Below are 72089 nucleotides of genomic sequence, written 5' to 3' on the forward strand. Positions count from 1 at the left end.
GACTGTTTGAGACATTACTCCCATGGAGGAAAGTGCGCATGGTGACTGTTGTATTCAATCCCGATGCACTCTCTGTGTGTCATCAACACTCTGGTAGTCCTTAGACTACAGAATGCCTCCAGATGTGCAACGGAAACTACTACTGGTCTTGCAGGGAGCGATCATAGCGTAGACTGTTTGAGACATTACTCCCATGGGGGAAAGTGCGCATGGTGACTGTTGTACTCAATCCCGATGCAATTTCTGTGGTTCAACAACACTCTGATAGTCCGCAGATTACAGAATGCCTCCAGATGTGCATCGGAATCTACTACTGATCTTCCATGGAACGATCAAAGCGTAGACTGTTTGAGACATTACTAACATTTAGGAAATTTGCGCATGGTGACTGTTGTATTCAATCCCGATGCAATTTCTGTGTTTCATCAACACTCTGATAGTTCACAGAATACAGAATGCCTCCAGATGTCATCGGAAACTACTACTGTTCTTCCAGAGATCGATCAAAGCGTAGACTGTTTGACACATTACTCCCATGGAGGAAAGTGTGCATGGTGACTGTTGTATTCAATACCGATGCACTTTCTGTGTTTCATCAACACTCTGGTAGTCCTTAGACTACAGAATGCCTCCAGATGTGCAACGGAAACTACTACTGGTCTTGCAGGGAGCGATCATAGCGTAGACTGTTTGAGACATTACTCCCATGGGGGAAAGTGCGCATGGTGACTGTTGTACTCAATCCCGATGCAATTTCTGTGGTTCAACAACACTCTGATAGTCCACAGATTACAGAATGCCTCCAGATGTGCATCGGAAACTACTACTGGTCTTCCAGGGAACGATCAAAGCGTAGACTGTTTAAGACATTAGTTTCATGGAGGAAAGAGCGCATGGTGACTGTTGTATTCAATCCCGATGCAATTTCTGTGTTTCAACAACACTCTGATAGTTCACAGAATACAGAATGCCTCCAGATGTGCATCGGAAACTACTACTGGTCTTCTATCGAACGATCAAAGCGTAGACTGTTTGAGACATTACTCCCATGGAGGAAAGTGCGCATGGTGACTGTTGTATTCAGTGTCGATGCAATTTCTGTGTTTCATCAACACTCTGATAGTCCACAGATTACAGAATGCCTCCAGATGTGCATCGGAAACTACTACTGTACTTCGAGAGAACGATCAAAGCGTAGACTCTTTGGGACATTACTCCCTTGGAGGAAAGTTCGCATGGTGACTGTTGCAATCTATTTCGATGCAATTTCTGTGTTTCAACAACACTCTGATAGTCCTCAGATTACAAAATGCCTCCAGATGTGCATCGGGAACTGCTACTGGCCTTCCAGGGAACGATCAAAGCGTAGACTGTTTGAGACATTACTCCCATTTAGGAAAATTGCGCATGGTGACTGTTGTATTCAATCCTGATGCAATTTCTGTGTTTCTTCAACACTCTAACAGTCCACACATTACAGAATGCCTCCAGATGTGCATCGGAAATTACTACTGGTCTTCTATCGAACGATCAAAGCGTAGACTGTTTGAGACATTACTCCCATGGAGGAAAGTGCGCATGGTTACTGTTGTATTCGATCCCGATGTAATTTCTGTGTTTCATCAACACTCTGATAGTCCACAGATTACAGAATGCCTCCAGATTTGCATCGGAAACTACTACTGGTCTTCCGGGAACGATCAAAGCGTAGACCGATTGAGACATTACTCCCATGGAGGAAAGTGCGCATGGTTACTGTTGTATACACTCCCGATGCAATTTCCGTCTTTCATAAACACTTTGAAAGTCCACAGGTTACCGAAAGCCTCAAGATGTGAATCGGAAACTACTACTGGTCTTCCAGGAAACGATCAAAACGTAGACTGTTTGAGACACTACTCCCATGGAGGAAAGTGCGCATGGAGACTGTTGTATTCAATCCCGATGCAATTCCTGTGTTTCATCAACACTTTGAAGGTCCACAGATTACAGAATGCCTCCAGATGTGTATCGGAAACTACTACTGGTCTTCCAGGGAACGATCAAAGCGTAGACCGTTTGAGACATTAGTCCCATGGAGGAAAGTGCGCATGGTGACTGTTGTATTCAATCCCCATGCAATTTCTGTGTTTCAACAACACACTGATACCACACATTACAGAATGAACCCAGATGTGCATCGGAAACTACTACTGGTCTTCCAGGGAACGATCAAAGCGTAAACTGTTTGAGACATTACTCCCTTGGAGGAAAGTGCTCATGGTGGGTGTCCTATTCAATCCCGATGCACTTTCTGTGTTTCATCAACACTCTGATAGTCCTTAGATTACAGAATGCCTCCAGATGTGCATCGGAAACTACTACTGGTCTTGCAGGTAGCGATCATAGCGTAGACTGTTTGAGACATTACTCCCATGGAGGAAAGTGCGCATGGTGACTGTTGTACTCAATCCCGATGCAACTTCTGTGTTTCAACAACACTCTGATAGTCCACACATTACAGAATGCCCCCAGATGTGCATCGGAAACTACTACTGGTCTTCCAGGGAACGATCAAAGCGTAAACTGTTTGAGACATTAATCCCATGGAGGAAAGTGCGCATGGTGACTGTTGTATTCGATCCCGATGTAATTTCTGTGTTTCATCAACACTCTGATAGTCCACAGATTACAGAATGCCCCCAGATGTGCATCGGAAACAACTAATGGTCTTCCAGGGAACGATCAAAGCGTAAACTGTTTGAGACATTACTCCCGTGGAGGAAAGTGCGCATGGTGACTGTTGTATTCAATCCCGATGCAATTTCTGTGTTTCATCAACACTCTGATAGTCCACAGATTACACAATGCCTCCAGATGTGCATCGGAAACTACTACTGGTCTTCCAGGGAACGATCTTAGCGTAACTGTTTGAGACATTAGTCTCATGGAGGGAAGTACGCATGGTGACTGTTGTATTCAATCCCAAAGCAATTTCTGTGTTTCAACAGAACTCTGACATTCCACAGATTACAGAATGCCCCCAGATGAGCATCGGAAACTACTACTGGTCTTCTAGGGAACGATCAAAGCGTAGACTGTTTGAGACATTACTCCCATGGAGGAAAGTGCACATGGTTACTGTTGTATTTACTGCCGATGCAATTTCTGTGTTTCATCAACACTTTAAAAGTCCACAGATTACAGAATGCCTCCAGATGTGCATCGGGAACTACTACTGGTCTTCCAGGAAACGATCAAAGCGTAGACTGTTTGAGACACTACTCCCATGGAAGAAAGTGCGCATGGTGACTGTTGTTTTCAATCCCGATGGAATTTCTGTGTTTCATCACCACTTTGAAGGTCCACAGATTACAGAATGCCTCCAGATGTGCATCGGAAACTACTAGCGGTCTTCCAGGAAACGATCAAAGCGTACACAGTTTGAGACCTTACTCCAATGGAGTAAAGTGCGCTTGGTGACTGTTGTATTCAATCCCGATGCAATTTCTGTGTTTCATCAACACTCTGATAGTCCACAGAATACAGAATGCCTAAAGATGTGCCTTGGAAACTACTACTGGTCTTCCAAGTAACGAACAAAGAGTAGACTGATTGAGACATTACTCCCATGGAGTAAAGTTCGCTTGGTGACAGTTGTATTCAATCCCGATGCAATTTCTGTGTTTCATGAACACTCTGATAGTCCACACATTACAGAATGCCACCAGATGTGCATCGGAAACTACTACTGGTCATCCAGGGAATAATCAAAGCGTAAACTGTTTGAGACATTACTCCCATTTAGGAAAATTGCGCATGGTGGCTGTTGTATTGAATCCCGACTCAATTTCTGTGTTTCAACAACACTCTGATAGTCCACACATTACAGAATGAACAAAGATGTTCATTGGAAACTACTACTGGCCTTCCAGGGAACGATCAAAAGCGTAAACTGTTTGAGACATTACTCCCATGGAATAAAGTGCGCTTGGTGACTGTTGTATTCCATCCCGATGCAATTTCTGTGTTTCTTCCACCCTCTAATAGTCCACACATTACAGAATGCCTCAAGATGTGCATCGGAAACTACTACTGGTCTTCCATCGAACGATCAAATCGTAGACTGTTTGAGACATTACTCCCATGGAGGAAAGTGCGCATGGTGACTGTTGTATTCAATCCTGATGCAATTTCTGTGTTTGAACAACGCTCTGATAGTCCACACATCACAGAATGAACCCAGATGTACATCGGAAACTACTACTGGTCTTCCAGGGAACGATCAAAGCGTAAACTGTTTGAGACATTACTCCCATGGAATAAAGTGCGCATGGTGACTGTTGTATTCCATGCCGAAGCAATTTCTGTGTTTCATCAACACTCTAATAGTCCACACATTACAGAATGCCTCCAGATGTGCATCGGAAACTACTACTGTTCTTCCAGAGAACGATCAAAGCGTAGACTCTTTGAGACATTACTCCCATGGAGGAAAGTGAACATGGTGACTGTTGTATTCTATTTCGATGCAATTTCTGTGTTTCAACAACACTCTGATAGTCCTCAGATTACAGAATGCCTTCAGATGTGCATCGGAAACTACTACTGGTCTTCCAGGGAACGATCAAAGCGTAGACAGTTTAAGACCATAGTTTCATGGAGGAAAGAGCGCATGGTGACTGTTGTATTCAATCCCGATGCAATTTCTGTGTTTCAACAACACTCTGGTAGTCCTTAGACTACAGAATGCCTCCAGATGTGCAACGGAAACTACTACTGGTTTGCAGGGAGCGATCAAAGCGTAGACTGTTTGAGACATTACTAACATTTAGGAAATTTGCGCATGGTGACTGTTGTATTCAATCCCGATGCAATTTCTGTGTTTCATCAACACTCTGATAGTCCACACATTACAGAATGCCCCCAGATGTGCATCGGAAACTACTACTGGTCTTCCAGGGAACGATCAAAGCGTAAACTGTTTGAGACATTAATCCCGTGGAGGAAAGTGCGCATGGTGTCTGTTGTAATCTATTTCGATGCAATTTCTGTGTTTCAACAACACTCTGATAGTCCTCAGATTACAGAATGCCTCCAGATGTGCATCGGAAACTACTACTGGTCTTCCAGGGAACGATCAAAGCGTAGACAGTTTAAGACATTAGTTTCATGGAGGAAAGAGCGCATGGTGACTGTTGTATTCAATCCCGATGCAATTTCTGTGTTTCAACAACACTCTGATAGATCACAGAATACAGAATGCCTCCAGATGTGCATCGGAAACTGCTACTGGCCTTCCAGGGAACGATCAAAGCGTAGACTGTTTGAGACATTACTCCCATTTAGGGCAATTGCGCATGGTGACTATTGTATTCAACCCTGATGCAATTTCTATGTTTCTTCAACACTCTAACAGTCCACACATTACAGAATGCCTCCAGATGTGCATCGGAAATTACTACTGGTCTTCTATCGAACGATCAAAGCGTAGACTGTTTGAGACATTACTCCCATGGAGGAAAGTGCGCATGGTTACTGTTGTATTCACTCCCGATGCAATTTCCGTCTTTCATAAACACTTTGAAAGTCCACAGATTACCGAAAGCCTCCAGATGTGAATCGGAAACTACTACTGGTCTTCCAGGAAACGATCAAAACGTAGACTGTTTGAGACACTACTCCCATGGAGGAAAGTGCGCATGGTGACTGTTGTATTCAATCCCGATGCAATTCCTGTGTTTCATCAACACTTTGAAGGTCCACAGATTACAGAATGCCTCCAGATGTGCATCGGAAACTACTACTGTTCTTCCAGAGAACGATCAAAGCGTAGACTCTTTGAGACATTACTCCCATGGAGGAAAGTGAACATGGTGACTGTTGTATTCTATTTCGATGCAATTTCTGTGTTTCAACAACACTCTGATAGTCTTCAGATTACAGAATGCCTTCAGATGTGCATCGGAAACTACTACTGGTCTTCCAGGGAACGATCAAAGCGTAGACAGTTTAAGACCATAGTTTCATGGAGGAAAGAGCGCATGGTGACTGTTGTATTCAATCCCGATGCAATTTCTGTGTTTCAACAACACTCTGGTAGTCCTTAGACTACAGAATGCCTCCAGATGTGCAACGGAAACTACTACTGGTCTTGCAGGGAGCGATCATAGCGTAGACTGTTTGAGACATTACTCCCATGGGGGAAAGTGCGCATGGTGACTGTTGTACTCAACCCCGATGCAATTTCTGTGGTTCAACAACACTCTCATAGTCCACAGATTACAGAATGCCTCCAGATGTGCATCGGAAACTACTACTGGTCTTCCAGGGAACGATCAAAGCGTAGACAGTTTAAGACATTAGTTTCATGGAGGAAAGAGCGCATGGTGACTGTTGTATTCAATCCCGATGCAATTTCTGTGTTTCAACAACACTCTGATAGATCACAGAATACAGAATGCCTCCAGATGTGCATCGGAAACTGCTACTGGCCTTCCAGGGAACGATCAAAGCGTAGACTGTTTGAGACATTACTCCCATTTAGGGCAATTGCGCATGGTGACTATTGTATTCAACCCTGATGCAATTTCTATGTTTCTTCAACACTCTAACAGTCCACACATTACAGAATGCCTCCAGATGTGCATCGGAAATTACTACTGGTCTTCTATCGAACGATCAAAGCGTAGACTGTTTGAGACATTACTCCCATGGAGGAAAGTGCGCATGGTTACTGTTGTATTCACTCCCGATGCAATTTCCGTCTTTCATAAACACTTTGAAAGTCCACAGATTACCGAAAGCCTCCAGATGTGAATCGGAAACTACTACTGGTCTTCCAGGAAACGATCAAAACGTAGACTGTTTGAGACACTACTCCCATGGAGGAAAGTGCGCATGGTGACTGTTGTATTCAATCCCGATGCAATTCCTGTGTTTCATCAACACTTTGAAGGTCCACAGATTACAGAATGCCTCCAGATGTGTATCGGAAACTGCTACTGGTCTTCCAGGGAACGATCAAAGCGTAGACTGTTTGAGACGTTAGTCCCATGGAGGAAAGTGCGCATGGTGACTGTTGTATTCAATCCCGATGCAATTTCTGTGTTTCAACAACACACTGATAACACACATTACAGAATGAACCCAGATGTGGATCGGAAACTACTACTGGTCTTCCAGGGAACGATCAAAGCGTAAACTGTTTGAGACATTACTCCCATGGAGGAAAGTGCTCATGGTGAGTGTCCTATTCAATCCCGATGCACTTTCTGTGTTTCATCAACGCTCTGATAGTCCTTAGATTACAGAATGCCTCCAGATGTGCATCGGAAACTACTACTGGTCTTGAAGGGATCGATCATAGCGTAGACTGTTTGAGACATTACTCCCATGGAGGAAAGTGCGCATGGTGACTGTTGTATTCAATCCCGATGCAATTTCTGTGTTTCATCAACACTCTGATAGTCCACAGAATACAGAATGCCTAAAGATGTGCCTTGGAAACTACTACTGGCCTTCCAGGTAACGAACAAAGCGTGGACTGATTGAGACATTACTCCCATGGAATAAAGTGCGCATGGTGACTGTTGTATTCCATGCCGAAGCAATTTCTGTGTTTCATCAACACTCTAATAGTCCACACATTACAGAATGCCTCCAGATGTGCATCGGAAACTACTACTGTTCTTCCAGAGAACGATCAAAGCGTAGACTCTTTGAGACATTACTCCCATGGAGGAAAGTGAACATGGTGACTGTTGTATTCTATTTCGATGCAATTTCTGTGTTTCAACAACACTCTGATAGTCCTCAGATTACAGAATGCCTTCAGATGTGCATCGGAAACTACTACTGGTCTTCCAGGGAACGATCAAAGCGTAGACAGTTTAAGACCATAGTTTCATGGAGGAAAGAGCGCATGGTGACTGTTGTATTCAATCCCGATGCAATTTCTGTGTTTCAACAACACTCTGGTAGTCCTTAGACTACAGAATGCCTCCAGATGTGCAACGGAAACTACTACTGGTCTTGCAGGGAGCGATCATAGCGTAGACTGTTTGAGACATTACTCCCATGGAGGAAAGTGCGCATGGTGACTGTTGTATTCAATCCCGATGCAATTTCTGTGTTTCATCAACACTCTGATAGTCCACAGAATACAGAATGCCTAAAGATGTGCCTTGGAAACTACTACTGGCCTTCCAGGTAACGAACAAAGCGTGGACTGATTGAGACATTACTCCCATGGAGTAAAGTGCGCTTGGTGACTGTTGTATTCAATTCCGATGCAATTTCTGTGTTTCATCAACACTCTGATAGTCCACACATTACAGAATGCCACCAGATGTGCATCGGAAACTACTACTGGTCAACCAGGGAATAATCAAAGCGTAAACTGTTTGAGACATTACTCCCATTTAGGAAAATTGCGCATGGTGGCTGTTGTATTGAATCCCGACTCAATTTCTGTGTTTCAACAACACTCTGATAGTCCACACATTACAGAATGAACAAAGATGTTCATTGGAAACTACTACTGGCCTTCCAGGGAACGATCAAAAGCGTAAACTGTTTGAGACATTACTCCCATGGAATAAAGTGCGCTTGGTGACTGTTGTATTCCATCCCGATGCAATTTCTGTGTTTCTTCCACCCTCTAATAGTCCACACATTACAGAATGCCTCAAGATGTGCATCGGAAACTACTACTGGTCTTCCATCGAACGATCAAATCGTAGACTGTTTGAGACATTACTCCCATAGAGGAAAGTGCGCATGGTGACTGTTGTATTCAATCCTGATGCAATTTCTGTGTTTGAACAACGCTCTGATAGTCCACACATCACAGAATGAACCCAGATGTACATCGGAAACTACTACTGGTCTTCCAGGGAACGATCAAAGCGTAAACTGTTTGAGACATTACTCCCATGGAATAAAGTGCGCATGGTGACTGTTGTATTCCATGCCGAAGCAATTTCTGTGTTTCATCAACACTCTAATAGTCCACACATTACAGAATGCCTCCAGATGTGCATCGGAAACTACTACTGTTCTTCCAGAGAACGATCAAAGCGTAGACTCTTTGAGACATTACTCCCATGGAGGAAAGTGAACATGGTGACTGTTGTATTCTATTTCGATGCAATTTCTGTGTTTCAACAACACTCTGATAGTCCTCAGATTACAGAATGCCTTCAGATGTGCATCGGAAACTACTACTGGTCTTCCAGGGAACGATCAAAGCGTAGACAGTTTAAGACCATAGTTTCATGGAGGAAAGAGCGCATGGTGACTGTTGTATTCAATCCCGATGCAATTTCTGTGTTTCAACAACACTCTGGTAGTCCTTAGACTACAGAATGCCTCCAGATGTGCAACGGAAACTACTACTGGTTTGCAGGGAGCGATCAAAGCGTAGACTGTTTGAGACATTACTAACATTTAGGAAATTTGCGCATGGTGACTGTTGTATTCAATCCCGATGCAATTTCTGTGTTTCATCAACACTCTGATAGTCCACACATTACAGAATACCCCCAGATGTGCATCGGAAACTACTACTGGTCTTCCAGGGAACGATCAAAGCGTAAACTGTTTGAGACATTAATCCCGTGGAGGAAAGTGCGCATGGTGTCTGTTGTAATCTATTTCGATGCAATTTCTGTGTTTCAACAACACTCTGATAGTCCTCAGATTACAGAATGCCTCCAGATGTGCATCGGAAACTACTACTGGTCTTCCAGGGAACGATCAAAGCGTAGACAGTTTAAGACATTAGTTTCATGGAGGAAAGAGCGCATGGTGACTGTTGTATTCAATCCCGATGCAATTTCTGTGTTTCAACAACACTCTGATAGATCACAGAATACAGAATGCCTCCAGATGTGCATCGGAAACTGCTACTGGCCTTCCAGGGAACGATCAAAGCGTAGACTGTTTGAGACATTACTCCCATTTAGGGCAATTGCGCATGGTGACTATTGTATTCAACCCTGATGCAATTTCTGTGTTTCTTCAACACTCTAACAGTCCACACATTACAGAATGCCTCCAGATGTGCATCGGAAATTACTACTGGTCTTCTATCGAACGATCAAAGCGTAGACTGTTTGAGACATTACTCCCATGGAGGAAAGTGCGCATGGTTACTGTTGTATTCACTCCCGATGCAATTTCCGTCTTTCATAAACACTTTGAAAGTCCACAGATTACCGAAAGCCTCCAGATGTGAATCGGAAACTACTACTGGTCTTCCAGGAAACGATCAAAACGTAGACTGTTTGAGACACTACTCCCATGGAGGAAAGTGCGCATGGTGACTGTTGTATTCAATCCCGATGCAATTCCTGTGTTTCATCAACACTTTGAAGGTCCACAGATTACAGAATGCCTCCAGATGTGTATCGGAAACTGCTACTGGTCTTCCAGGGAACGATCAAAGCGTAGACTGTTTGAGACGTTAGTCCCATGGAGGAAAGTGCGCATGGTGACTGTTGTATTCAATCCCGATGCAATTTCTGTGTTTCAACAACACACTGATAACACACATTACAGAATGAACCCAGATGTGGATCGGAAACTACTACTGGTCTTCCAGGGAACGATCAAAGCCTAAACTGTTTGAGACATTACTCCCATGGAGGAAAGTGCTCATGGTGAGTGTCCTATTCAATCCCGATGCACTTTCTGTGTTTCATCAACGCTCTGATAGTCCTTAGATTACAGAATGCCTCCAGATGTGCATCGGAAACTACTACTGGTCTTGAAGGGATCGATCATAGCGTAGACTGTTTGAGACATTACTCCCATGGAGGAAAGTGCGCATGGTGACTGTTGTATTCAATCCCGATGCAATTTCTGTGTTTCATCAACACTCTGATAGTCCACAGAATACAGAATGCCTAAAGATGTGCCTTGGAAACTACTACTGGCCTTCCAGGTAACGAACAAAGCGTGGACTGATTGAGACATTACTCCCATGGAGTAAAGTGCGCTTGGTGACTGTTGTATTCAATTCCGATGCAATTTCTGTGTTTCATCAACACTCTGATAGTCCACACATTACAGAATGCCACCAGATGTGCATCGGAAACTACTACTGGTCATCCAGGGAATAATCAAAGCGTAAACTGTTTGAGACATTACTCCCATTTAGGGAAATTGCACATGGTGACTGTTGTATTCAATCCTGATGCAATTTCTGTGTTTGAACAACGCTCTGATAGTCCAAACATCACAGAATGAACCCAGATGTACATCGGAAACTACTACTGGTCTTCCAGGGAACGATCAAAGCGTAAACTGTTTGAGACATTACTCCCATGGAATAAAGTGCGCATGGTGACTGTTGTATTCCATCCCGAAGCAATTTCTGTGTTTCATCAACACTCTAATAGTCCACACATTAGAGAATGCCACCAGATGTGCATCGGAAACTACTACTGGTCTTCCAGGAAACGATCAAAGCGTAGACTGTTTGAGACATTACTCCCATGGAGTAAAGTGCGCATGGTGACTGTTGTATTCAATCCCGATGCAATTTCTGTGTTTCAACAACACTCTGATAGTCCACACATTACAGAATGAACAAAGATTTTCATTGGAAACTACTACTGGCCTTCCAGGGAACGATCAAAAGCGTAAACTGTTTGAGACATTACTCCCATGGAATAAAGTGCGCTTGGTGACTGTTGTATTCCATCCCGATGCAATTTCTGTGTTTCTTCCACCCTCTAATAGTCCACACATTACAGAATGCCTCAAGATGTGCATCGGAAACTACTACTGGTCTTCCATCGAACGATCAAATCGTAGACTGTTTGAGACATTACTCCCATGGAGGAAAGTGCGCATGGTTACTGTTGTATTCCATCCCGAAGCAATTTCTGTGTTTCATCAACACTCTTATAGTCCACAGATTACAGAATGCCTCCAGATGTGCGTCGGAAACTACTACTGTTCTTCCAGGGAACGATCAAAGCTTAGACTGTTTGAGACATTACTCCCACGGATGAAAGTGCGCATGGTGACTGTTTTTTTCAATCAAGATGCAATTTCTGTGTTTCAACAACACTCTGATAGTCCACAGATTACAGAATGTCTCCAGATGTGCATCGGAAACTACTACTGGTCTTCCAGTTAACGATCAAAACGTAGACTGTTTGAGACATTAGTTTCATGGAGGAAAGTGCGCATGGTGACTGTTGTATTCAATCCCGATGCAATTTCTGTGTTTCAACAACACTCCGATAGTCCACACATTACAGAATGCCTCCAGATGTGCATCTGAAACTACTAATGGTCTTCCAGGGAACGATCAAAGCGTAAACTGTTTGAGACATTACTCCCGTGGAGGAAAGTGCGCATGGTGACTGTTGTATTCAATCCCGATGCAATTTCTGTGTTTCATCAACACTCTGATAGTCCACAGATTACAGAATGCCCCAGTTATGCATCGGAAACTACTACTGTTCTTGCAGGGAACGATCAAAGTGTAGACTGTTTGAGACATTAGTCTCATGGAGGGAAGTACGCATGGTGACTGTTGTACTCAATCCCAAAGCAATTTCTGTGTTTCAACAACACTCTCATATTCAACAGATTACAGAATGCCCCCAGATGTGCATCTGAAACTACTACTGGTCTTCTAGGGAACGATCAAAGCGTAGACTGTTTAAGACATTAGCTTCATGGAGGAAAGAGCGCATGGTGACTGTTGTATTCAATCCCGATGCAATTTCTGTGTTTCAACAACACTCTGATAGTTCACAGAATACAGAATGCCTCCAGATGTGCATCGGAAACTACTACTGGTCTTCTATCGAACGATCAAAGCGTAGACTGTTTGAGACATTACTCCCATGGAGGAAAGTGCGCATGGATTTTGTTGTATTCACTCCCGATGCAATTTTTGTGTTTCATCAACACTCTGATAGTCCACTGATTACAGAATGCCTCCAGATGTGCATCGGAAACTACTACTGTTCTTCCAGAGAACGATCAAAGCGTAGACTCTTTGAGACATTACTCCCATGGAGGAAAGTGCGCATGGTGACTGTTGTATTCTATTTCGATGCAATTCCTGTGTTTCAACAACACTCTGATAGTCCTCAGATTACAGAATGCCTCCAGATGTGCATCGGAAACTACTACTGGTCTTCCAGGGAACGATCAAAGCGTAGACAGTTTAAGACATTAGTTTCATGGAGGAAAGAGCGCATGGTGACTGTTGTATTCAATCCCGATGCAATTTCTGTGATTCAACAACACTCTGATAATTCACAGAATACAGAATGCCTCCAGATGTCATCGGAAACTACTACTGTTCTTCCAGAGATCGATCAAAGCGTAGACTGTTTGAGACATTACTCCCATGGAGGAAAGTGCGCATGGTGACTGTTGTATTCAATCCCGATGCACTTTCTGTGTTTCATCAACACTCTGATAGTCCTTAGACTACAGAATGATTCCAGATGTGCATCGGAAACTACTACTGGTCTTGCAGGGAGCGATCATAGCGTAGACTGTTTGAGACATTACTCCCATGGAGGAAAGTGCGCATGGTGACTGTTGTACTCAATCCCGATGCAATTTCTGTGTTTCAACAACACCCTGATAGTCCACAGATTACAGAATGCCTCCAGATGTGCATCGGAATCTACTACTGATCTTCCAGGGAACGATCAAAGCGTTGACTGTTTGAGACATTACTAACATTTAGGAAATTAGCGCATGGTGACTGTTGTATTCAATCCCGATGCAATTTCTGTGTTTCATCAACACTCTGATAGTCCACACAATACAGAATGCCTCCAGATGTGCACCGGAAACCACTACTGGCCTTCCAGGCAACGATCAAAGCGTAGACTGTTTGAGACATTACTCCCATGGAGGAAAGTGCGCATGGTTTCTGTTGTATTCACTCCCGATGCAATTTCTGTCTTTCATCAACACTCTGATAGTCCACAGATTACAGATTGACTCCAGATGTGCATCGGAAACTACTACTGTTCTTCCAGAGAACGATCAAAGCGTAGACTGTTTGAGAGATTACTCCCATGGAGGAAAGTGCGCATGGTGACTGTTGTATTCAATGTCGATGCAATTTCTGTGTTTCAACAACACTCTGATAGTCCACAGATTACAGAATGCCTCCAGATGTGCATCGGAAACTGCTACAGGTCTTCCAGGGAACGATCAAAACGTAGACTGTTTGAGACATTACTTACATTTAGGAAAATTGCGCATGGTGACTGTTGTATTCAATCCTGATGCTATTTCTGTGTTTCATCAACACTCTAATAGTCCACACATTACAGAATGCCTCCAGATGTGCATCGGAAATACTACTGGTCTTCTATCGAACGAACAAAGCGTAGACTGTTTGAGACATTACTCCCATGGAGGAAAGTGCGCATGGTTACTGTTGTATTCACTCCCGATGCAATTTCTGTCTTTCATCAACACTTTGAAAGTCCACAGATTACAGAATGCCTAGAGATGTTCGTCGGAAACTACTACTGGTCTTCCAGGAAACGATCAAAACGTAGACTGTTTGAGACACTACTCCCATGGAGGAAAGTGCGCATGGTGACTGTTGTATTCAATCTCGATGCAATTCCTGTGCTTCATCAACACATTGAAGGTCCACAGATTACAGAATGCCTCCAGATGTGCATCGGAAACTACTACTGTTCTTCCAGGGAACGATCAAAGCGTAGACTGTTTGAGACATTAGTCCCATGGAGGAAAGGGCGCATGGTGAATGTTGTATTAAATCCCGACGCAATTTCTGTGTTTCAACAACACTCGGAAAGTCCACTTATTACAGAATACCTCGAGATGTGCATCGGAAACTACTACTGGTCTTCCATGGAACGATCAAAGCGTAGACTGTTTGAGACATTACTTACATTTAGGAAAATTGCGCATGGTGACTGTTGTATTCAATCCCGATGCAATTTATGTGTTTCAACAACACACTGATAGTCCACACATTACAGAATGCCTCCAGATGTGCATCGGAAACTACTACTGGTCTTCTATCGAACGATCAAAGCGTAGACTGTTTGAGACATTACTTACATTTAGGAAAATTGCGCATGGTGACTGTTGTATTCAATCCTGATGCTATTTCTGTGTTTCATCAACACTCTAATAGTTCACACATTACCGAATGAACCAAGATGTGCATCGGAAACTACTACTGGTCTTCTATCGAACGAACAAAGCGTAGACTGTTTGAGACATTACCCCCATGGAGGAAAGTGCGCATGGTTTCTGTTGTATTCACTCCCGATGCAATTTCTGTGTTTCATCAACACTCTGATAGTCCACAGATTACAAAATGACTCCAGATGTGCATCGGAAACTACTACTGTTCTTCCAGAGAACGATGAAAGCGTAGACTGTTTGAGACATTACTCCCATGGGGGAAAGTGCGCATGGTGACTGTTGTATTCAGTGTCGATGCAATTTCTGTGTTTCAACAACACTCTGTTAGTCCACAGATTACAGTATGCCTCCAGATGTGCATCGGAAACTGCTACTTGTCTTCCAGGGAACGATCAAAGCGTAGACTGTTTGAGACATTACTTACATTTAGGAAAATTGCGCATGGTGACTGTTGTATTCAATCCTGATGCTATTTCTGTGTTTCATCAACACTCTAATATTTCACACATTACCGAATGAACCAAGATGTGCATCGGAAACTACTACTGGTCTTCTATCGAACGAACAAAGCGTAGACTGTTTGAGACATTACCCCCATGGAGGATTGTGCGCATGTTTACTGTTGTATTCACTCCCGATGCAATTCTTGTGCTTCATCAACATATTGAAGGTCCACAGATTACAGAATGCCTCCAGATGTGCATCGGAAACTACTACTGTTCTTCCAGGGAACGATCAAGATTAGACTGTTTGAGACATTAGTCCCATGGAGGAAAGTGCGCATCCTGACTGTTGTATTCAATCTCGATGCAATTCTTGTGCTTCATCAACACATTGAAGGTCCACAGATTACAGAATGCCTCCAGATGTGCATCGGAAACTACTACTGTTCTTCCAGGGAACGATCAAAGCGTAGACTGTTTGAGACATTAGTCCCATGGAGGAAAGGGCGCATGGTGAATGTTGTATTAAATCCCGACGCAATTTCTGTGTTTCAACAACACTCGGATAGTCCACTTATTACAGAATGCCTCGAGATGTGCATCGGAAACTACTACTGGTCTTCCATGGAACGATCAAAGCGTAGACTGTTTGAGACATTACTCCCATTTAGGAAAATTGCGCATGGTGACTGTTGTATTCAATCCCGATGCAATTTCTGTGTTTCAACAACACACTGATAGTCCACACATTACAGAATTAACCCAGATGTGCATCGGAAACTACTACTGTTCTTCCAGAGAACGATCAAAGCGTAGACTGTTTGAGACATTACTCCCATTTAGGAAAATTGCGCATGGTGACTGTTGTATTCAATCATGATGCAATTTCTGTGTTTCATCAACACTCTAATAGTCCACACATTACAGAATGCCTCCAGATGTGCATCGGAAACTACTACTGGTCTTCCAGGGAACGATCAAAGCGTAGACTGTTTGAGACATTAGTCTCATGGAGGGAAGTGCGCATGGTGACTGTTGTATTCAATCCCAAAGCAATTCCTGTGTTTCATCAACACTCTAATAGTCCACACATTACAGAATGCCTCCAGATGTGCATCGGAAACTACTACTGGTCTTCTATCGAACGATCAAAGCGTAGACTGTTTGAGACATTACTCCCATGGAGGAAAGTGCGCATGGTTTCTGTTGTATTCACTCCCGATGCAATTTCTGTGTTTCATCAACACTCTGATAGTCCACAGATTACAAAATGACTCCAGATGTGCATCGGAAACTACAACTGTTCTTCCAGAGAACGATCAAAGCGTAGACTGTTTGAGACATTACTCCCATGGAGGAAAGTGCGCATGGTGACTGTTGTATTCAATCCCGATGCAATTTCTGTGTTTCAACAACACACTGATAGTCCACACATTACAGAATTAACCCAGATGTGCATCGGAAACTGCTACTTGTCTTCCAGGTAACGATCAAAGCGTAGACTGTTTGAGACATTACTTACATTTAGGAAAATTGCGCATGGTGACCGTTGTATTCAATCCTGATGCTATTTCTGTGTTTCATCAACACTCTAATAGTTCACACATTACCGAATGAACCAAGATGTGCATCGGAAACTACTACTGGTCTTCCAGGGAACGATCAAAGCGTAGACTGTTTGAGACATTAGTCCCATGGAGGAAAGGGCGAATGGTGACTGTTGTATTAAATCCCGATCCAATTTCTGTGTTTCAACAACACTCGGATAGTCCACTTATTACAGAATGCCTCGAGATGTGCATCGGAAACTACTACTGGTCTTCCATGGAACGATCAAAGCGTAGACTGTTTGACACATTACTCCCATTTAGAAAAATTGCGCATGGTGACTGTTGTATTCAATCCCGATGCAATTTCTGTGTTTCAACAACACACTGATAGTCCACACATTACAGAATGAACCCAGATGTGCATCGGAAACTACTACTGGTCTTCCAGGGAACGATCAAAGCGTAAAATGTTTCAGACATTACTCCCTTGGAGGAAAGTGCGCATGGTGACTGTTGTATTCAATCCTGATGCAATTTCTGTGTTTCATCAACACTCTGATAGTCCACAGATTACAGAATGTCCCCAGATGTGCATCGGAAACAACTACTGGTCTTCCAGGGAACGATCAAAGCGTAAACTATTTGAGACATTACTCCCATGGAGGAAAGTGCGCATGGTGACTGTTGTATTCAATCCCGATGCAATTTCTGCGTTTCATCAACACTTTGAATGTCCACAGATTACAGAATGCCTCCAGATGTGCATCGAAAACTACTACTGGTCATCCAGGGAACGATCAAAGCGTAAACTGTTTGAGACATTACTCCCATGGAGGAAAGTGCGCATGGTGACTGTTGTATTCAATCCCGATGCAATTTCTGTGTTTCAACAACACTCTGATAGTCCACAGATTACAGAATGGCTCCAGATGTGCATCGAAAACTACTACTGGTCTTCCAGGGAACGATCAAAGCGTAGACTGTTTTAGACGTTACTAACATTTAGGGAATTTGCGCATGGTGACTGTTGTATTCAATCCCGATGCAATTTCTGTGTTTCAACAACACTCTGATAGTCCACACATTACAGAATGAACCTAGATGTTCATCGGAAACTAGTACTGGTCTTCCAGTGAACGATCAAAGCGTAAACTGTTTGAGACATTACTCCCATGGAGGAAAGTGCGCATGGTGACTGTTGTATTCAATCCTGATGCAATTTCTGTGTTTCAACAACACTCAAATAGTCCACAGATTATAGGAAGCCTCCAGATGTGCATCGGAAACTACTACTGGTTTTTCAGGAAACGATCAAAGCGTAGACTGTTTGAGACATAACTCCCATGGAGGAAAGTGCGCATGGTTACTGTTGTATTTACTGCCGATGCAATTTCTGTGTTTCAACAACACTTTAATCGTCCACAGATTACAGAATGCCTCCAGATGTGCATCGGAAACTACTACTGGTCTTCCAGGGAGCGATCAAAGCGTAGACTGTTTAAGACATTAGTTTCATGGAGGAAAGAGCGCATGGTGACTGTTGTATTCAATCCCGATGCAATTTCTGTGTTTCAACAACACTCTGATAGTTCACAGAATACAGAATGCCTCCAGATGTGCATCGGAAACTACTACTGGTCTTCTATCGAACGATCAAAGCGTAGACTGTTTGAGACATTACTCCCATGGAGGAAAGTGCGCATGGATTCTGTTGTATTCACTCCCGATGCAATTTCTGTGTATCATCAACACTCTGATAGTCCACAGATTACAGAATGCCTCCAGATGTGCATCGGAAACTACTACTGTACTTCCAGAGAACGATCAAAGCGTAGACTCTTTGGGACATTACTCCCATGGAGGAAAGTGCGCATGGTGACTGTTGTAATCTATTTCGATGCAATTTCTGTGTTTCAACAACACTCTGATAGTCCTCAGATTACAGAATGCCTCCAGATGTGCATCGGGAACTGCTACTGGCCTTCCAGGGAACGATCAAAGCGTAGACTGTTTGAGACATTACTCCCATTTAGGAAAATTGCGCATGGTGACTGTTGTATTCAATCCTGATGCAATTTCTGTGTTTCTTCAACACTCTAACAGTCCACACATTACAGAATGCCTCCAGATGTGCATCGGAAAATACTACTGGTCTTCTATCGAACGATCATAGCGTAGACTGTTTGAGACATTACTCAAATGGAGGAAAGTGCGCATGGTTACTGTTGTATTCACTCCCAATGCAATTTACGTCTTTCATAAACACTTTGAAAGTCCACAGATTACCGAAAGCCTCAAGATGTGAATCGGAAACTACTACTGGTCTTCCAGGAAACGATCAAAACGTAGACTGTTTCAGACACTACTCCCATGGAGGAAAGTGCGCATGGAGACTGTTGTATTCAATCCCGATGCAATTCCTGTGTTTCATCAACACTTTGAAGGTCCACAGATTACAGAATGCCTCCAGATGTGTATCGGACACTACTACTGGTCTTCCAGGGAACGATCAAAGCGTAGACTGTTTGAGACATTAGTCCCATGAAGGAAAGTGCGCATGGTGACTGTTGTATTCAATCCCGATGCAATTTCTGTGTTTCAACAACACACTGATACCACACATTATAGAATGAACCCAGATGTGCATCGGAAACTACTACTGGTCTTCCAGGGAACGATCAAAGCGTAAACTGTTTGAGACATTACTCCCATGTAGGAAAGTGCTCATGGTGAGTGTCCTATTCAATCCCGATGCACTTTCTGTGTATCATCAACACTCTGATAGTCCTTAGATTACAGAATGCCTCCAGATGTGCATCGGAAACTACTACTGGTGTTGCAGGGATCGATCATAGCGTAGACTGTTTGAGACATTACTCCCATGGAGGAAAGTGCGCATGGTGACTGTTGTACTCAATCCCGATGCAACTTCTGTGTTTCAACAACACTCTGATAGTCCACACATTACAGAATGCCCCCAGATGTGCATCGGAAACTACTACTGGTCTTTCAGCGAACGATCAAAGCGTAAACTGTTTGAGACATTAATCCCATGGAGGAAAGTGCGCATGGTGACTGTTGTATTCGATCCCGATGTAATTTCTGTGTTTCATCAACACTCTGATAGTCCACAGATTACAGAATGCCTCCAGATTTGCATCGGAAACTACTACTGGTCTTCCGGGAACGATCAAAGCGTAGACCGATTGAGACATTACTCCCATGGAGGAAAGTGCGCATGGTGACTGTTGTATTCAATCCCGATGCAATTTCTGTGTTTCATCAACACTCTGATAGTCCACAGATTACACAATGCCTCCAGATGTGCATCGGAAACTACTACTGGTCTTTCAGGGAACGATCTTAGCGTAACTGTTTGAGACATTAGTCTCATGGAGGGAAGTACGCATGGTGACTGTTGTATTCAATCCCAAAGCAATTTCTGTGTTTCAACAGAACTCTGACATTCCACAGATTACAGAATGCCCCCAGATGAGCATCGGAAACTACTACTGGTCTTCTAGGGAATGATCAAAGCGTAGACTGTTTGAGACATTACTCCCATGGAGGAAAGTGCACATGGTTACTGTTGTATTTACTGCCGATGCAATTTCTGTGTTTCATCAACACTTTAAAAGTCCACAGAATACAGAACGCCTCCAGATGTGCATCGGGAACTACTACTGGTCTTCCAGGAAACGATCAAAGCGTAGACTGTTTGAGACACTACTCCCATGGAAGAAAGTGCGCATGGTGACTGTTGTTTTCAATCCCGATGGAATTTCTGTGTTTCATCACCACTTTAAAGGTCCACAGATTACAGAATGCCTCCAGATGTGCATCGGAAACTACTAGTGGTCTTCCAGGAAACGATCAAAGCGTACACAGTTTGAGACCTTACTCCCATGGAGTAAAGTGCGCTTGGTGACTGTTGTATTCAATCCCGATGCAATTTCTGTGTTTCATCAACACTCTGATAGTCCACAGAATACAGAATGCCTAAAGATGTGCCTTGGAAACTACTACTGGTCTTCCAGGTAACGAACAAAGCGTAGACTGATTGAGACATTACTCCCATGGAGTAAAGATCGCTTGGTGACTGTTGTATTCAATCCCGATGCAATTTCTGTGTTTCATCAACACTCTGATAGTCCACACATTACAGAATGCCACCAGATGTGCATCGGAAACTACTACTGGTCATACAGGGAATAATCAAAGCGTAAACTGTTTGAGACATTACTCCCATTTAGGAAAATTGCGCATGGTGGCTGTTGTATTGAATCCCGACTCAATTTCTGTGTTTCAACAACACTCTGATAGTTCACACATTACAGAATGAACAAAGATGTTCATTGGAAACTACTACTGGCCTTCCAGGGAACGATCAAAAGCGTAAACTGTTTGAGACATTACTCCCATGGAATAAAGTGCGCTTGGTGACTGTTGTATTCCATCCCGATGCAATTTCTGTGTTTCTTCCACCCTCTAATAGTCCACACATTACAGAATGCCTCAAGATGTGCATCGGAAACTACTACTGGTCTTCCATCGAACGATCAAATCGTAGACTGTTTGAGACATTACTCCCATGGAGGAAAGTGCGCATGGTGACAGTTGTATTAAATCCCGATGCAATTTCTGTGTTTCAACAACACTCTGATAGTACACAGAATACAGAATGCCTCCAGATGTACGTCTTAAACTACTACTGGTCTTCCAGGGAACGATCAAAGCGTAGACTGTTTGAGACATTACTCCCATTTAGGAAAATTGCGCATGGTGACTGTTGTATTCAATCCTGATGCAATTTCTGTGTTTGAACATCGCTCTGATAGTCCACACATCACAGAATGAACCCAGATGTACATCGGAAACTACTACTGGTCTTCCAGGGAACGATCAAAGCGTAAACTGTTTGAGACATTACTCCCATGGAATAAAGTGCGCATGGTGACTGTTGTATTCCATCCCGAAGCAATTTCTGTGTTTCATCAACACTCTAATAGTCCACACATTACAGAATGCCTCCAGATGTGCATCGGAAACTACTACTGGTCTTCCAGGAAACGATCAAAGCGTAGACTGTTTGAGACATTACTAACATTTAGGAAATTTGCGCATGGTGACTGTTGTATTCAATCGCGATGCAATTTCTGTGTTTCAACAACACTCTGATAGTCCACACATTACAGAATGAACCTAGATGTTCATCGGAAACTAGTACTGGTCTTCCAGTGAACGATCAAGGCGTAAACTGTTTGAGACATTAATCCCATGGAGGAAAGTGCGCATGGTGACTGTTGTATTCAATCCCGATGCAATTTCTGTGTCTCATCAACACTCTGATAGTTCACACATTACAGAATGCCCCCAGATGTGCATCTGAAACTACTAATGGTCTTCCAGGGAAAGATCAAAGCGTAAACTGTTTGAGACATTACTCCCGTGGAGGAAAGTGCGCATGGTGACTGTTGTATTCTATTTCCATGCAATTTCTGTGTTTCAACAACAATCTGATAGTCCTCAGATTACAGAATGCCTTCAGATGTGCATCGGAAACTACTACTGGTCTTCCAGGGAACGATCAAAGCGTAGACAGTTTAAGACAATTGTTTCATGGAGGAAAGAGCGCATGGTGACTGTTGTATTCAATCCCGATGCAATTTCTGTGTTTCAACAACACTCTGATAGTTCACAGAATACAGAATGCCTCCAGATGTCATCGGAAACTACTACTGTTCTTCCAGAGATCGATCAAAGCGTAGACTGTTTGAGACATTACTCCCATAGAGGAAAGTGCGCATGGTGACTGTTGTATTCAATCCCGATGCACTTTCTGTGTTTCATCAACACTCTGGTAGTCCTTAGACTACAGAATGCCTCCAGATGTGCAACGGAAACTACTACTGGTCTTGCAGGGAGCGATCATAGCGTAGACTGTTTGAGACATTACTCCCATGGGGGAAAGTGCGCATGGTGACTGTTGTACTCAATCCCGATGCAATTTCTGTGGTTCAACAACACTCTGATAGTCCACAGATTACAGAATGCCCCCAGATGTGCATCTGAAACTACTAATGGTCTTCCAGGGAACGATCAAAGCGTAAACTGTTTGAGACATTACTCCCATGGAGGAAAGTGCGCATGGTGACTGTTGTATTCTATTTCGATGCAATTTCTGTGTTTCAACAACACTCTGATAGTCCTCAGATTACAGAATGCCTTCAGATGTGCATCGGAAACTACTACTGGTCTTCCAGGGAACGATCAAAGCGTAGACAGTTTAAGACAATAGTTTCATGGAGGAAAGAGCGCATGGTGACTGTTGTATTCAATCCCGATGCAATTTCTGTGTTTCAACAACACTCTGATAGTTCACAGAATACAGAATGCCTCCAGATGTCATCGGAAACTACTACTGTTCTTCCAGAGATCGATCAAAGCGTAGACTGTTTGAGACATTACTCCCATGGAGGAAAGTGCGCATGGTGACTGTTGTATTCAATCCCGATGCACTTTCTGTGTTTCATCAACACTCTGGTAGTCCTTAGACTACAGAATGCCTCCAGATGTGCAACGGAAACTACTACTGGTCTTGCAGGGAGCGATCATAGCGTAGACTGTTTGAGACATTACTCCCATGGGGGAAAGTGCGCATGGTGACTGTTGTACTCAATCCCGATGCAATTTCTGTGGTTCAACAACACTCTGATAGTCCACAGATTACAGAATGCCCCCAGATGTGCATCTGAAACTACTAATGGTCTTCCAGGGAACGATCAAAGCGTAAACTGTTTGAGACATTACTCCCATGGAGGAAAGTGCGCATGGTGACTGTTGTATTCTATTTCGATGCAATTTCTGTGTTTCAACAACACTCTGATAGTCCTCAGATTACAGAATGCCTTCAGATATGCATCGGAAACTACTACTGGTCTTCCAGGGAACGATCAAAGCGTAGACAGTTTAAGACAATAGTTTCATGGAGGAAAGAGCGCATGGTGACTGTTGTATTCAATCCCGATGCAATTTCTGTGTTTCAACAACACTCTGATAGTCCGCAGATTACAGAATGCCTCCAGATGTGCATCGGAATCTACTACTGATCTTCCAGGGAACGATCAAAGCGTAGACTGTTTGAGACATTACTAACATTTAGGAAATTTGCGCATGGTGACTGTTGTATTCAATCCCGATGCAATTTCTGTGTTTAATCAACACTCTGATAGTTCACAGAATACAGAATGCCTCCAGATGTCATCGGAAACTACTACTGTTCTTCCAGAGATCGATCAAAGCGTAGACTGTTTGAGACATTACTCCCATGGAGGAAAGTGTGCATGGTGACTGTTGTATTCAATCCCGATGCACTTTCTGTGTTTCATCAACACTCTGGTAGTCCTTAGACTACAGAATGCCTCCAGATGTGCAACGGAAACTACTACTGGTCTTGCAGGGAGCGATCATAGCGTAGACTGTTTGAGACATTACTCCCATGGGGGAAAGTGCGCATGGTGACTGTTGTACTCAATCCCGATGCAATTTCTGTGGTTCAACAACACTCTGATAGTCCACAGATTACAGAATGCCTCCAGATGTGCATCGGAAACTACTACTGGTCTTCCAGGGAACGATCAAAGCGTAGACTGTTTAAGACATTAGTTTCATGGAGGAAAGAGCGCATGGTGACTGTTGTATTCAATCCTGATGCTATTTCTGTGTTTCATCAACACTCTAATAGTTCACACATTACCGAATGAACCAAGATGTGCATCGGAAACTACTACTGGTCTTCCAGGGAACGATCAAAGCGTAGACTGTTTGAGACATTAGTCCCATGGAGGAAAGGGCGAATGGTGACTGTTGTATTAAATCCCGATCCAATTTCTGTGTTTCAACAACACTCGGATAGTCCACTTATTACAGAATGCCTCGAGATGTGCATCGGAAACTACTACTGGTCTTCCATGGAACGATCAAAGCGTAGACTGTTTGACACATTACTCCCATTTAGAAAAATTGCGCATGGTGACTGTTGTATTCAATCCCGATGCAATTTCTGTGTTTCAACAACACACTGATAGTCCACACATTACAGAATGAACCCAGATGTGCATCGGAAACTACTACTGGTCTTCCAGGGAACGATCAAAGCGTAAAATGTTTCAGACATTACTCCCTTGGAGGAAAGTGCGCATGGTGACTGTTGTATTCAATCCTGATGCAATTTCTGTGTTTCATCAACACTCTGATAGTCCACAGATTACAGAATGTCCCCAGATGTGCATCGGAAACAACTACTGGTCTTCCAGGGAACGATCAAAGCGTAAACTATTTGAGACATTACTCCCATGGAGGAAAGTGCGCATGGTGACTGTTGTATTCAATCCCGATGCAATTTCTGCGTTTCATCAACACTTTGAATGTCCACAGATTACAGAATGCCTCCAGATGTGCATCGAAAACTACTACTGGTCATCCAGGGAACGATCAAAGCGTAAACTGTTTGAGACATTAATTCCATGGAGGAAAGTGCGCATGGTGACTGTTGTATTCGATCCCGATGTAATTTCGGTGTTTTATCAACACTCTAATAGTCCACAGATTACAGAATGCCTCCAGATTTGTATCGGAAACTACTACTGGTCTTCTAGGGAACGATTAAAGCGTAGACTGTTTGAGACATAACTCCCATGGAGGAAAGTGCGCATGGTTACTGTTGTATTTACTGCCGATGCAATTTCTGTGTTTCAACAACACTTTAATCGTCCACAGATTACAGAATGCCTCCAGATGTGCATCGGAAACTACTACTGGTCTTCCAGGGAACGATCAAAGCGTAGACTGTTTAAGACATTAGTTTCATGGAGGAAAGAGCGCATGGTGACTGTTGTATTCAATCCCGATGCAATTTCTGTGTTTCAACAACACTCTGATAGTTCACAGAATACAGAATGCCTCCAGATGTGCATCGGAAACTACTACTGGTCTTCTATCGAACGATCAAAGCGTAGACTGTTTGAGACATTACTCCCATGGAGGAAAGTGCGCATGGATTCTGTTGTATTCACTCCCGATGCAATTTCTGTGTATCATCAACACTCTGATAGTCCACAGATTACAGAATGCCTCCAGATGTGCATCGGAAACTACTACTGTACTTCCAGAGAACGATCAAAGCGTAGACTCTTTGGGACATTACTCCCATGGAGGAAAGTGCGCATGGTGACTGTTGTAATCTATTTCGATGCAATTTCTGTGTTTCAACAACACTCTGATAGTCCTCAGATTACAGAATGCCTCCAGATGTGCATCGGGAACTGCTACTGGCCTTCCAGGGAACGATCAAAGCGTAGACTGTTTGAGACATTACTCCCATTTAGGAAAATTGCGCATGGTGACTGTTGTATTCAATCCTGATGCAATTTCTGTGTTTCTTCAACACTCTAACAGTCCACACATTACAGAATGCCTCCAGATGTGCATCGGAAAATACTACTGGTCTTCTATCGAACGATCAAAGCGTAGACTGTTTGAGACATTACTCAAATGGAGGAAAGTGCGCATGGTTACTGTTGTATTCACTCCCAATGCAATTTACGTCTTTCATAAACACTTTGAAAGTCCACAGATTACCGAAAGCCTCAAGATGTGAATCGGAAACTACTACTGGTCTTCCAGGAAACGATCAAAACGTAGACTGTTTCAGACACTACTCCCATGGAGGAAAGTGCGCATGGAGACTGTTGTATTCAATCCCGATGCAATTCCTGTGTTTCATCAACACTTTAAAGGTCCACAGATTACAGAATGCCTCCAGATGTGTATCGGACACTACTACTGGTCTTCCAGGGAACGATCAAAGCGTAGACTGTTTGAGACATTAGTCCCATGGAGGAAAGTGCGCATGGTGACTGTTGTATTCAATCCCGATGCAATTTCTGTGTTTCAACAACACACTGATACCACACATTATAGAATGAACCCAGATGTGCATCGGAAACTACTACTGGTCTTCCAGGGAACGATCAAAGCGTAAACTGTTTGAGACATTACTCCCATGTAGGAAAGTGCTCATGGTGAGTGTCCTATTCAATCCCGATGCACTTTCTGTGTATCATCAACACTCTGATAGTCCTTAGATTACAGAATGCCTCCAGATGTGCATCGGAAACTACTACTGGTCTTGCAGGGATCGATCATAGCGTACACTGTTTGAGACATTACTCCCATGGAGGAAAGTGCGCATGGTGACTGTTGTACTCAATCCCGATGCAACTTCTGTGTTTCAACAACACTCTGATAGTCCACACATTACAGAATACCCCCAGATGTGCATCGGAAACTACTACTGGTCTTTCAGCGAACGATCAAAGCGTAAACTGTTTGAGACATTAATCCCATGGAGGAAAGTGCGCATGGTGACTGTTGTATTCGATCCCGATGTAATTTCTGTGTTTCATCAACACTCTGATAGTCCACAGATTACAGAATGCCTCCAGATTTGCATCGGAAACTACTACTGGTCTTCCGGGAACGATCAAAGCGTAGACCGATTGAGACATTACTCCCATGGAGGAAAGTGCGCATGGTGACTGTTGTATTCAATCCCGATGCAATTTCTGTGTTTCATCAACACTCTGATAGTCCACAGATTACACAATGCCTCCAGATGTGCATCGGAAACTACTACTGGTCTTTCAGGGAACGATCTTAGCGTAACTGTTTGAGACATTAGTCTCATGGAGGGAAGTACGCATGGTGACTGTTGTATTCAATCCCAAAGCAATTTCTGTGTTTCAACAGAACTCTGACATTCCACAGATTACAGAATGCCCCCAGATGAGCATCGGAAACTACTACTGGTCTTCTAGGGAATGATCAAAGCGTAGACTGTTTGAGACATTACTCCCATGGAGGAAAGTGCACATGGTTACTGTTGTATTTACTGCCGATGCAATTTCTGTGTTTCATCAACACTTTAAAAGTCCACAGAATACAGAACGCCTCCAGATGTGCATCGGGAACTACTACTGGTCTTCCAGGAAACGATCAAAGCGTAGACTGTTTGAGACACTACTCCCATGGAAGAAAGTGCGCATGGTGACTGTTGTTTTCAATCCCGATGGAATTTCTGTGTTTCATCACCACTTTAAAGGTCCACAGATTACAGAATGCCTCCAGATGTGCATCGGAAACTACTAGTGGTCTTCCAGGAAACGATCAAAGCGTACACAGTTTGAGACCTTACTCCCATGGAGTAAAGTGCGCTTGGTGACTGTTGTATTCAATCCCGATGCAATTTCTGTGTTTCATCAACACTCTGATAGTCCACAGAATACAGAATGCCTAAAGATGTGCCTTGGAAACTACTACTGGTCTTCCAGGTAACGAACAAAGCGTAGACTGATTGAGACATTACTCCCATGGAGTAAAGATCGCTTGGTGACTGTTGTATTCAATCCCGATGCAATTTCTGTGTTTCATCAACACTCTGATAGTCCACACATTACAGAATGCCACCAGATGTGCATCGGAAACTACTACTGGTCATACAGGGAATAATCAAAGCGTAAACTGTTTGAGACATTACTCCCATTTAGGAAAATTGCGCATGGTGGCTGTTGTATTGAATCCCGACTCAATTTCTGTGTTTCAACAACACTCTGATAGTTCACACATTACAGAATGAACAAAGATGTTCATTGGAAACTACTACTGGCCTTCCAGGGAACGATCAAAAGCGTAAACTGTTTGAGACATTACTCCCATGGAATAAAGTGCGCTTGGTGACTGTTGTATTCCATCCCGATGCAATTTCTGTGTTTCTTCCACCCTCTAATAGTCCACACATTACAGAATGCCTCAAGATGTGCATCGGAAACTACTACTGGTCTTCCATCGAACGATCAAATCGTAGACTGTTTGAGACATTACTCCCATGGAGGAAAGTGCGCATGGTGACAGTTGTATTAAATCCCGATGCAATTTCTGTGTTTCAACAACACTCTGATAGTACACAGAATACAGAATGCCTCCAGATGTACGTCTTAAACTACTACTGGTCTTCCAGGGAACGATCAAAGCGTAGACTGTTTGAGACATTACTCCCATTTAGGAAAATTGCGCATGGTGACTGTTGTATTCAATCCTGATGCAATTTCTGTGTTTGAACATCGCTCTGATAGTCCACACATCACAGAATGAACCCAGATGTACATCGGAAACTACTACTGGTCTTCCAGGGAACGATCAAAGCGTAAACTGTTTGAGACATTACACCCATGGAATAAAGTGCGCATGGTGACTGTTGTATTCCATCCCGAAGCAATTTCTGTGTTTCATCAACACTCTAATAGTCCACACATTACAGAATGCCTCCAGATGTGCATCGGAAACTACTACTGGTCTTCCAGGAAACGATCAAAGCGTAGACTGTTTGAGACATTACTAACATTTAGGAAATTTGCGCATGGTGACTGTTGTATTCAATCGCGATGCAATTTCTGTGTTTCAACAACACTCTGATAGTCCACACATTACAGAATGAACCTAGATGTTCATCGGAAACTAGTACTGGTCTTCCAGTGAACGATCAAGGCGTAAACTGTTTGAGACATTAATCCCATGGAGGAAAGTGCGCATGGTGACTGTTGTATTCAATCCCGATGCAATTTCTGTGTCTCATCAACACTCTGATAGTTCACACATTACAGAATGCCCCCAGATGTGCATCTGAAACTACTAATGGTCTTCCAGGGAAAGATCAAAGCGTAAACTGTTTGAGACATTACTCCCGTGGAGGAAAGTGCGCATGGTGACTGTTGTATTCTATTTCGATGCAATTTCTGTGTTTCAACAACAATCTGATAGTCCTCAGATTACAGAATGCCTTCAGATGTGCATCGGAAACTACTACTGGTCTTCCAGGGAACGATCAAAGCGTAGACAATTTAAGACAATTGTTTCATGGAGGAAAGAGCGCATGGTGACTGTTGTATTCAATCCCGATGCAATTTCTGTGTTTCAACAACACTCTGATAGTTCACAGAATACAGAATGCCTCCAGATGTCATCGGAAACTACTACTGTTCTTCCAGAGATCGATCAAAGCGTAGACTGTTTGAGACATTACTCCCATAGAGGAAAGTGCGCATGGTGACTGTTGTATTCAATCCCGATGCACTTTCTGTGTTTCATCAACACTCTGGTAGTCCTTAGACTACAGAATGCCTCCAGATGTGCAACGGAAACTACTACTGGTCTTGCAGGGAGCGATCATAGCGTAGACTGTTTGAGACATTACTCCCATGGGGGAAAGTGCGCATGGTGACTGTTGTACTCAATCCCGATGCAATTTCTGTGGTTCAACAACACTCTGATAGTCCACAGATTACAGAATGCCCCCAGATGTGCATCTGAAACTACTAATGGTCTTCCAGGGAACGATCAAAGCGTAAACTGTTTGAGACATTACTCCCATGGAGGAAAGTGCGCATGGTGACTGTTGTATTCTATTTCGATGCAATTTCTGTGTTTCAACAACACTCTGATAGTCCTCAGATTACAGAATGCCTTCAGATGTGCATCGGAAACTACTACTGGTCTTCCAGGGAACGATCAAAGCGTAGACAGTTTAAGACAATAGTTTCATGGAGGAAAGAGCGCATGGTGACTGTTGTATTCAATCCCGATGCAATTTCTGTGTTTCAACAACACTCTGATAGTTCACAGAATACAGAATGCCTCCAGATGTCATCGGAAACTACTACTGTTCTTCCAGAGATCGATCAAAGCGTAGACTGTTTGAGACATTACTCCCATGGAGGAAAGTGCGCATGGTGACTGTTGTATTCAATCCCGATGCACTTTCTGTGTTTCATCAACACTCTGGTAGTCCTTAGACTACAGAATGCCTCCAGATGTGCAACGGAAACTACTACTGGTCTTGCAGGGAGCGATCATAGCGTAGACTGTTTGAGACATTACTCCCATGGGGGAAAGTGCGCATGGTGACTGTTGTACTCAATCCCGATGCAATTTCTGTGGTTCAACAACACTCTGATAGTCCACAGATTACAGAATGCCCCCAGATGTGCATCTGAAACTACTAATGGTCTTCCAGGGAACGATCAAAGCGTAAACTGTTTGAGACATTACTCCCATGGAGGAAAGTGCGCATGGTGACTGTTGTATTCTATTTCGATGCAATTTCTGTGTTTCAACAACACTCTGATAGTCCTCAGATTACAGAATGCCTTCAGATGTGCATCGGAAACTACTACTGGTCTTCCAGGGAACGATCAAAGCGTAGACAGTTTAAGACAATAGTTTCATGGAGGAAAGAGCGCATGGTGACTGTTGTATTCAATCCCGATGCAATTTCTGTGTTTCAACAACACTCTGATAGTCCGCAGATTACAGAATGCCTCCAGATGTGCATCGGAATCTACTACTGATCTTCCAGGGAACGATCAAAGCGTAGACTGTTTGAGACATTACTAACATTTAGGAAATTTGCGCATGGTGACTGTTGTATTCAATCCCGATGCAATTTCTGTGTTTAATCAACACTCTGATAGTTCACAGAATACAGAATGCCTCCAGATGTCATCGGAAACTACTACTATTCTTCCAGAGATCGATCAAAGCGTAGACTGTTTGAGACATTACTCCCATGGAGGAAAGTGTGCATGGTGACTGTTGTATTCAATCCCGATGCACTTTCTGTGTTTCATCAACACTCTGGTAGTCCTTAGACTACAGAATGCCTCCAGATGTGCAACGGAAACTACTACTGGTCTTGCAGGGAGCGATCATAGCGTAGACTGTTTGAGACATTACTCCCATGGGGGAAAGTGCGCATGGTGACTGTTGTACTCAATCCCGATGCAATTTCTGTGGTTCAACAACACTCTGATAGTCCACAGATTACAGAATGCCTCCAGATGTGCATCGGAAACTACTACTGGTCTTCCAGGGAACGATCAAAGCGTAGACTGTTTAAGACATTAGTTTCATGGAGGAAAGAGCGCATGGTGACTGTTGTATTCAATCCCGATGCAATTTCTGTGTTTCAACAACACTCTGATAGTTCACAGAATACAGAATGCCTCCAGATGTGCATCGGAAACTACTACTGGTCTTCTATCGAACGATCAAAGCGTAGACTGTTTGAGACATTACTCCCATGGAGGAAAGTGCGCATGTATTCTGTTGTATTCACTCCCGATGCAATTTCTGTGTTTCATCAACACTCTGATAGTCCACAGATTACAGAATGCCTCCAGATGTGCATCGGAAACTACTACTGTACTTCCAGAGAACGATCAAAGCGTAGACTCTTTGGGACATTACTCCCTTGGAGGAAAGTGCGCATGGTGACTGTTGCAATCTATTTCGATGCAATTTCTGTGTTTCAACAACACTCTGATAGTCCTCAGATTACAAAATGCCTCCAGATGTGCATCGGGAACTGCTACTGGCCTTCCAGGGAACGATCAAAGCGTAGACTGTTTGAGACATTACTCCCATTTAGGAAAATTGCGCATGGTGACTGTTGTATTCAATCCTGATGCAATTTCTGTGTTTCTTCAACACTCTAACAGTCCACACATTACAGAATGCCTCCAGATGTGCATCGGAAATTACTACTGGTCTTCTATCGAACGATCAAAGCGTAGACTGTTTGAGACATTACTCCCATGGAGGAAAGTGCGCATGGTTACTGTTGTATTCGATCCCGATGTAATTTCTGTGTTTCATCAACACTCTGATAGTCCACAGATTACAGAATGCCTCCAGATTTGCATCGGAAACTACTACTGGTCTTCCGGGAACGATCAAAGCGTAGACCGATTGATACATTACTCCCATGGAGGAAAGTGCGCATGGTTACTCTTGTATACACTCCCGATGCAATTTCCGTCTTTCATAAACACTTTGAAAGTCCACAGATTACCGAAAGCCTCAAGATGTGAATCGGAAACTACTACTGGTCTTCCAGGAAACGATCAAAACGTAGACTGATTGAGACACTACTCCCATGGAGGAAAGTGCGCATGGAGACTGTTGTATTCAATCCCGATGCAATTCCTGTGTTTCATCAACACTTTGAAGGTCCACAGATTACAGAATGCCTCCAGATGTGTATCGGAAACTACTACTGGTCTTCCAGGGAACGATCAAAGCGTAGACTGTTTGAGACATTAGTCCCATGGAGGAAAGTGCGCATGGTGACTGTTGTATTCAATCCCCATGCAATTTCTGTGTTTCAACAACACACTGATACCACACATTACAGAATGAACCCAGATGTGCATCGGAAACTACTACTGGTCTTCCAGGGAACGATCAAAGCGTAAACTGTTTGAGACATTACTCCCATGGAGGAAAGTGCTCATGGTGAGTGTCCTATTCAATCCCGATGCACTTTCTGTGTTTCATCAACACTCTGATAGTCCTTAGATTACAGAATGCCTCCAGATGTGCATCGGAAACTACTACTGGTCTTGCAGGTAGCGATCATAGCGTAGACTGTTTGAGACATTACTCCCATGGAGGAAAGTGCGCATGGTGACTGTTGTACTCAATCCCGATGCAACTTCTGTGTTTCAACAACACTCTGATAGTCCACACATTACAGAATGCCCCAAGATGTGCATCGGAAACTACTACTGGTCTTCCAGGGAACGATCAAAGCGTAAACTGTTTGAGACATTAATCCCATGGAGGAAAGTGCGCATGGTGACTGTTGTATTCGATCCCGATGTAATTTCTGTGTTTCATCAACACTCTGATAGTCCACAGATTACAGAATGCCTCCAGATTTGCATCGGAAACTACTACTGGTCTTCCGGGAACGATCAAAGCGTAGACCGATTGAGACATTACTCCCATGGAGGAAAGTGCGCATGGTGACTGTTGTATTGAATCCCGATGCAATTTCTGTGTTTCATCAACACTCTGATAGTCCAGACAATACAGAATGCCCCCAGATGTGCATCGGAAACAACTAATGGTCTTCCAGGGAACGATCAAAGCGTAAACTGTTTGAGACATTACTCCCGTGGAGGAAAGTGCGCATGGTGACTGTTGTATTCAATCCCGATGCAATTTCTGTGTTTCATCAACACTCTGATAGTCCACAGATTACACAATGCCTCCAGATGTGCATCGGAAACTACTACTGGTCTTCCAGGGAACGATCTTAGCGTAACTGTTTGAGACATTAGTCTCATGGAGGGAAGTACGCATGGTGACTGTTGTATTCAATCCCAAAGCAATTTCTGTGTTTCAACAGAACTCTGACATTCCACAGATTACAGAATGCCCCCAGATGAGCATCGGAAACTACTACTGGTCTTCTAGGGAACGATCAAAGCGTAGACTGTTTGAGACACTACTCCCATGGAAGAAAGTGCGCATGGTGACTGTTGTTTTCAATCCCGATGGAATTTCTGTGTTTCATCACCACTTTGAAGGTCCACAGATTACAGAATGCCTCCAGATGTGCATCGGAAACTACTAGCGGTCTTCCAGGAAACGATCAAAGCGTACACAGTTTGAGACCTTACTCCCATGGAGTAAAGTGCGCTTGGTGACTGTTGTATTCAATCCCGATGCAATTTCTGTGTTTCATCAACACTCTGATAGTCCACAGAATACAGAATACCTAAAGATGTGCCTTGGAAACTACTACTGGTCTTCCAGGTAACGAACAAAGAGTAGACTGATTGAGACATTACTCCCATGGAGTAAAGTTCGCTTGGTGACTGTTGTATTCAATCCCGATGCAATTTCTGTGTTTCATGAACACTCTATTAGTCCACACATTACAGAATGCCACCAGATGTGCATCGGAAACTACTACTGGTCATCCAGGGAATAAGCAAAGCGTAAACTGTTTGAGACATTACTCCCATTTAGGAAAATTGCGCATGGTGGCTGTTGTATTGAATCCCGACTCAATTCCTGTGTTTCAACAACACTCTGATAGTCCACACATTACAGAATGAACAAAGATGTTCATTGGAAACTACTACTGGCCTTCCAGGGAACGATCAAAAGCGTAAACTGTTTGAGACATTACTCCCATGGAGGAAAGTGCGCATGGTGACTGTTGTATTCTATTTCGATGCAATTTCTGTGTTTCAACAACACTCTGATAGTCTACACACTACAGAATGAACCTAGATGTTCATCGGAAACTAGTACTGGTCTTCCAGTGAACGATCAAAGCGTAAACTGTTTTAGACATTACTCCCATGGAGGAAAGTGCGCATGGTGACTGCTGTATTCAATCCTGATGCAATTTCTGTGTTTCAACAACACCCTGATAGTCCACAGATTATAGAAAGCCTCCAGATGTGCATCGGAAACTACTACTGGTCTTTCAGGAAACGATCAAAGCGTAGACTGTTTGAGACATTACTCGCATTCAGGAAAATTGCGCATGGTGACTGTTGTATTCAATCCCGATGCAATTTCTGTGTTTCAACAACACTCTGATGGTCCACACATTACAGAATGTACCCAGATGTTCATCGGAAACTAGTAATAATCTTCCAGGGAACGATCAAGGCGTAAACTGTTTGAGACATTAATCCCATGGAGGAAAGTGCGCATGGTGACTGTTGTATTCGATCCCGATGTAATTTCTGTGTTTTATCAACACTCTAATAGTCCACAGATTACAGAATGCCTCCAGATTTGCATCGGAAACTACTACTGGTCTTCCGGGAACTATCAAAGCGTAGACTGATTGAGACATTACTCCCATGGAAGAAAGTGCGCATGGTGACTGTTGTATTCAATCCCGATGCAATATCTGTGTCTCATCAACACTCTGATAGTTCACACATTACAGAATGCCCCCAGATGTGCATCTGAAACTACTAATGGTCTTCCAGGGAACGATCAAAGCGTAAACTGTTTGAGACATTACTCCCGTGGAAGAAAGTGCGCATGGTGACCGTTGTATTCAATCCCGATGCAATTTCTGTGTTTCATCAACACTCTGATAGTCCACAGATTACAGAATGCCTCCAGATGTGCATCGGAAACTACTACTGTTCTTCCAGAGAACGATCAAATCGTAGACTCTTTGAGACATTACTCCCATGGAGGAAAGTGAACATGGTGACTGTTGTATTTTATTTCGATGCAATTTCTGTGTTTCAACAACACTCTGATAGTCCTCAGATTACAGAATGCCTTCAGATGTGCATCGGAAACTACTACTGGTCTTCCAGGGAACGATCAAAGCGTAGACAGTTTAAGACAATAGTTTCATGGAGGAAAGAGCGCATGGTGACTGTTGTATTCAATCCCGATGCAATTTCTGTGTTTCAACAACACTCTGATAGTTCACAGAATACAGAATGCCTCCAGATGTCATCGGAAACTACTACTGTTCTTCCAGAGATCGATCAAAGCGTAGACTATTTGAGACATTACTCCCATGGAGGAAGGTGCGCATGGTGACTGTTGTATTCAATCCCGATGCACTTTCTGTGTTTCATCAACACTCTGGTAGTCCTTAGACTACAGAATGCCTCCAGATGTGCAACGGAAACTACTACTGGTCTTGCAGGGAGCGATCATAGCGTAGACTGTTTGAGACATTACTCCCATGGGGGAAAGTGCGCATGGTGACTGTTGTATTCAATCCCGATGCAATTTCTGTGTTTCATCAACACTCTGATAGTCCACACATTACAGAATGCCCCCAGATGTGCATCGGAAACTACTACTGGTCTTCCAGGGAACGATCAAAGCGTAAACTGTTTGAGCCATTAATCCTGTGGAGGAAAGTGCGCATGGTGACTGTTGTATTCAATCCCGATGCAATTTCTGTGTTTCAACAACACACTGATAACACACATTACAGAATGAACCCAGATGTGGATCGGAAACTACTACTGGTCTTCCAGGGAACGATCAAAGCGTAAACTGTTTGAGACATTACTCCCATGGAGGAAAGTGCTCATGGTGAGTGTTCTATTCAATCCCGATGCACTTTCTGTGTTTCATCAACACTCTGATAGTCCTTAGATTACAGAATGCCTCCAGATGTGCATCGGAAACTACTACTGGTCTTGCAGGGATCGATCATAGCGTAGACTGTTTGAGACATTACTCCCATGGAGGAAAGTGCGCATGGTGACTGTTGTATTCAATCGCGATGCAATTTCTGTGTTTCATCAACACTCTGATAGTCCACAGAATACAGAATGCCTAAAGATGTGCCTTGGAAACTACTACTGGCCTTCCAGGTAACGAACAAAGCGTGGACTGATTGAGACATTACTCCCATGGAGTAAAGTGCGCTTGGTGACTGTTGTATTCAATTCCGATGCAATTTCTGTGTTTCATCAACACTTTGATAGTCCACACATTACAGAATGCCACCAGATGTGCATCGGAAACTACTACTGGTCATCCAGGGAATAATCAAAGCGTAAACTGTTTGAGACATTACTCCCATTTAGGGAAATTGCGCATGGTGACTGTTGTATTCAATCCTGATGCAATTTCTGTGTTTGAACAACGCTCTGATAGTCCACACATCACAGAATGAACCCAGATGTACATCGGAAACTACTACTGGTCTTCCAGGGAACGATCAAAGCGTAAACTGTTTGAGACATTACTCCCATGGAATAAAGTGCGCATGGTGACTGTTGTATTCCATCCCGAAGCAATTTCTGTGTTTCATCAACACTCTAATAGTCCACACATTAGAGAATGCCACCAGATGTGCATCGGAAACTACCACTGGTCTTCCAGGAAACGATCAAAGCGTAGACTGTTTGAGACATTACTCCCATGGAGTAAAGTGCGCATGGTGCCTGTTGTATTCAATACCGATGCAATTTCTGTGTTTCAACAACACTCTGATAGTCCACACATTACAGAATGAACAAAGATGTTCATTGGAAACTACTACTGGCCTTCCAGGGAACGATCAAAAGCGTAAACTGTTTGAGACATTACTCCCATGGAATAAAGTGCGCTTGGTGACTGTTGTATTCCATCCCGATGCAATTTCTGTGTTTCTTCCACCCTCTAATAGTCCACACATTACAGAATGCCTCATGATTTGCATCGGAAACTACTACTGGTCTTCCATCGAACGATCAAATCGTAGACTGTTTGAGACATTACTCCCATGGAGGAAAGTGCGCATGGTTACTGTTGTACTCCATCCCGAAGCAATTTCTGTGTTTCATCAACACTCTTATAGTCCACAGATTACAGAATGCCTCCAGATGTGCGTCGGAAACTACTACTGTTCTTCCAGGGAACGATCAAAGCGTAGACTGTTTGAGACATTACTCCCACGGATGAAAGTGCGCATGGTGACTGTTTTTTTCAATCAAGATGCAATTTCTGTGTTTCAACAACACTCTGATAGTCCACAGATTACAGAATGTCTCCAGATGTGCATCGGAAACTACTACTGGTCTTCCAGTTAACGATCAAAACGTAGACTGTTTGAGACATTAGTTTCATGGAGGAAAGTGCGCATGGTGACTGTTGTATTCAATCCCGATGCAATTTCTGTGTTTCAACAACACTTTGATAGTCCACAGAATACAGAATGCCTCCAGATGTACGTCTTAAACTACTACTGGTCTTCCAGGGAACGATCAAAGCGTAGACTATTTGAGTCATTACTCATATTTAGGAAAATTGCGCATGGTGACTGTTGTATTCAATCCTGATGCAATTTCTGTGTTTGAACAACGCTCTGATAGTCCACACATCACAGAATGAACCCAGATGTACATCGGAAACTACTACTGGTCTTCCAGGGAACGATCAAAGCGTAAACTGTTTGAGACATTACTCCCATGGAATAAAGTGCGCATGGTGACTGTTGTATTCCATCCCGAAGCAATTTCTGTGTTTCATCAACACTCTAATAGCCCACACATTAGAGAATGCCACCAGATGTGCATCGGAAACTACTACTGGTCTTCCAGGAAACGATCAAAGCGTAGACTGTTTGAGACATTACTAACATTTAGGAAATTTGCGCATGGTGACTGTTGTATTCAATCCCGATGCAATTTCTGTGTTTCAACAACACTCCGATAGTCCACACATTACAGAATGCCTCCAGATGTGCATCTGAAACTACTAATGGTCTTCCAGGGAACGATCAAAGCGTAAACTGTTTGAGACATTACTCCCGTGGAGGAAAGTGCGCATGGTGACTGTTGTATTCAATCCCGATGCAATTTCTGTGTTTCATCAACACTCTGATAGTCCACAGATTACAGAATGCCCCAGTTGTGCATCGGAAACTACTACTGTTCTTGCAGGGAACGATCAAAGGGTAGACTGTTTGAGACATTAGTCTCATGGAGGGAAGTACGCATGGTGACTGTTGTATTCAATCCCAAAGCAATTTCTGTGTTTCAACAACACTCTCATATTCAACAGATTACAGAATGCCCCCAGATGTGCATCTGAAACTACTACTGGTCTTCTAGGGAACGATCAAAGCGTAGACTGTTTAAGACATTAGTTTCATGGAGGAAAGAGCGCATGGTGACTGTTGTATTCAATCCCGATGCAATTTCTGTGTTTCAACAACACTCTGATAGTTCACAGAATACAGAATGCCTCCAGATGTGCATCGGAAACTACTACTGGTCTTCTATCGAACGATCAAAGCGTAGACTGTTTGAGACATTACTCCCATGGAGGAAAGTGCGCATGGATTCTGTTGTATTCACTCCCGATGCAATTTTTGTGTTTCGTCAACACTCTGATAGTCCACAGATTACAGAATGCCTCCAGATGTGCATCGGAAACTACTACTGTTCCTCCAGAGAACGATCAAAGAGTAGACTCTTTGAGACATTACTCCCATGGAGGAAAGTGCGCATGGTGACTGTTGTATTCTATTTCGATGCAATTTCTGTGTTTCAACAACACTCTGATAGTCCTCAGATTACAGAATGCCTCCAGATGTGCATCGGAAACTACTACTGGTCTTCCAGGGAACGATCAAAGCGTAGACAGTTTAAGACAGTAGTTTCATGGAGGAAAGAGCGCATGGTGACTGTTGTATTCAATCCCGATGCAATTTCTGTGTTTCAACAACACTCTGATAATTCACAGAATACAGAATGCCTCCAGATGTCATCGGAAACTACTACTGTTCTTCCAGAGATCGATCAAAGCGTAGACAGTTTGAGACATTACTCCCATGGAGGAAAGTGCGCATGGTGACTGTTGTATTCAATCCCGATGCACGTTCTGTGTTTCATCAACACTCTGATAGTCCTTAGACTACAGAATGATTCCAGATGTGCATCGGAAACTACTACTGGTCTTGCAGGGAGCGATCATAGCGTAGACTGTTTGAGACATTACTCCCATGGAGGAAAGTGCGCATGGTGACTGTTGTACTCAATCCCGATGCAATGTCTGTGTTTCAACAACACCCTGATAGTCCACAGATTACAGAATGCCTCCAGATGTGCATCAGAATCTACTACTGATCTTCCAGGGAACGATCAAAGCGTTGACGGTTTGAGACATTACTAACATTTAGGAAATTAGCGCATGGTGACTGTTGTATTCAATCCCGATGCAATTTCTGTGTTTCATCAACACTCTGATAGTCCACACATTACAGAATGCCCCCAGATGTGCATCGGAAACTACTACTGGTCTTCCAGGGAACGATCGAAGCGTAAACTGTTTGAGACATTACTCCCATGGAGGAGAGTGCGCATGGTGACTGTTGTATTGAATCCCGATGCAATTTCTGTGTTTCATCAACACTCTGATAGTCCAGACAACACAGAATACCCCCAGATGTGCATCGGAAACTACCAATGGTCTTCCAGGGAACGATCAAAGCGTAAACTGTTTGAGACATTACTCCCGTGGAGGAAAGTGCGAATGGTGAATGTTGTATTCAATCCCGATGCAATTTCTGTGTTTCATCAACACTCTGATAGTCCACAGATTACAGAATGCCCCCAGATGTGCATCGGAAACTACTACTGGTCTTCTAGGGAACGATCAAAGCGTAGACTGTTTGAGACATTACTCCCATGGAGGAAAGTGCACATGGTTACTGTTGTATTTACTGCCGATGCAATTTCTGTGTTTCATCAACACTTTAAAAGTCCACAGATTACAGAATGCCTCCAGATGTGCATCGGGAACTACTACTGGTCTTCCAGGAAACGATCAAAGCGTAGACTGTTTGAGACACTACTCCCATGGAAGAAAGTGCGCATGGTGACTGTTGTTTTCAATCCCGATGGAATTTCTGTGTTTCATCAAAACTTTAAAGGTCCACAGATTACAGAATGCCTCCAGATGTGCATCGGAAAGTACTAGTGGTCTTCCAGGAAACGATCAAAGCGTACACAGTTTGAGACATTACTCCCATGGAGTAAAGTGCGCTTGGTGACTGTTGTATTCAATCCCGATGCAATTTCTGTGTTTCATCAACACTCTGATAGTCCACAGAATACAGAATGCCTAAAGATGTGCCTTGGAAACTACTACTGGTCTTCCAGGTAACGAACAAAGCGTAGACTGATTGAGACATTATTCCCATGGAGTAAAGTGCGCTTGGTAACTGTTGTATTCAATCCCGATGCAATTTCTGTGTTTCATCAACACTCTGATAGTCCACACATTACAGAATGCCACCAGATGTGCATCGGAAACTACTACTGGTCATCCAGGGAATAATCAAAGCGTAAACTGTTTGAGACATTACTCCCATTTAGGAAAATTGCGCATGGTGGCTGTTGTATTCAATCCCGACTCAATTTCTGTGTTTCAACAACACTCTGATAGTCCACACACTACAGAATGAACAAAGATGTTCATTGGAAACTACTACTGGCCTTCCAGGGAACGATCAAAAGCGTAAACTGTTTGAGACATTACTCCGATGGAATATTGTGCGCTTGGTGACTGTTGTATTCCATCCCGATGCAATTTCTGTGTTTCTTCAACCCTCTAATAGTCCACACATTACAGAATGCCTCAAGATGTGCATCGGAAACTACTACTGGTCTTCCATCGAACGATCAAATCGTAGACTGTTTGAGACATTACTCCCATGGAGGATAGTGCGCATGGTTACTGTTGTATTCCATCCCGAAGCAATTTCTGTGTTTCACCAACACTCTGATAGTCCACAGATTACAGAATGCCTCCAGATGTACGTCTTAAACTACTACTGGTCTTCCAGGGAACGATCAAAGCGTAGACTGTTTGAGACATTACTCCCATTTAGGAAAATTGCGCATGGTGACTGTTGTATTCAATCCTGATGCAATTTCTGTGTTTGAACAACGCTCTGATAGTCCACACATCACAGAATGAACCCAGATGTTCATCGGAAACTACTACTGGTCTTCCAGGGAACGATCAAAGCGTAAACTGTTTGAGACATTACTCCCATAGAGCAAAGTGCGCATGGTGACTGTTGTATTCCATCCCGAAGCAATTACTGTGTTTCGTCAACACTCTAATAGTCCACACATTACAGAATGCCTCCAGATATGCATCGGAAACTACTACTGGTCTTCTATCGAACGATCAAATCGTAGACTGTTTGAGACATTACTTCCATGGAGGAAAGTGCGCATGGTTACTGTTGTATTCACTTCCGATGCAATTTCTGTTTTTCATCAACACTTTGAAAGTCCACAGATTACAGAATGCCTCCAGATGTGCATCGGAAACTACTACTGGTCTTCCAGGAAACGATCAAAACGTAGACCGTTTGAGACACTACTCCCATGGAGGAAAGTGTGCATGGTGACTGTTGTATTCAATCCCGATGCAATTTCTTTGTTTCATCAACACTCTGATAGTCCACACATTACAGAATGCCCCCAGATGTGCATCGGAAACTACTAAAACTACTATTGGTCTTCCAGGGAACGATCAAAGCGTAAACTGTTTGAGACATTTCCCCCATGGAGGAATGTGAGCGTGGTGACTGTTTTATTCAATCCTGATGCAATTTCTGTGTTTCTTCAACACTCTGATAGTCCACACGTTACAGAATGCCCCCAGATGTGCATCGGAAACTACTACAAGTCTTCCAGGGAACGATCAAAGCGTAGAATGTTTGGGACATTAGTCCCATGGAGGAAAGTGCGCATGGTGACTGTTGTATTCAATCCCGATGCAATTTCTGTGTTTCAAAAACAATCTGATAGTCCACAGATTACAGAATGCCTGCAGATGTGCATCGGAAACTACCACTGGTCATCCTGGGAACGAACAAAGCGTAGACTGTTTAAGACATTACTCCCATGGAGGAAAGTGCGCATGGTGACTGTTGTATTCAATCCCGATGCAATTTCTGTGTTTCATCAACACTCTGATAGTCCACACATTACAGAATGCCCCCAGATGTGCATCGGAAACTACTACTGGTCTTCCAGGGAACGATCAAAGCGTAAACTGTTTGAGACAGTACTCCCATGGAGGGAAGTGCGCATGGTGACTGTTGGATTCAATCCCGATGCAATTTCTGTGTTTCAACAACACTCTGATAGTCCACACATTACAGAATGAACAAAGATGTTCATTGGAAACTACTACTGGCCTTCCAGGGAACGATCAAAAGCGTAAACTGTTTGAGACATTACTCCCATGGAATAAAGTGCGCATGGTGAGTGTTGCATTCCATCCCGAAGCAATTTCTGTGTTTCATCGACAGTCTAATAGTCCACACATTACAGAATGCCTCCAGATGTGCATCGGAAACTACTACTGATCTTCAAGGGAACGATCAAAGCGTAGAATGTTTGGGACATTAGTCCCATGGATGAAAGTGCGCATGGTGACCGTTGTATTCAATCCCGATGCAATTTCTGTGTTTCAACAACACTCTGATAGTCCACAGATTACAGAATGCCTCCAGATGTGCATCGGAAACTACTACTGGTCATCCTGGGAACGATCAAAGCGTAGACTGTTTAAGACATTACTCCCATGGAGGAAAGTGCGCATGGTGAATGGTGTATTCAATCCCGATGCAATTTCTGTGTTTCATCAACATTCTGATAGTCCACAGATTACAGAATGCCTCCAGATGTGCATCGGAAACTACTACTGGTCTTCGAGGGAACGATCAAGACGTAGACTGTTTGAGACATTACTCCCATGGAGGAAAGTGCTCATGGTGACTGTTGTACTCAATCCTGATGCAATTTCTGTTTTTCATCAACACTTTGAAGGTCCACAGAATACAGAATGCCTCCAGATGTGCATCGGAAACTACTACTGGTCTTGCACGGAACGATCAAAGCGTAGACTGTTTGAGACATTACTCCCATGAAGGAAAGTGCGCATGGTGACTGTTGTACTCAATCCCGATGCAATTTCTGTGTTTCATCAACACTCTGATAGTCCACACATTACAGAATGACAACAGATGGGCATCGGAAACTACTACTGGTCCTCCAGGGAACGATCAAAGCGTAAACTGATTGAGACATTACTCCCTTGGAGGAAAGTACGCATGGTGAGTGTTGTATTCAATCCTGATGCAATTTCTGTGTTTCATCAACACTCTGATAGTCCACAGATTACAGAATACCTCCAGATGTGCATCGGAAACTACTACTGGTCTTCCAGGGAACGATCAAAACGTAAACTAATTCAGACATTTCTCCCGTGGAGGAAAGTGCGCATAGTGACTGTTGTATTGAATCCCGATGCAATTTATGTGTTTCATCAACGCTCTGATAGTCCACACATTACAGAATGACCCCAGATGTGCATCGGAAACTACTACTGTTCTTCCAGGGAACGATCAAAGCGTAGACAGTTTGAGACATTAGTCCCATGGAGGAAAGTGCGAATGGTGACTGTTGTATTCAATCCCGATGCAATTTCTGTGTTTCATCAACACTTTGAAGGTCCACAGATTACAGAATGCCACCAGATGTGCATCGGAAACTACTACTGGTCTTGCAGGGAACGATCAAAGCGTAGACTCTTTGAGACATTACTCCCATGGAGGAAAGTGCGCATGGTGACTGTAGTACTCAATCCCGATGCAATTTCTGTGTTTCATCAACACTCTGATTGTCCACACATTACAGAATGTCCCCAGATGTGCATCGGAAACTACTACTGGTCTTCCAGGGAACGATCAAAGCGTAGACAGTTTAAGACATTAGTTTCATGGAGGAAAGAGCGCATGGTGACTGTTGTATTCAATCCCGATGCAATTTCTGTGTTTCAACAACACTCTGATAGTTCACAGAATACAGAATGCCTCCAGATGTCATCGGAAACTACTACTGTTTTTCCAGAGATCGATCAAAGCGTAGACTGTTTGAGACATTACTAACATTTAGGAAATTTGAGCATGGTGACTGTTGTATTCAATCCCGATGCAATTTCTGTGTTTCATCAACACTCTGATAGTCCACACATTACAGAATGCCCCCAGATGTGCATCGGAAACTACCACTGGTCTTCCAGGGAACGATCAAAGCGTAAACTGTTTGGGACATTAATCCCATGGAGGAAAGTGCGCATGGTGACTGTTGTATTCGATCCCGATGTAATTTCTGTGTTTCATCAACACTCTGATAGTCCATAGATTACAGAATGCCCCCAGATTTGCATCGGAAACTACTACTGGTCTTCCGGGAACGATCAAAGCGTAGACCGATTGAGACATTACTCCCATGGAGGAAAGTGCGCATGGTGACTGTTGTATTGAATCCCGATGCAATTTCTGTGTTTCATCAACACTCTGATAGTCCAGACAATACAGAATGCCCCCAGATGTGCATCGGAAACTACCAATGGTCTTCCAGGGAACGATCAAAGCGTAAACTGTTTTTAGACATTACTCCCGTGGAGGAAAGTGTGCATGGTGACTGTTGTATTCAATCCCGATGCAATTTCTGTGTTTCATCAACACTCTGATAGTCCACAGATTACAGAATGCCTCCAGTTATGCATCGGAAACTACTACTGTTCTTCCAGAGAACGATCAAAGCGTAGACTGTTTGAGACATTACTCCCATGGAGGAAAGTGCGCATGGTGACTGTTGTATTCAATCCCGATGCAATTTCTGTGTTTCATCAACACTTTCAATGTCCACAGATTACAGAATGACTCCAGATGTGCATCGGAAACTGCTACTGGTCATCCTGGGAACGATCAAAGCGTAGACTGTTTAAGACATTACTCCCATGGAGGAAAGTGCGCATGGTGACTGTTGTATTCAATCCCGATGCAATTTCTGTGTTTCATCAACGCTCTGATAGTCCACACTTTACAGAATGCCCCCAGATGTGCATCGGAAACTACTACTGGTCTTCCAGGGAACGATCAAAGCGTAGACTCTTTGAGACATTACTCCCATGGCGGAAAGTGCGCATGGTGACTGTAGTACTCAATCCCGATGCAATTTCTGTGTTTCATCAACACTCTGATAGTCCACACATTACAGAATGCCCCCAGATGTGCATCGGAAACTACTACAAGTCTACCAGGGAACGATCAAAGCGTAGAATATTTGGGACGTTAGTCCCATGGAGGAAAGTGCGCATGGTGACTGTTGTATTCAATCCCGATGCAATTTCTGTGTTTCAACAACACTCTGATAGTCCACAGATTACAGAATGCCTCCAGATGTGCATCGGAAACTACTACTGGTCAACCTGGGAACGATCAAAGCGTAGACTGTTTAAGACATTACTCCCATGGAGGAAAGTCCGCATGGTGACTGTTGTATTCAATCCCGATGCAATGTCTGTGTTTCATCAACACTCTGATAGTCCACACATTACAGAATGCCTCCAGATGTGCACCGGAAACTACTACTGGTCTTCCAGGAAACGATCAAAACGTAGACTGTTTGAAACACTACTCCCATGGAGGAATGTGTGCATGGTGCCTGTTGTATTCAATCCCGATTCAATTACTGTGTTTCATCAACACTTTGAAGGTCCACAGATTACAGAATGCCTCCAGATGTGCATCGGAAACTACTACTGATCTTCCAGGGAACGATCAAAGCGTAGAATGTTTGGGACATTAGTCCCATGGAGGAAAGCGCGCAAGGTGACTTTTGCATTCAATCCCGATGCAATTTCTGTGTTTCATCAACACTCTGATAGTCCACAGATTACAGAATGCCTCCAGATGTGCATCGGAAACTACTACTGGTCTTGGAGGGAACGATCAAAGCGTAGACTCATTGAGACATTACTCCCATGGAGGAAAGTGCGCATGGTGACTGTAGTACTCAATCCCGATGCAATTTCTGTGTTTCATCACCACTCTGATAGTACACACATTACAGAATGTCCCCAGATGTGCATCGGAAACCACTACTGGTCTTCCAGGGAACGATCAAAGCGTAAACTGTTTGACACATTACTCCCTTGGAGTAAAGTGCGCATGGTGACTGTTGTACTCAATCCCGATGCAATTTCAATGTTTCATCAACACCCTGATAGTCCACAGATTACAGAATGCCTCCAGATGTGCAGCGGAAACTGCTAATGGTCTTCCAGGGAAAGATCAAAGCGTAGACTGTTTGTGACATTACTCCCGTGGAGGAAAGTGCGAATGGTGGCTGTTGTATTCAATCCCGATGCAATTTCTGACTTTCATCAACACTTTGAATGTCCACAGATTACAGAATGACTCCAGATGTGCATCGGAAACTACTACTGGTCATCCTGGGAACGATCAAAGCGTAGAATGTTTAAGAGATTACTCCCATGGAGGAAAGGGCGCATGGTGACTGTTGTATTCAATCCCGATGCAATTTCTGTGTTTCATCAACGCTCTGATAGTCCACACATTACAGAATGCCCCCAGATGTGCATCGGATACTACTACTGGTCTTCCAGGGAACGATCAAAGCGTAGACTGTTTGAGACATTACTCCCATGGAGGAAAGTGCGAATGGTGACTGTTGTATTCAATCCCGATGCAATTTCTGTGTTTCATCAACACTTTGAAGGTCCACAGATTACAGAATGCCACCAGATGTGCATCGGAAACTACTACTGGTCTTGCAGGGAACGATCAAAGCGTAGACTCTTTGAGACATTACTCCCATGGAGGAAAGTGCGCATGGTGACTGTAGTACTCAATCCGGATGCAATTTCTGTGTTTCATCAACACTCTGATTGTCCACACATTACAGAATGTCCCCAGATGTGCATCGGAAACTACTACTGGTCTTCCAGGGAACGATCAAAGCGTAGACTGTTTAAGACATTACTCCCATGGAGGAAAGTGCGCATGGTGACTGTTGTATTCAATCCCGATGCAATTTCTGTGTTTCATCAACACTCTGATAGTCCACACATTACAGAATGCCCCCAGATGTGCATCGGAAACTACTACTGGTCTTCCAGGGAACGATCAAAGCGTAAACTGTTTGAGACAATACTCCCATGGAGGGAAGTGCGCATGGTGACTGTTGTATTCAATCCCGATGCAATTTCTGTGTTTCAACAACACTCTGATAGTCCACACATTACAGAATGAACAAAGATGTTCATTGGAAACTACTACTGGCCTTCCAGGGAACGATCAAAAGCGTAAACTGTTTGAGACATTACTCCCATGGAATAAAGTGCGCATGGTGAGTGTTGCATTCCATCCCGAAGCAATTTCTGTGTTTCATCGACAGTCTAATAGTCCACACATTACAGAATGCCTCCAGATGTGCATCGGAAACTACTACTGATCTTCAAGGGAACGATCAAAGCGTAGAATGTTTGGGACATTAGTCCCATGGATGAAAGTGCGCATGGTGACCGTTGTATTCAATCCCGATTCAATTTCTGTGTTTCAACAACACTCTGATAGTCCACAGATTACAGAATGCCTCCAGATGTGCATCGGAAACTACTACTGGTCATCCTGGGAACGATCAAAGCGTAGACTGTTTAAGACATTACTCCCATGGAGGAAAGTGCGCATGGTGAATGGTGTATTCAATCCCGATGCAATTTCTGTGTTTCATCAACATTCTGATAGTCCACAGATTACAGAATGCCTCCAGATGTGCATCGGAAACTACTACTGGTCTTCGAGGGAACGATCAAGACGTAGACTGTTTGAGACATTACTCCCATGGAGGAAAGTGCTCATGGTGACTGTTGTACTCAATCCTGATGCAATTTCTGTTTTTCATCAACACTTTGAAGGTCCACAGAATACAGAATGCCTCCAGATGTGCATCGGAAACTACTACTGGTCTTGCAGGGAACGATCAAAGCGTAGACTGTTTGAGACATTACTCCCATGAAGGAAAGTGCGCATGGTGATTGTTGTACTCAATCCCGATGCAATTTCTGTGTTTCATCAACACTCTGATAGTCCACACATTACAGAATGACAACAGATGGGCATCGGAAACTACTACTGGTCCTCCAGGGAACGATCAAAGCGTAAACTGATTGAGACATTACTCCCTTGGAGGAAAGTACGCATGGTGAGTGTTGTATTCAATCCTGATGCAATTTCTGTGTTTCATCAACACTCTGATAGTCCACAGATTACAGAATACCTCCAGAAGTGCATCGGAAACTACTACTGGTCTTCCAGGGAACGATCAAAACGTAAACTGATTCAGACATTTCTCCCGTGGAGGAAAGTGCGCATAGTGACTGTTGTATTGAATCCCGATGCAATTTATGTGTTTCATCAACGCTCTGATAGTCCACACATTACAGAATGACCCCAGATGTGCATCGGAAACTACTACTGTTCTTCCAGGGAACGATCAAAGCGTAGACAGTTTGAGACATTAGTCCCATGGAGGAAAGCGCGCATGGTGACTTTTGCATTCAATCCCGATGCAATTTCTGTGTTTCATCAACACTCTGATAGTCCACAGATTACAGAATGCCTCCAGATGTGCATCGGAAACTACTACTGGTCTTGGAGGGAACGATCAAAGCGTAGACTGATTGAGACATTACTCCCATGGAGGAAAGTGCGCATGGTGACTGTAGTACTCAATAACGATGCAATTTCTGTGTTTCATCAACACTCTGATAGTCCACACATTACAGAATGTCTCCAGATGTGCATCGGAAACTACTACTGGTCTTCCAGGGAACGATCAAAGCGTAAACTGTTTGAGACATTACTCCCTTGGAGTAAAGTGCGCACGGTGACTGTTGTACTCAATCGCGATGAAATTTAAATGTTTCATCAACACCCTGATAGTCCACAGATTACAGAATGCCTCCAGATGTGCAGCGGAATCTGCTACTGGTCTTCCAGGGAAAGATCAAAGCGTAGACTGTTTGTGACATTACTCCTGTGTAGGAAAGTGCGAATGGTGACTGTTGTATTCAATCCCGATGCAATTTCTGTGTTTCATCAACACTTTGAATGTCCACAGATTACAGAATGACTCCAGATGTGCATCGGAAACTGCTACTGGTCATCCTGGGAACGATCAAAGCGTAGACTGTTTAAGACATTACTCCCATGGAGGAAAGTGCGCATGGTGACTGTTGTATTCAATCCCGATGCAATTTCTGTGTTTCATCAACGCTCTGATAGTCCACACATTACAGAATGCCCCCTGATGTGCATCGGAAACTACTATAAGTCTTCCAGGGAACGATCAAAGCGTAGAATGTTTGGGAAGTTAGTCCCATGGAGGAAAGTGCGCATGGTGACTGTTGTATTCAATCCCGATGTAATTTCTGTGTTTCAACAACACTCTGATAGTCCACAGATTACAGAATGCCTCCAGATGTGCATCGCAAACTACTACTGGTCAACCTGGGAACGATCAAAGCGTAGACTGTTTAAGACATTACTCCCATGGAGGAAAGTGCGCATGGTGACTGTTGTATTCAATCCCGATGCAATTTCTGTGTTTCATCAACACTCTGATAGTCCACACATTACAGAATGCCTCCAGATGTGCATCGGAAACTACTACTGGTCTTCCAGGGAACGATCAAAGCGTAAACTGTTTGAGACATTACTCCCTTGGAGTAAAGTGCGCACGGTGACTGTTGTACTCAATCCCGATGAAATTTAAATGTTTCATCAACACCCTGATAGTCCACAGATTACAGAATGCCTCCAGATGTGCAGCGGAATCTGCTACTGGTCTTCCAGGAAAGATCAAAGCGTAGACTGTTTGTGACATTACTCCTGTGTAGGAAAGTGCGAATGGTGACTGTTGTATTCAATCCCGATGCAATTTCTGTGTTTCATCAACACTTTGAATGTCCACAGATTACAGAATGACTCCAGATGTGCATCGGAAACTGCTACTGGTCATCCTGGGAACGATCAAAGCGTAGACTGTTTAAGACATTACTCCCATGGAGGAAAGTGCGCATGGTGACTGTTGTATTCAATCCCGATGCAATTTCTGTGTTTCAACAACACTCTGATAGTCCACACATTACAGAATGAACAAAGATGTGCATCGGATACTACTACTTGTCTTCCAGGGAACGATCAAAGCGTAGACTGTTTGAGACATTACTCCCATGGAGGAAAGTGCGAATGGTGACTGTTGTATTCAATCCCGATGCAATTTCTGTGTTTCATCAACACTTTGAAGGTCCACAGATTACAGAATGCCACCAGATGTGCATCGGAAACTACTACTGGTCTTGCAGGGAACGATCAAAGCGTAGACTCTTTGAGACATTACTCCCATGGAGAAAAGTGCGCATGGTGACTGTAGTACTCAATCCCGATGCAATTTCTGTGTTTCATCAACACTCTGATTGTCCACACATTACAGAATGTCCCCAGATGTGCATCGGAAACTACTACTGGTCTTCCAGGGAACGATCAAAGCGTAGACTGTTTAAGACATTACTCCCATGGAGGAAAGTGCGCATGGTGACTGTTGTATTCAATCCCGATGCAATTTCTGTGTTTCATCAACACTCTGATAGTCCACACATTACAGAATGCCCCCAGATGTGCATCGGAAACTACTACTGGTCTTCCAGGGAACGATCAAAGCGTAAACTGTTTGAGACAATACTCCCATGGAGGGAAGTGCGCATGGTGACTGTTGTATTCAATCCCGATGCAATTTCTGTGTTTCAACAACACTCTGATAGTCCACACATTACAGAATGAACAAAGATGTTCATTGGAAACTACTACTGGCCTTCCAGGGAACGATCAAAAGCGTAAACTGTTTGAGACATTACTCCCATGGAATAAAGTGCGCATGGTGAGTGTTGCATTCCATCCCGAAGCAATTTCTGTGTTTCATCGACAGTCTAATAGTCCACACATTACAGAATGCCTCCAGATGTGCATCGGAAACTACTACTGATCTTCAAGGGAACGATCAAAGCGTAGAATGTTTGGGACATTAGTCCCATGGATGAAAGTGCGCATGGTGACCGTTGTATTCAATCCCGATTCAATTTCTGTGTTTCAACAACACTCTGATAGTCCACAGATTACAGAATGCCTCCAGATGTGCATCGGAAACTACTACTGGTCATCCTGGGAACGATCAAAGCGTAGACTGTTTAAGACATTACTCCCATGGAGGAAAGTGCGCATGGTGAATGGTGTATTCAATCCCGATGCAATTTCTGTGTTTCATCAACATTCTGATAGTCCACAGATTACAGAATGCCTCCAGATGTGCATCGGAAACTACTACTGGTCTTCGAGGGAACGATCAAGACGTAGACTGTTTGAGACATTACTCCCATGAAGGAAAGTGCGCATGGTGACTGTTGTACTCAATCCCGATGCAATTTCTGTGTTTCATCAACACTCTGATAGTCCACACATTACAGAATGACAACAGATGGGCATCGGAAACTACTACTGGTCCTCCAGGGAACGATCAAAGCGTAAACTGATTGAGACATTACTCCCTTGGAGGAAAGTACGCATGGTGAGTGTTGTATTCAATCCTGATGCAATTTCTGTGTTTCATCAACACTCTGATAGTCCACAGATTACAGAATACCTCCAGAAGTGCATCGGAAACTACTACTGGTCTTCCAGGGAACGATCAAAACGTAAACTGATTCAGACATTTCTCCCGTGGAGGAAAGTGCGCATAGTGACTGTTGTATTGAATCCCGATGCAATTTATGTGTTTCATCAACGCTCTGATAGTCCACACATTACAGAATGACCCCAGATGTGCATCGGAAACTACTACTGTTCTTCCAGGGAACGATCAAAGCGTAGACAGTTTGAGACATTAGTCCCATGGAGGAAAGCGCGCATGGTGACTTTTGCATTCAATCCCGATGCAATTTCTGTGTTTCATCAACACTCTGATAGTCCACAGATTACAGAATGCCTCCAGATGTGCATCGGAAACTACTACTGGTCTTGGAGGGAACGATCAAAGCGTAGACTGATTGAGACATTACTCCCATGGAGGAAAGTGCGCATGGTGACTGTAGTACTCAATAACGATGCAATTTCTGTGTTTCATCAACACTCTGATAGTCCACACATTACAGAATGTCTCCAGATGTGCATCGGAAACTACTACTGGTCTTCCAGGGAACGATCAAAGCGTAAACTGTTTGAGACATTACTCCCTTGGAGTAAAGTGCGCACGGTGACTGTTGTACTCAATCGCGATGAAATTTAAATGTTTCATCAACACCCTGATAGTCCACAGATTACAGAATGCCTCCAGATGGGCAGCGGAATCTGCTACTGGTCTTCCAGGGAAAGATCAAAGCGTAGACTGTTTGCGACATTACTCCTGTGTAGGAAAGTGCGAATGGTGACTGTTGTATTCAATCCCGATGCAATTTCTGTGTTTCATCAACACTTTGAATGTCCACAGATTACAGAATGACTCCAGATGTGCATCGGAAACTGCTACTGGTCATCCTGGGAACGATCAAATCGTAGACTGTTTAAGACATTACTCCCATGGAGGAAAGTGCGCATGGTGACTGTTGTATTCAATCCCGATGCAATTTCTGTGTTTCATCAACGCTCTGATAGTCCACACATTACAGAATGCCCCCAGATATGCATCGGAAACTACTACTGGTCTTCCAGGGAACGATCAAAGCGTAGACTGTTTGAGACATTACTCCCATGGAGGAAAGTGCGAATGGTGACTGTTGTATTCAATCCCGATGCAATTTCTGTGTTTCATCAACACTTTGAAGGTCCACAGATTACAGAATGCCACCAGATGTGCATCGGAAACTACTACTGGTCTTCCAGGGAACGATCAAAGCGTAGACTCCTTGAGACATTACTCCCATGGAGGAAAGTGCGCATGGTGACTGTAGTACTCAATCCCGATGCAATTTCTGTGTTTCATCAACACTCTGATAGTCCACACATTACAGAATGCCCCCTGATGTGCATCGGAAACTACTATAAGTCTTCCAGGGAACGATCAAAGCGTAGAATGTTTGGGACGTTAGTCCCATGGAGGAAAGTGCGCATGGTGACTGTTGTATTCAATCCCGATGTAATTTCTGTGTTTCAACAACACTCTGATAGTCCACAGATTACAGAATGCCTCCAGATGTGCATCGCAAACTACTACTGGTCAACCTGGGAACGATCAAAGCGTAGACTGTTTAAGACATTACTCCCATGGAGGAAAGTGCGCATGGTGACTGTTGTATTCAATCCCGATGCAATTTCTGTGTTTCATCAACACTCTGATAGTCCACACATTACAGAATGCCTCCAGATGTGCATCGGAAACTACTACTGGTCTTCCAGGGAACGATCAAAGCGTAAACTGTTTGAGACATTACTCCCTTGGAGTAAAGTGCGCACGGTGACTGTTGTACTCAATCCCGATGAAATTTAAATGTTTCATCAACACCCTGATAGTCCACAGATTACAGAATGCCTCCAGATGTGCAGCGGAATCTGCTACTGGTCTTCCAGGAAAGATCAAAGCGTAGACTGTTTGTGACATTACTCCTGTGTAGGAAAGTGCGAATGGTGACTGTTGTATTCAATCCCGATGCAATTTCTGTGTTTCATCAACACTTTGAATGTCCACAGATTACAGAATGACTCCAGATGTGCATCGGAAACTGCTACTGGTCATCCTGGGAACGATCAAAGCGTAGACTGTTTAAGACATTACTCCCATGGAGGAATGTGCGCATGGTGACTGTTGTATTCAATCCCGATGCAATTTCTGTGTTTCAACAACACTCTGATAGTCCACACATTACAGAATGAACAAAGATGTGCATCGGATACTACTACTGGTCTTCCAGGGAACGATCAAAGCGTAGACTGTTTGAGACATTACTCCCATGGAGGAAAGTGCGAATGGTGACTGTTGTATTCAATCCCGATGCAATTTCTGTGTTTCATCAACACTTTGAAGGTCCACAGATTACAGAATGCCACCAGATGTGCATCGGAAACTACTACTGGTCTTGCAGGGAACGATCAAAGCGTAGACTCTTTGAGACATTACTCCCATGGAGGAAAGTGCGCATGGTGACTGTAGTACTCAATCCCGATGCAATTTCTGTGTTTCATCAACACTCTGATTGTCCACACATTACAGAATGTCCCCAGATGTGCATCGGAAACTACTACTGGTCTTCCAGGGAACGATCAAAGCGTAGACAGTTTAAGACATTAGTTTCATGGAGGAAAGAGCGCATGGTGACTGTTGTATTCAATCCCGATGCAATTTCTGTGTTTCAACAACACTCTGATAGTTCACAGAATACAGAATGCCTCCAGATGTCATCGGAAACTACTACTGTTCTTCCAGAGATCGATCAAAGCGTAGACTGTTTGAGACATTACTAACATTTAGGAAATTTGAGCATGGTGACTGTTGTATTCAATCCCGATGCAATTTCTGTGTTTCATCAACACTCTGATAGTCCACACATTACAGAATGCCCCCAGATGTGCATCGGAAACTACCACTGGTCTTCCAGGGAACGATCAAAGCGTAAACTGTTTGGGACATTAATCCCATGGAGGAAAGTGCGCATGGTGACTGTTGTATTCGATCCCGATGTAATTTCTGTGTTTCATCAACACTCTGATAGTCCATAGATTACAGAATGCCCCCAGATTTGCATCGGAAACTACTACTGGTCTTCCGGGAACGATCAAAGCGTAGACCGATTGAGACATTACTCCCATGGAGGAAAGTGCGCATGGTGACTCTTGTATTGAATCCCGATGCAATTTCTGTGTTTCATCAACACTCTGATAGTCCAGACAATACAGAATGCCCCCAGATGTGCATCGGAAACTACCAATGGTCTTCCAGGGAACGATCAAAGCGTAAACTGTTTTTAGACATTACTCCCGTGGAGGAAAGTGTGCATGGTGACTGTTGTATTCAATCCCGATGCAATTTCTGTGTTTCATCAACACTCTGATAGTCCACAGATTACAGAATGCCTCCAGTTATGCATCGGAAACTACTACTGTTCTTCCAGAGAACGATCAAAGCGTAGACTGTTTGAGACATTACTCCCATGGAGGAAAGTGCGCATGGTGACTGTTGTATTCAATCCCGATGCAATTTCTGTGTTTCATCAACACTTTCAATGTCCACAGATTACAGAATGACTCCAGATGTGCATCGGAAACTGCTACTGGTCATCCTGGGAACGATCAAAGCGTAGACTGTTTAAGACATTACTCCCATGGAGGAAAGTGCGCATGGTGACTGTTGTATTCAATCCCGATGCAATTTCTGTGTTTCATCAACGCTCTGATAGTCCACACTTTACAGAATGCCCCCAGATGTGCATCGGAAACTACTACTGGTCTTCCAGGGAACGATCAAAGCGTAGACTCTTTGAGACATTACTCCCATGGCGGAAAGTGCGCATGGTGACTGTAGTACTCAATCCCGATGCAATTTCTGTGTTTCATCAACACTCTGATAGTCCACACATTACAGAATGCCCCCAGATGTGCATCGGAAACTACTACAAGTCTACCAGGGAACGATCAAAGCGTAGAATATTTGGGACGTTAGTCCCATGGAGGAAAGTGCGCATGGTGACTGTTGTATTCAATCCCGATGCAATTTCTGTGTTTCAACAACACTCTGATAGTCCACAGATTACAGAATGCCTCCAGATGTGCATCGGAAACTACTACTGGTCAACCTGGGAACGATCAAAGCGTAGACTGTTTAAGACATTACTCCCATGGAGGAAAGTCCGCATGGTGACTGTTGTATTCAATCCCGACGCAATGTCTGTGTTTCATCAACACTCTGATAGTCCACACATTACAGAATGCCTCCAGATGTGCATCGGAAACTACTACTGGTCTTCCAGGGAACGATCAAAGCGTAAACTGTTTGAGACATTACTCCCATGGAGGGAAGTGCGCATGGTGACTGTTGTATTCAATCCCGATGCAATTTCTGTGTTTCAACAACACTCTGATAGTCCACACATTACAGAATGAACAAAGATGTTCATTGGAAACTACTACTGTCCTTCCAGGGAACGATCAAAAGCGTAAACTGTTTGAGACATTACTCCCATGGAATAAAGTGCGCATGGTGAGTGTTGCATTCCATCCCGAAGCAATTTCTGTGTTTCATCGACAGTCTAATAGTCCACACATTACAGAATGCCTCCAGATGTGCATCGGAAACTACTACTGGTCTTCTATCGAACGATCAAATCGTAGACCGTTTGAGACATTACTCCCATGGAGGAAATTGCGCATGGTTACTGTTGTATTCACTCCCGATGCAATTTCTGTCCTTCATCAACACTTTGAAAGTCCACAGATTACAGAATGCCTCCAGATGTGCACCGGAAACTACTACTGGTCTTCCAGGAAACGATCAAAACGTAGACTGTTTGAAACACTACTCCCATGGAGGAATGAGTGCATGGTGCCTGTTGTATTCAATCCCGATTCAATTACTGTGTTTCATCAACACTTTGAAGGTCCACAGATTACAGAATGCCTCCATATGTGCATCGGAAACTACTACTGATCTTCCAGGGAACGATCAAAGCGTAGAATGTTTGGGACATTAGTCCCATGGAGGAAAGCGCGCAAGGTGACTTTTGCATTCAATCCCGATGCAATTTCTGTGTTTCATCAACACTCTGATAGTCCACAGATTACAGAATGCCTCCAGATGTGCATCGGAAACTACTACTGGTCTTGGAGGGAACGATCAAAGCGTAGACTCATTGAGACATTACTCCCATGGAGGAAAGTGCGCATGGTGACTGTAGTACTCAATCCCGATGCAATTTCTGTGTTTCATCAACACTCTGATAGTACACACATTACAGAATGTCCCCAGATGTGCATCGGAAACCACTACTGGTCTTCCAGGGAACGATCAAAGCGTAAACTGTTTGACACGTTACTCCCCTGGAGTAAAGTGCGCATGGTGACTGTTGTACTCAATCCCGATGCAATTTCAATGTTTCATCAACACCCTGATAGTCCACAGATTACAGAATGCCTCCAGATGTGCAGCGGAAACTGCTAATGGTCTTCCAGGGAAAGATCAAAGCGTAGACTGTTTGTGACATTACTCCCGTGGAGGAAAGTGCGAATGGTGGCTGTTGTATTCAATCCCGATGCAATTTCTGACTTTCATCAACACTTTGAATGTCCACAGATTACAGAATGACTCCAGATGTGCATCGGAAACTACTACTGGTCATCCTGGGAACGATCAAAGCGTAGAATGTTTAAGAGATTACTCCCATGGAGGAAAGGGCGCATGGTGACTGTTGTATTCAATCCCGATGCAATTTCTGTGTTTCATCAACGCTCTGATAGTCCACACATTACAGAATGCCCCCAGATGTGCATCGGATACTACTACTGGTCTTCCAGGGAACGATCAAAGCGTAGACTGTTTGAGACATTACTCCCATGGAGGAAAGTGCGAATGGTGACTGTTGTATTCAATCCCGATGCAATTTCTGTGTTTCATCAACACTTTGAAGGTCCACAGATTACAGAATGCCACCAGATGTGCATCGGAAACTACTACTGGTCTTGCAGGGAACGATCAAAGCGTAGACTCTTTGAGACATTACTCCCATGGAGGAAAGTGCGCATGGTGACTGTAGTACTCAATCCCGATGCAATTTCTGTGTTTCATCAATACTCTGATTGTCCACACATTACAGAATGTCCCCAGATGTGCATCGGAAACTACTACTGGTCTTCCAGGGAACGATCAAAGCGTAGACAGTTTAAGACATTAGTTTCATGGAGGAAAGAGCGCATGGTGACTGTTGTATTCAATCCCGATGCAATTTCTGTGTTTCAACAACACTCTGATAGTTCACAGAATACAGAATGCCTCCAGATGTCATCGGAAACTACTACTGTTCTTCCAGAGATCGATCAAAGCGTAGACTGTTTGAGACATTACTAACATTTAGGAAATTTGCGCATGGTGACTGTTGTATTCAATCCCGATGCAATTTCTGTGTTTCATCAACACTCTGATAGTCCACACATTACAGAATGCCCCCAGATGTGCATCGGAAACTACTACTGGTCTTCCAGGGAACGATCAAAGCGTAAACTGTTTGGGACATTAATCCCATGGAGGAAAGTGCGCATGGTGACTGTTGTATTTGATCCCGATGTAATTTCTGTGTTTCATCAACACTCTGATAGTCCATAGATTACAGAATGCCCCCAGATTTGCATCGGAAACTACTACTGGTCTTCCGGGAACGATCAAAGCGTAGACCGATTGAGACATTACTCCCATGGAGGAAAGTGCGCATGGTGACTGTTGTATTGAATCCCGATGCAATTTCTGTGTTTCATCAACACTCTGATAGTCCAGACAATACAGAATGCCCCCAGATGTGCATCGGAAACTACCAATGGTCTTCCAGGGAACGATCAAAGCGTAAACTGTTTTTAGACATTACTCCAGTGGAGGAAAGTGTGCATGGTGACTGTTGTATTCAATCCCGATGCAATTTCTGTGTTTCATCAACACTCTGATAGTCCACAGATTACCGAATGCCTCCAGTTTTGCATCGGAAACTACTACTGTTCTTCCAGAGAACGATCAAAGCGTAGACTGTTTGAGACATTACTCCCATGGAGGAAAGTGCGCATGGTGACTGTTGTATTCAATCCCGATGCAATTTCTGTGTTTCATCAACACTTTGAATGTCCACAGATTACAGAATGACTCCAGATGTGCATCGGAAACTGCTACTGGTCATCATGGGATCGATCAAAGCGTAGACTGTTTAAGACATTACTCCCATGGAGGAAAGTGCGCATGGTGACTGTTGTATTCAATCCCGATGCAATTTCTGTGTTTCATCAACGCTCTGATAGTCCACACTTTACAGAATGCCCCCAGATGTGCATCGGAAACTACTACTGGTCTTCCAGGGAACGATCAAAGCGTAGACTGTTTGTGACATTACTCCCGTTTAGGAAAGTCCGAATGTTGACTGTTGTATTCAATCCCGATGCAATTTCTGTGTCTCATCAACACTTTAAATGTCCACAGATTACAGAATGACTCCAGATGTGCATCGGAAACTACTACTGGTCATCCTGGGAACGATCAAAGCGTAGACTGTTTAAGACATTACTCCCAATGGAGGAAAGGGCGCATGGTGACTGTTGTATTCAATCCCGATGCAATTTCTGTGTTTCATCAACGCTCTGATAGTCCACACATTACAGAATGCCCCCAGATGTGCATCGGAAACTACTACTGGTCTTCCAGGGAACGATCAAAGTGTAAACTGTTTGAGACATTAATCCCATGGAGGAAACTGCGCATGGTGACTGTTGTATTCGATCCCGATGTAATTTCTGTGTTTCATCAACACTCTGATAGTCCATAGATTACAGAATGCCCCCAGATTTGCATCGGAAACTACTACTGGTCTTCCGGGAACGATCAAAGCGTAGACCGGTTGAGACATTACTGCCATGGAGGAAAGTGCGCATGGTGACTGTTGTATTGAATCCCGATGCAATTTCTGTGTTTCAGCAACACTCTGATAGTCCAGACAATACAGAATGCCCCCAGATGTGCATCGGAAACTACCAATGGTCTTCCAGGGAACGATCAAAGCGTAAACTGTTTGAGACATTACTCCCGTGGAGGAAAGTGCGCATGGTGACTGTTGTATTCAATCCCGATGCAATTTCTGTGTTTCATCAACACTCTGATAGTCCACAGATTACAGCATGCCTCGAGTTATGCATCGGAAACTACTACTGTTCTTCCAGAGAACGATCAAAGCGTAGACTGTTTGAGACATTACTCCTATGGAGGAAAGTGCGCATGGTGACTGTTGTATTCAATCCCGATGCAATTTCTGTGTTTCAACAACACTCTGATAGTCCACAGATTACAGAATGAGTCCAGATGTGCATCGGAAACTACTACTGGTCTTCCAGGGAACGATCAAAGCGTAGACCGGTTGAGACATTACTCCCATGGAGGAAAGTGCGCATGGTGACTGTTGTATTCAATCCCGATGCAATTTCTGTGTTTCATCAACACTTTCAATGTCCACAGATTACAGAATGACTCCAGATGTGCATCGGAAACTGCTACTGGTCATCCTGGGAACGATCAAAGCGTAGACTGTTTAAGACATTACTCCCATGGAGGAAAGTGCGCATGGTGACTGTTATATTCAATCCCGATGCAATTTCTGTGTTTCATCAACGCTCTGATAGTCCACACTTTACAGAATGCCCCCAGATGTGCATCGGAAACTACTACTGGTCTTCCAGGGAACGATCAAAGCGTAGACTCTTTGAGACATTACTCCCATGGCGGAAAGTGCGCATGGTGACTGTAGTACTCAATCCCGATGCAATTTCTGTGTTTCATCAACACTCTGATAGTCCACACATTACAGAATGCCCCCAGATGTGCATCGGAAACTACTACAAGTCTACCAGGGAACGATCAAAGCGTAGAATATTTGGGACGTTAGTCCCATGGAGGAAAGTGCGCATGGTGACTGTTGTATTCAATCCCGATGCAATTTCTGTGTTTCAACAACACTCTGATAGTCCACAGATTACAGAATGCCTCCAGATGTGCATCGGAAACTACTACTGGTCAACCTGGGAACGATCAAAGCGTAGACTGTTTAAGACATTACTCCCATGGAGGAAAGTCCGCATGGTGACTGTTGTATTCAATCCCGATGCAATGTCTGTGTTTCATCAACACTCTGATAGTCCACACATTACAGAATGCCTCCAGATGTGCATCGGAAACTACTACTGGTCTTCCAGGGAACGATCAAAGCGTAAACTGTTTGAGACATTACTCCCATGGAGGGAAGTGCGCATGGTGACTGTTGTATTCAATCCCGATGCAATTTCTGTGTTTCAACAACACTCTGATAGTCCACACATTACAGAATGAACAAAGATGTTCATTGGAAACTACTACTGGCCTTCCAGGGAACGATCAAAAGCGTAAACTGTTTGAGACATTACTCCCATGGAATAAAGTGCGCATGGTGAGTGTTGCATTCCATCCCGAAGCAATTTCTGTGTTTCATCGACAGTCTAATAGTCCACACATTACAGAATGCCTCCAGATGTGCATCGGAAACTACTACTGGTCTTCTATCGAACGATCAAATCGTAGACCGTTTGAGACATTACTCCCATGGAGGAAAGTGCGCATGGTTACTGTTGTATTCACTCCCGATGCAATTTCTGTCCTTCATCAACGCTTTGAAAGTCCACAGATTACAGAATGCCTCCAGATGTGCACCGGAAACTACTACTGGTCTTCCAGGAAACGATCAAAGCGTAGAATGTTTGGGACATTAGTCCCATGGAGGAAAGCGCGCAAGGTGACTTTTGCATTCAATCCCGATGCAATTTCTGTGTTTCATCAACACTCTGATAGTCCACAGATTACAGAATGCCTCCAGATGTGCATCGGAAACTACTACTGGTCTTGGAGGGAACGATCAAAGCGTAGACTCATTGAGACATTACTCCCATGGAGGAAAGTGCGCATGGTGACTGTAGTACTCAATCCCGATGCAATTTCTGTGTTTCATCAACACTCTGATAGTACACACATTACAGAATGCCACCAGATGTGCATCGGAAACCACTACTGGTCTTCCAGGGAACGATCAAAGCGTAAACTGTTTGACACATTACTCCCTTGGAGTAAAGTGCGCATGGTGACTGTTGTACTCAATCCCGATGCAATTTCAATGTTTCATCAACACCCTGATAGTCCACAGATTACAGAATGCCTCCAGATGTGCAGCGGAAACTGCTAATGGTCTTCCAGGGAAAGATCAAAGCGTAGACTGTTTGTGACATTACTCCCGTGGAGGAAAGTGCGAATGGTGGCTGTTGTATTCAATCCCGATGCAATTTCTGACTTTCATCAACACTTTGAATGTCCACAGATTACAGAATGACTCCAGATGTGCATCGGAAACTACTACTGGTCATCCTGGGAACGATCAAAGCGTAGAATGTTTAAGAGATTACTCCCATGGAGGAAAGGGCGCATGGTGACTGTTGTATTCAATCCCGATGCAATTTCTGTGTTTCATCAACGCTCTGATAGTCCACACATTACAGAATGCCTCCAGATGTGCATCGGATACTACTACTGGTCTTCCAGGGAGCGATCAAAGCGTAGACTGTTTGAGACATTACTCCCATGGAGGAAAGTGCGAATGGTGACTGTTGTATTCAATCCCGATGCAATTTCTGTGTTTCATCAACACTTTGAAGGTCCACAGATTACAGAATGCCACCTGATGTGCATCGGAAACTACTACTGGTCTTGCAGGGAACGATCAAAGCGTAGACTCTTTGAGACATTACTCCCATGGAGGAAAGTGCGCATGGTGACTGTAGTACTCAATCCCGATGCAATTTCTGTGTTTCATCAACACTCTGATTGTCCACACATTACAGAATGTCCCCAGATGTGCATCGGAAACTACTACTGGTCTTCCAGGGAACGATCAAAGCGTAGACAGTTTAAGACATTAGTTTCATGGAGGAAAGAGCGCATGGTGACTGTTGTATTCAATCCCGATGCAATTTCTGTGTTTCAACAACACTCTGATAGTTCACAGAATACAGAATGCCTCCAGATGTCATCGGAAACTACTACTGTTCTTCCAGAGATCGATCAAAGCGTAGACTGTTTGAGACATTACTAACATTTAGGAAATTTGCGCATGGTGACTGTTGTATTCAATCCCGATGCAATTTCTGTGTTTCATCATTACTCTGATAGTCCACACATTACAGAATGCCCCCAGATGTGCATCGGAAACTACTACTGGTCTTCCAGGGAACGATCAAAGCGTAAACTGTTTGGGACATTAATCCCATGGAGGAAAGTGCGCATGGTGACTGTTGTATTTGATCCCGATGTAATTTCTGTGTTTCATCAACACTCTGATAGTCCATAGATTACAGAATGCCCCCAGATTTGCATCGGAAACTACTACTGGTCTTCCGGGAACGATCAAAGCGTAGACCGATTGAGACATTACTCCCATGGAGGAAAGTGCGCATGGTGACTGTTGTATTGAATCCCGATGCAATTTCTGTGTTTCATCAACACTCTGATAGTCCAGACAATACAGAATGCCCCCAGATGTGCATCGGAAACTACCAATGGTCTTCCAGGGAACGATCAAAGCGTAAACTGTTTTTAGACATTACTCCCGTGGAGGAAAGTGTGCATGGTGACTGTTGTATTCAATCCCGATGCAATTTCTGTGTTTCATCAACACTCTGATAGTCCACAGATTACAGAATGCCTCCAGTTATGCATCGGAAACTACTACTGTTCTTCCAGAGAACGATCAAAGCGTAGACTGTTTGAGACATTACTCCCATGGAGGAAAGTGCGCATGGTGACTGTTGTATTCAATCCCGATGCAATTTCTGTGTTTCATCAACACTTTGAATGTCCACAGATTACAGAATGACTCCAGATGTGCATCGGAAACTGCTACTGGTCATCATGGGATCGATCAAAGCGTAAACTGTTTAAGACATTACTCCCATGGAGGAAAGTGCGCATGGTGACTGTTGTATTCAATCCCGATGCAATTTCTGTGTTTCATCAACGCTCTGATAGTCCACACTTTACAGAATGCCCCCAGATGTGCATCGGAAACTACTACTGGTCTTCCAGGGAACGATCAAAGCGTAGACTGTTTGAGTCATTACTCCCATGGAGGAAAGTGCGAATGGTGACTGTTGTATTCAATCCCGATGCAATTTCTGTGTTTCATCAACACTTTGAAGGTCCACAGATTACAGAATGCCACCAGATGTGCATCGGAAACTACTACTGGTCTTGCAGGGAACGTTCAAAGCGTAGACTCTTTGAGACATTACTCCCATGGAGGAAAGTGCGCATGGTGACAGTAGTACTCAATCCCGATGCAATTTCTGTGTTTCATCAACACTCTGATAGTCCACACATTATAGAATGCCCCCAGATGTGCATCGGAAACTACTACAAGTCTACCAGGGAACGATCAAAGCGTAGAATATTTGGGACGTTAGTCCCATGGAGGAAAGTGCGCATGGTGACTGTTGTATTCACTCCCGATGCAATTTCTGTCCTTCATCAACACTTTGAAAGTCCACAGATTACAGAATGCCTCCAGATGTGCACCGGAATCTACTACTGGTCTTCCAGGAAACGATCAAAACGTAGACTGTTTGAAACACTACTCCCATGGAGGAAAGTGTGCATGGTGCCTGTTGTATTCAATCCCGATTCAATTACTGTGTTTCATCAACACTTTGAAGGTCCACAGATTACAGAATGCCTCCAGATGTGCATCGGAAACTACTACTGATCTTCAAGGGAACGATCAAAGCGTAGAATGTTTGGGACATTAGTCCCATTGAGGAAAGCGCGCATGGTGACTTTTGCATTCAATCCCGATGCAATTTCTGTGTTTCATCAACACTCTGATAGTCCACAGATTACAGAATGCCTCCAGATGTGCATCGGAAACTACTACTGGTCTTGGAGGGAACGATCAAAGCGTAGACTCATTGGGACATTACTCCCATGGAGGAAAGTGCGCATGGTGACTGTAGTACTCAATCCCGATGCAATTTCTGTGTTTCATCAACACTCTGATAGTACACACATTACAGAATGTCCCCAGATGTGCATCGGAAACCACTACTGGTCTTCCAGGGAACGATCAAAGCGTAAACTGTTTGACACATTACTCCCTTGGAGTAAAGTGCGCATGGTGACTGTTGTACTCAATCCCGATGCAATTTCAATGTTTCATCAACACCCTGATAGTCCACGGATTACAGAATGCCTCCAGATGTGCAGCGGAAACTGCTACTGGTCTTCCAGGGAAAGATCAAAGCGTAGACTGTTTGTGACATTACTCCCGGTTAGGAAACTGCGAATGTTGACTGTTGTATTCAATCCCGATGCAATTTCTGTGTCTCATCAACACTTTAAATGTCCATAGATTACAGAATGACTCCAGATGTGCATCGGAAACTACTACTGGTCATCCTGGGAACGATCAAAGCGTAGACTGTTTAAGACATTACTCCCAATGGAGGAAAGGGCGCATGGTGACTGTTGTATTCAATCCCGATGCAATTTCTGTGTTTCATCAACGCTCTGATAGTCCACACATTACAGAATGCCCCCAGATGTGCATCGGAAACTACTACTGGTCTTCCAGGGAACGATCAAAGTGTAAACTGTTTGAGACATTAATCCCATGGAGGAAACTGCGCATGGTGACTGTTGTATTCGATCCCGATGTAATTTCTGTGTTTCATCAACACTCTGATAGTCCATAGATTACAGAATGCCCCCAGATTTGCATCGGAAACTACTACTGGTCTTCCGGGAACGATCAAAGCGTAGACCGGTTGAGACATTACTGCCATGGAGGAAAGTGCGCATGGTGACTGTTGTATTGAATCCCGATGCAATTTCTGTGTTTCATCAACACTCTGATAGTCCAGACAATACAGAATGCCCCCAGATGTGCATCGGAAACTACCAACGGTCTTCCAGGGAACGATCAAAGCGTAAACTGTTTGAGACATTACTCCCGTGGAGGAAAGTGCGCATGGTGACTGTTGTATTCAATCCCGATGCAATTTCTGTGTTTCATCAACACTCTGATAGTCCACAGATTACAGCATGCCTCGAGTTATGCATCGGAAACTACTACTGTTCTTCCAGAAAACGATCAAAGCGTAGACTGTTTGAGACATTACTCCCATGGAGGAAAGTGCGCATGGTGACTGTTGTATTCAATCCCGATGCAATTTCTGTGTTTCAACAACACTCTGATAGTCCACAGATTACAGAATGAGTCCAGATGTGCATCGGAAACTACTACTGGTCTTCCAGGGAACGATCATAGCGTAACTGTTTGAGACATTAGTCTCATGGAGGGAAGTACGCATGGTGACTGTTGTATTCAATCCCAAAGCAATTTCTGTGTTTCAACAAAACTCTGACATTCCCTCAGATTACAGAATGCCCCCAGATGTGCATCGGAAACTACTACTGGTCTTCTAGGGAACGATCAAAGCGTAGACTGTTTGAGACATTACCCCCATGGATGAATGTGCGCGTGGTGAGTGTTGTATTCAATCCTGATGCAATTTCTGTGTTTCTTCAACACTCTGATATTCCACACATTACAGAATGCCCCCAGATGTGCATCGGAAAGTACTACAAGTCTTCCAGGGAACGATCAAAGCGTAGGATGTTTGGGACATTAGTCCCATGGAGGAAAGTGCGCATGGTGACTGTTATATTCAATCCCGATGCAATTTCTGTGTTTCAACAACACTCTGATAGTCCACAGATTACAGAATGCCTGCAGATGTGCATCGGAAACTACTACTGGTCACCCTGGGAACGAACAAAGCGTAGACTGTTTAAGACATTACTCCCATGGAGGAAAGTGCGCATGGTGACTGTTGTATTCAATCCCGATGCAATTTCTGTGTTTCATCAACTCTCTGATAGTCCACACATTACAGAATGCCCCCAGATGTGCATCGGAAACTACTACTGGTCTTCCAGGGAACGATCAAAGCGTAAACTGTTTGAGACATTACTCCCATGGAGGGAAGTGCGCATGGTGACTGTTGTATTCAATCCCGATGCAATTTCTGTGTTTCAACAACACTCTGATAGTCCACACATTACAGAATGAACAAAGATGTTCATTGGAAACTACTACTGGACTTCCAGGGAACAATCAAAAGCGTAAACTGTTTGAGACATTACTGCCATGGAATAAAGTGCGCATGGTGAGTGTTGCATTCCATCCCGAAGCAATTTCTGTGTTTCATCGACAGTCTAATAGTCCTCACATTACAGAATGCCTCCAGATGTGCATCGGAAACTACTACTGATTTTCAAGGGAACGATCAAAGCGTAGAATGTTTGGGACATTAGTCCCATGGATGAAAGTGCGCATGGTGACTGTTGTATTCAATCCCGATGCAATTTCTGTTTTTCAACAACACTCTGATAGTCCACAGATTACAGAATGCTCCCGATGTGCATCGGAAACTACTACTGGTCATCCTGGGAAGGATCAAAGCGTAGACTGTTTAAGACATTACTCCCATGGAGGAAAGTGCGCATGGTGAATGTTGTATTCAATCCCGATGCAATTTCTGTGTTTCATCAACACTCTGATAGTCCACAGATTACAGAATGCCTCCAGATGTGCATCGGAAACTACTACTGGTCTTCCAGGGAACGATCAAAGCGTAAACTGTTTGAGACATTACTCCCTTGGAGTAAAGTGCGCACGGTGACTGTTGTACTCAATCCCGATGCAATTTCAATGTTTCATCAACACCCTGATAGTCCACAGATTACAGAATGCCTCCTGATGTGCAGCGGAAACTGCTACTGGTCTTCCAGGGAAAGATCAAAGCGTAGACTGTTTGTGACATTACTCCCGTGGAGGAAAGTGCGAATGGTGACTGTTGTATTCAATCCCGATGCAATTTCTGTGTTTCATCAACACTTTGAATGTCCACAGATTACAGAATGACTCCAGATGTGCATCGGAAACTGCTACTGGTCATCCTGGGAACGATCAAAGCGTAGACTGTTTAAGACATTACTCCCATGGAGGAAAGTGCGCATGGTGACTGTTGTATTCAATCCCGATGCCATTTCTGTGTTTCATCAACGCTCTGATAGTCCACACATTACAGAAGGCCCCCAGATGTGCATCGGAAACTACTACTGGTCTTCCAGGGAACGATCAAAGCGTAGACTGTTTGAGACATTACTCCCATGGAGCAAAGTGCGAATGGTGACTGTTGTATTCAATCCCGATGCAATTTCTGTGTTTCATCAACACTTTGAAGGTCCACAGATTACAGAATGCCACCAGATGTGCTTCGGAAACTACTACTTGTCTCGCAGGGAACGATCAAAGCGTAGACTCTTTGAGACCTTACTCCCATGGAGGAAAGTGCGCATGGTGACTGTAGTACTCAATCCCGATGCAATTTCTGTGTTTCATCAACACTCTGATAGTCCACACATTACAGAATGCCTCCAGATGTGCATCGGAAACTACTACTGGCCTTCCAGGGAAAGGATCAAAAGCGTAAACTGTTTGAGACATTGCTCCCATGGAGGAAAGTGCGCATGGTGAGTGTTGCATTCCATCCCGAAGCAATTTCTGTGTTTCATCGACAGTCTAATAGTCCACACATTACAGAATGCCTCCAGATGTGCATCGGAAACTACTACTGGTCTTCTATCGAACGATCAAATCGTAGAGTGTTTGAAACACTACTCCCATGGAGGAATGTGTGCATGGTGCCTGTTGTATTCAATCCCGAGTCAATTACTGTGTTTCATCAACACTTTGAAGGTCCACAGATTACAGAATGCCTCCAGATGTGCATCGGAAACTACTACTGATCTTCAAGGGAACGATCAAAGCGTAGAATGTGTGGGACATTAGTCCCATGGAGGAAAGCGCGCATGGTGACTTTTGCATTCAATCCCGATGCAATTTCTGTGTTTCATCAACACTCTGATAGTCCACAGATTACAGAATGCCTCCAGATGTGCATCGGAAAATACTACTGTTCTTCCAGGGAACGATCAAAGCGTATACTGTTTGAGACATTACTCCCATGGAGCAAAGTGCGCATGGTGACTGTTGTATTCAATCCCGATGCAATTTCTGTGTTTCATCAACACTCTGATAGTCCACACATTACTGAAAGCCCACAGATGTGCATCGGAAACTACTACTGGTCTTCCAGGGAACGATCAAAGCGTAAACTTTTTGAGACATTACTCCCATGGAGGAAAGTGCGCATGGTGACTGTTGTATTCAATCCTAATGCAATATCTGTGTTTCATCAACACACTGATAGTCCACACATTACAGAATGCCCCCAGAGGTGCATCGGAAACTACTACTGGTCTACCAGGGAACGATCAAAGCGTAAACTGTTTGAGACATTACTCCCATGGAGGGAAGTGCGCATGGTGACTGTTGTATTCAATCCCGATGCAATATCTGTGTTTCATCAACACTCTGATAGTCCACACATTACAGAATGAACAAAGATGTTCATCGGAAACTACTACTGGCCTTCCAGGGAAAGGATCAAGAGCGTAAACTGTTTGAGACATTGCTCCCATGGAGGAAAGTGCGCATGGTGAGTGTTGCATTCCATCCCGAAGCAATTTCTGTGTTTCATCGACAGTCTAATAGTCCACACATTACAGAATGCCTCCAGATGTGCATCGGAAACTACTACTGGTCTTCTATCGAACGATCAAATCGTAGATTGTTTGAGACATTACTCCCATGGAGGAAAGTGCGCATGGTGACTGTTGTATTCAATCCCGATGCAATTTCTGTGTTTCATCAACACTCGGATAGTCCACAGATTACAGAATGCCTCCAGATGTGCATCGGAAAATACTACTGGTCTTGCAGGGAACGATCAAAGCGTAGACTGTTTGAGACATTACTCCCATGAAGGAAAGTGAGCATGGTGACTGTTGTACTCAATCCCGATGCATTTTCTGTGTTTCATCAACACCCTGATAGTCCACAGATTACAGAATGCCTCCAGATGTGCAGCGGAAACTGCTACAGGTCTTCCAGGGAAAGATCAAAGCGTAGACTGTTTGTGACATTACTCCCGTGGAGGAAAGTGCGCATGGTGACTGTTGTATTCAATCCCGATTAAATTTCTGTGTTTCATCAACACTTTGAAGGTCCACAGATTACAGAATGCCTCCAGATGTGCATCGGAAACTACTACTGTTCTTCCAGGGAACGATCAAAGCGTAGACTAGTTGAGACATTACTCCCATGGAGGAAAGTGCGCATGGTGACTGTTGTATTCATTCCCGATGCAATTTCTGTGATTCGACAACACTTTGAATGACCACAGATTACAGAATGACTCCAGATGTGCATCGGAAACTACTACTGGTCATCCTGGGAACGATCAAAGCGTAGACTGTTTAAGACATTACTGCCATGGAGGAAAGTGCGCATGGTGACTGTTGTATTCAATCCCGATGCAATTTCTGTGTTTCAACAACACTCTGATAGTCCACAGATTACAGAATGCCTCCAGATGTGCATCGGAAACTACTAATGGTCTTCCAGGGAACGATTAAAGCGTAAACTGTTTGAGACATTACTCCCATGGAGGAAAGTGCGCATGGTGACTGTTGTATTCAATCCTAATGCAATATCTGTGTTTCATTAACACACTGATAGTCCACACATTACTGAATGCCCCCAGAGGTGCATCGGAAACTACTACTGGTCTTCCAGGGAACGATAAAAGCGTAAACTGTTTGAGACATTACTCCCATGGAGGAAAGTGCGCATATTGACTGTTGTATTCAATCCCGATGCAATTTCT

This window comes from Schistocerca gregaria, unplaced genomic scaffold (assembly GCF_023897955.1).
Source record: "Schistocerca gregaria isolate iqSchGreg1 unplaced genomic scaffold, iqSchGreg1.2 ptg000156l, whole genome shotgun sequence".
Classification (NCBI taxonomy): domain Eukaryota; kingdom Metazoa; phylum Arthropoda; class Insecta; order Orthoptera; family Acrididae; genus Schistocerca; species Schistocerca gregaria.